Raw genomic sequence first — 66,345 nt, 5'->3', positions numbered from 1 at the left:
TAAAAGGAGATCTTCCAGACTTACAGCAGCATGAATGGAAACTATGTTTTTTATCATCTTGCCCCCTAATGTGCTAAACTTTCCCTGCCATGAGGAGATAATTGGTCCACTTCCAGAAAAGGTGTTCTCACTGAATGAGTCTCATTTACTGGGAGTGTCTGAACTGAGGGCATTGAAATTGTTCATGTCTTGGAGATCCTGGACAGTGATTCAGGTTGAAATGAGCAAATTGCAGGTTTCCCTGAGTCCAAGAAATCCAGTTCAGTGTATGTTGCAATCACTTGAAATTGCTTTTAATGGCATTTAAAGTTAATCTGGATGATTGATACCAGTAGATGGAAAGGAAGAGTTGCACTGGCAGTGTCTCTGACAGGAATGTAATTCTGTAATACACCATGACAGAGTAGTCAAGGGGAGGCTCTCAGCCAGGTGTGAGAAGTAGGACACAGTGATTATGTCAATGATTATGATCAGATTTATTGCTAATACAGTATCTAAATATTCCCAGTGCAGTATCTAAATAACAACTCTGTCATCTCTAACAGCAGATTCAGAGGTTTGATCAGATTAGCAGTCCACTTCAGATACTGGTATAGAGTTTTACAGGATCTGGTTGTTTAAGGGACTGTGTAATTAATGGTAAGTATTTAACAGTTGTATTTTAGTCACTGTGAAGTTGGTAGTGTAGAATTTGTTTAAATGCAGGACCTGCCATTGAGATGGTCTCTGTGTATCAGCTCTCTCTCCCAGCTGCTGCTGTAGGCTCTAATTTTACTTTTTAAAGCTGATCTTAGACTACTTTGAAGGGCGAATTGCAATTCCCAGTTCTCCTGTTAGTACCACATTTGTTCCTTCTCATGGCTGTAGGCCTCCAGCTGGTACTAAAGGTGCTTTTGAGCACTGTCATGTGTGCTGTGTCTTAAATACCAAATGCTTTGTGCAGCACAGGCTGCATTTTGAACCACTCCAGAGCCCCTGTACTTCAGTTTGAGTTAGGAAAGCCAGACAGACTTTATTATACAACAATATTGGTCCATAGCTGCTAATCAAAAAGGCAATTACAGAAATACTCTTTTCATACTTTGAATTAAGTTAATTAGAATGAAAGTGCCATCAACAGTGCCAGACCTGCCCTTGATTGTTGCCTTTAAATTGAAATCACCCCAAGAACTGTAAAAAGATTTATGTGATATGGCAAAAATCATAGGTTTTGTGCACAGAACTATGTCAAAAGCAGTGAAACTCAGGTGAAGGAAGAGAAAACAGGGAGAAGCCAAGGCAAGAAGGGGATGCAAGGAAAATAAATAACAGCTGGTATTGGGGTCCTGTGTGCCCAAAGTGAAAGGGCAGGAGGGTTGTTTTGCAATATCTGGGAGCAAGCAGCTTTCACCAGGCTGGAACAAGCTCCACAGAGTGCTGTCAGTGGGATTCAGGATGCAACTGCTGCAGGAGTAGTGATCTGATCACCAAAGAGTTTTCCTTTGGGAGCTTGGCTGCTGGCACAAAGGGTGGTGTGTATTTGATTGGGTCTTCTGCAGACCTTGGTCTTAGGCTGTCCACTCTTTGGCTTGGGGTGTACCTAAGCTGTTCTCAAGAAGAACAGCTGATATCCCTGAAGAATGCGAGAATCCTGGGTCACAATTGAAGACTGAGTGTTGCTTTTAATACTTAGGTTAAAAAGAGGAAATAAACCATAAAATAAAGGGTTCTTTGAACAGTCAGTATGCTGCTCTTTCTAAATAATGCCCTAAACCTGGCAGAGGGAGGTATAATCAGCCTTTGTGCCAGCACCAACCTTCCAGACTTCTCTGTGGCAGGAATGGCAACTTTCAGAGTTCTTGCAGCTGTAGCAACACACAGGCAAGGGAAGCCTAAAGCAGATCTGAAATGTGTAAATGTTATGTCTAAAAAAAGGAAGTGGAAATGAAGAAACGACATTGAAATGCAAATGTTGAGCAACCTGGCAAGTGACTGCTGAGATTTATAGGTCACCCTTCATGGATCTAAGAAGCACACTGCCAGAGTCTAGGTAAGGAGATAAGCATCCCTCAAAACAAAACAAAACCCCTCCAAAACAATGACATTCTGTATCCTATACTGACACAATTTTTGGCTATGGTGAAATGGGTGCTGTGAGCTAAAAGTCACGAATGTTCTCTAAGAAATTTTTTTTTAGTTTGCTCTAGTGAGGGTTTCGGACTCTCCTGCATTTTTATTTTCCCCTCTGCAGGCCCTGAATTATATTCCTAAAAATTTTCATCTTTGTAGAAGCAGGGAAGAACATTTCCACACAAGTATTGCTGGACAGAAATGGAGTGAGATCAAGGAAGACAGAAAGTGGAACTATGAGATTTCAAATCTGTCAGAACAAAAGAAACTTGAAAAAAAATGGGGAACACAGAAGTTTATTTCCTGTCCTGTTGTGCCACTGGTGCAGAGCATTGCTGTGGAGGAAGTGAACGTTGAAGGGCTCCTACAGCTCATGGTGTGAAATCACCACCCTGGTGTCTCTGCCCAGACTTGTGCAATGTGTCCTGCCTGCCCAGGGCTGAGGGACAGGGACAGAAAGCCCAGGTGGCCACACTCCTCTCAAATAAACAGAAACTGATGGATGGCACAAAGCCAAACATCCAAATAATCTGCTCCAGTGCCCTCTCCTACCTGAACTGCTGGAAAAGCAGCTGCTACAGATGCATGTGTGTGGCAGGCAGGAGATGGGGCTGTCTAAAACCAGGAATGTAAGGGATTACCAGTGCTCTGGGAGTGTGGAGATTCTCCTGGATCTCTGTGACAACTCTCATGAATTATTTTCTAGAATAGGTCAAAAATGACCTGTACTCTACAGTGGCTGAGGACAGCACCCAGACCTAATCCCATCCTTAAATAGGGACTTGGTTTGCTCATGTGCTTTCAGAGTTTAAAGAAATTCCTCTGTTGCTGAAGCATATATTCACACTAAAGAACTCTGGCAATCAAATTTAGTATTGTTGATGTCACCCAATATCAACAAAAATACATAGCTAAGTTCTTGGCATGAATACACATCATAAAATGTTTAAAATGTTTTATAAGGGGAACAAAATTGCTGGCTACACAAAATTACAAAGGCAGTCAAATTCCACTTAATTATGTTCCAGTGCATGAATTTGTGATGACAAATTTACATGTCCTTAATCTAGTGAGCATATGCTTTCCATTAGGCCAGGGACACAGAAGCAGTGGCTAAGATAAATAAACTCACAGTATTTTAGCTGGTAGCTGATGGCCAGCACTGTAAAGTCACAGACTTGAATGACATCAGTGCTGCCAATCTGCTCACCTGATCATCCCCTGTATTTTAAATACTTCTCTACAATGGCATGGTCCAAGTACCCAAGCAATTGATATTAAAAATGTCTGCTGCAACACCTGAGTGATCAGTCAGAGCATTTGGAACACTGGAGAGCTAAACGGGAGCTCCAACCACACCCTACAGCCGGTGATAGATCAAAATCTCGACTGTGGTACAGCATCAGCTTGGAAAGAAAAAGAACAGCTCTCAACTAATTCTGTCACTTTTAGACTCTGCTGTAGGAAAAAAAAAGAGGGAAAAATACATAAAAACATCTGTACCAATTATTTTACATCCCAACTTTTCTGCAGGCTGCAGAGCCAAGAGGCAGCACATTCTGCTGCCAGTGCTACCCATAGCAGAGCTGCCAACTGCAGAGCATCTCTGACTCCTTTGGGACAGATGAGTCTGAACCACCTCTGCCCCAGTGGAGAATGTGCAGCTCTCCCCTCGGGAAATCTCCGGGGAGCTGTGTCCTAGGCTGTGGTGGATTCCTTGGGAGCAGGGAGGCTCTGCTCCATGGCTGAATGGGGTTGTGTTCCCCAGGGAAGCCTGGTGACACCCAAATGGCAGCGGCTCTGGATAACCTGACAGGAAAACAGGCTAGAAATAGGAAGTGCAATCAGCTGTCAGTCATGCAGAGAAGCAGATGGGGCGAGGAGGCTTAACTGGAAAAAGCACAAACTAAGATAAGCTTTCTCTATATATGAAATGGTTTTGATCTCCTTCCTGCATGTTTGCATGCACACACATGGTGTTACATGGGTCCTTACAAATGAAGCCTTAGGAGAAACGTTTTGCCCCCATTAAAAACAGTACTTTTAATAAAAAGTGAAAATATTTTTAGCTGTTCCCATGTTTTAAAGGAGATTTGGGGAAAAAAAAAAAGTATGCCCAATATTTTGTAAAAATATGGATTTATAAACTTAAGAGATGAACCAGGAATACATCCACCTAAAATAAAATGTCCAGGAAAAAAATCTGCAGGAAAAAGAAAATATTTTTAGCTGTTTCCATATTTTAAAGGAGATTTGGGGGAAAAAAGTATGCTCAATATTTTGTAAAAATATGGATTTATAAACTTAAGAGATGAACCAGGAATACATCCACCTAAAATAAAATGTCCAGGAAAAAAATCTGCAGGAAAACTGTGCCTATATAACTATCATCCCACAGGTGATGCTGACCAGAAGCTGTCTTTGCGTGTATTACTTCTGGAGAAAAACAAAATAATCCATCAAAAATAAGCACTAAGTGAATTTAGGAAAATAAGCAGGAAACAAATAGTACTGTTGGAGTGCAACAGCCCAACCTGCAGCACAAGGGTCACTTTAATGTCACCTTTGTCCCTGAAGTACCGTGCTTTATCCAGGGGAATGGAAGAGTCAGCACTAAAGGGGAGACACAGGGACTCAGAGGGGCTGACTCCTCACACTTCCCCAGGATCCAAACAGCAGTGAGAAGCCTGAAATTTTAGAAAGTGATTTCAGGGCAGTGCTCCCTCCCAGTCTGCCTCCCTGGCCATCCCAGGGCAGAGCTGGAGTCTCCCGTGCTCCTGGTGAGGGGACGGCTGCCAGACAAACCACTCCATCCCGGGAACATCGCTCTGGAGAGCAGCCTCTGACATGTCACAACTGGAGTCATGATCTTGTCATGAGACCAGCTTCCTGCCTGGGACAGGCTGTCCAGACTGGAACAGCACAAACAACCAGTCTGCAGTTTGCTTCCTCCTCTGCTCCCTTTCCCCCCTCTTTTTTTTTTTTTTTTTTTGGTTTTTTTTTTTTTTTTAAATTTAGAAAACTGTCTCAGAAGGAACTGGAATATGTCAAGGCCTTTCATGGCTACCAAGTGAACAGTCAGAAATCCAGCTTTGCCTTACTCAGGATAAGAACTTGCTATGAAAATTTGCATGGCAAATTTGTATATCTAGTTAGACATGGCAAGGATTTGCATATTATGCTGTACATTAATCTGTTAACCCAGAGGTCCCCAGGAATTCATCAGCACAGGAATCACCTTTATTTCTTCTTTCCACCCTACGTTTGGCCACTTTCATACCACAGACCTGGTTCTTTAAAAATTCCACAGCTGCTGAAATATTCAGATGGTTGGAAGTGGTGAAACAAGTCCTACTTGCCATCATTTCCAGCACTGTGTAGGAGTAAATTGGTTACTGTAGCCTAAATTAACTATTTGGCAGAGGGGAAAATAATCTAAAAAGCGGAAGTCTTTAAATACTGACAAATTCCTTTATGAATTTCCCTGTAACGTGCAGCTTAATCTTAGCTGGAAAATAAACACTTATGCACTCCTACCTCTGGTTTTTTGCTCCTCAAGCTCTTCCTCTCTAGTCTTTGTTAAAATTTGACTTTAGTCATGTTTCTGTTTTTTGAAGCACTGTAGCCTCTGCACTCCAATCCTATAATCCTGCAGATTATAAAGGGCTCCAAAAAGCCCTTTATAATCTGCACCTCTTGCCAGTGTTGGAGTACCTCAAATGGACAAGATTATTCTGAAGGAATTAACTATCCCTGTATAGGACATTATTCCTCAGGACATCCCTCACTCAGAGGACACATGAATGAATTCTCCAGGGCTGACCTGTTCCTGCACAGCTCAGGTGATCCTCATTTTATCAGCTTCAAGCTGCCCTCTGCCACTCCCTGAATGAGGCTGAGCCTGCATTGGCAACATGGGACACCCTGGCAAAAATGTGGGATGGGATGGGATGGAGGAGGTTACTTTTATTTATTTATTTATTTGAATGCCCGTGCAGTTCAGATGGGGAGGAAAATTTGGAAAAGCAAAGAGAATCAGAGTAAGACTTTGATCTCTTTAGTTGAAAATGAAGGTATGGAAAGCACTGAAGAACAATGATGCAGGAAGGATATTCTGGCTCCCTCTCAATTGCAGGGAGGATGTGCCAGCACCAGGGCTGGAAGAGAGGCCACGGGGAAGCAGCCAGGGGCTGTCCCTCTCTCCAGCCCTCTGCAGGACACTGGGCACCTCTGGGCCAGTCCCTGCTGCTCTTCTCCCTCTGCTCCCTCCACTCCTTAACTTTAACATCAGTCTTCAAAAGAGCTAAGGCTGTGTGGATTTTGTTATTGTTCTTTGTGCCAAAAAAAGAAGCAAGATTCTTCTAAAATCACAACTTTAGAGCAGCTGCCTGACTGGCCCTAACTCTGCCCAAGGGACTGAAACAAGATGGGAAAAGGGCAGTTTTTTTCTTGGATTCTTACAAAATATCACCTCATGCTCACAGCTTTCTCTGGCTGACTTCATCTCTGTAGTGCACCACAAAGCTCAGAGCAGTGAGGATCTCCACAAGCCTCCCTCCCTGGGGATTCAGGGAGGCCTTGGAAGTTTGGGCAAAAGCCTGTAATTAAGACAGAGCCTGCCAAGCTTATAAACAGCATTTTACAGCACATTTGCCTGTAATGGATCTGGGTTTGGAGACATAGGAGGGCACTGCCAGTCCTACATTTCTTATGGAATTCAAAGCAGACCCCTTGTTTTATTTTTCTTTTAACAGCTGTATGAGCCATGGCACCAACTGCACTGCACACAGTGAATCTTGTGTCTCCCTCCCAAATCCCTTTGTCAGTGAGGAAGAAGAAACTCTCATTTCTGAGGAACCCTGCAGCACACTGAGGTGTCCAATCCCCCAGGGAGAAGGGAAGAGCTGCAGCAGTGCCCCTGCAGGGCCATGACCGTGCTGAGCTCAGCTCTGGCACTGCTGCCCACAAACACCCTGCACAGTGTGGGGCTTTCACTGCTGTGTGCTGTGAAAGGAAAGAGGACTCTTGGGAAATACTCTGGTCAGGGTCACCTCTGTGACTTTCTGCTGATGTCTGTAATCCTCAAAGTTCAAAGGATGGAGGAGAGCTGCTGTGCTCCACCAAACTGGCCCAAAAACTTCCACCTGGCCACAAGTCAAGTAAATTTGCACAACAAAATCCACACAGCTGATGGGTCACCTCGGGCCTCAGCAAGCTCTGTCTGCAGTCCCTACCCACGATGAATGCCACTGGAGTTTGAAATTAAATTAAACAACCTGGAATAATCCTCTTCCAGGATGGCCAGGATGTGCTATTTGCATGCTGCAAACAACAGCGTGTTTGAATAAAAGGTTGATTCCTTCAACGTTATCCCTGAAAATCTTCAGAAATCTTTCTCTGTTTGAGCAGCTGACTCTTGGGTAAGAGCTGCACATGGATGGTACCACGCTGTGCCAAGCTGTGCAGCGAGCAAGAGGCAGGAGGTGTGTAGGCAAACTCTGGGTTTTTTTAAGGCACCCATCTGCAACAAAACAAAGCAGAAAAACAAATGCAAAAGTGTGTCAAGAAAAGCAACTTACAAACCCGATTCCACAGCTACCAGGCTGTTTTCAAATCTAAAATGAATTTGACTATGAGCAACTATGGATGGATCTCGGCACCTAGAGCATAGAAAACAATTAATTTATTTCTAAAGATTGCCCTGGTCCCTGTCTGTGAGATACCATGAAAGGAAAGGCACTACCTTGCTGCCAAGGTAAATTCCAGCCCACAGAAATCATAAGGAATTTATTGTTTCCAAGCATCCAGAGCTACCCTGAATGTGCATATTAGGCCTGTACATTCATTGTGGAGCTTCGTGAAAGGGAGGGACTGTGCCCACACTGCAAAGTGAGAGGGACAGGGCCCAGTGTGGGCCCTTGGGACAAACATCCCTGAGTGACTCACACCCAAACTCTTCCACACCCACCCTGAGCCATTTCAGCTTGCAGAGATCTCACTGGAGCAGTCCCACACGGAGCCAGGGATCTTGCTGTCCTGCAGCTTCTGCACAGCAAGCCTGAGTCCCCAGGCTGGCCCACTTTATCTAGCAGAGGAAAACACACCCAAACAGAGACCACCCTTTGGAGACTCCTGCCTAGCAGAAAAGTTAATGCTGGGACCACTGCAGGGGCCAAGAGGCGCCTGGCAAAAGCCAAGGTCTGAGTTTGGGTTCCCAGCCAACTCCTGCCTGGCTGCTGGAGCTCTGTGAGGGTGGAGAACACAAGGAATGTTTCTCCACAGCAGCAGCTGCTGGGCTGGTGCTGCTGGGAGAGCCACTGAGCAGCTTCTGGCGTGGTGTCCTGGCACCTTAACCGAGAGCTGAACTGGAAAACTTGAACTCTGAGTGCAGAGCAGGCAGAAAGGGCAGAGCTGGGTTCAGACACGGGTTAGGTCTCAGCTTGGAGCTGGCAGCTCTCCTCTGGGCACTGAGGTGACAGCCAAGCAGGACAGAGCTAGGCTTAACCAGCTGCTTCAGTGTGGGGGCAGGATGTCTCAGTAGTATTTGGAGTTACACTTCAGTTCTCACACAGTACTGTTGTCAAAATAGCTATTTTCACATAGCCAAATCCCTGGGTATCAGTCAGCTTCACAGGCTGTCCTAGGAGTTAAAGTATACATCCATTTTTCCTTTTTTTCCTTCAAGATCATTGATGGCACATGTACACAAACACCTCTTTTCTTTGCCTTGTCCTTGTCCTCCTTTTGATGGGAGGACAGAGCACAGATGTAAGTAAACAAGGTGTGTGTGTCCTGCTAGCTGATGTTTACACAGATGAGCAAGTCAAAGTGTTGTTCCACAGCACCAGTGGGATAATCCCAGTCAGGCTGTGCAGTAGCTTCTGTGGGAGAACATGCACAGTGAACAGTGTGGTTTCCCAGCTGGGTGTGGAAACCATGACAAGTTCCTACAACATCTCAGCACTTCACAAGCAGAGGCCTTGTAGGTACAAGGGGGAGAGGGGTGGCTGGAGGCAGCCCTGCAGAAAGGGACTGGGGGAGCCAGTGTTGCTCCAGCAGCCAGGAGTGCAGAGCCCATCCCGGGCTGCTCCAGCCATGGCACAGTGAGGTGCCAGCAGTGATTATCCCACTGCACTCTGTGCTGCCCCGCCTGTTTAACAAGGATGCTGAAATCTTTGAATGTGTCCAGAGGAGGGCAACACAGCTGGTGAAAAGGCTGGAAGGAATGTCCTCTGAGGAGTGGTTGAGGACTCAGGACGTGTCTCCTTTGGAGAAGAGGAGGCTGAGAGGAAACCTCATTGCTCCCTGCAGCTTCCTGAGGAGGGGAAATGGAGAGGGAGGTGTTGAGATCTTCTCCCAGGGATCCAGGGACAGGATGTGTGGGAATGGTTCAAACCCACATTGACAGGAGCCATTTAGACTGGACATCAGGAGGCATTTCTTTACTGAGAGGATGGTCAAACACTGGGACAGGCTTCCTGCAGAGGTGGTCGATGCCCCAAGCCTGCCAGTGTTTAAGAGCATTTGGATTATGCCCTTAATAACGTGATTAAATTTTGGTCAGCCCTGAATTGGTCATGCAGTTGGACTAAAAGGTCCTTGCAGATCCTCTTCTAATGAAATATCCTATCCTATCCTATCCTATCCTATCCTATCCTATCCTATCCTATCCTATCCTATCCTATCCTATCCTATCCTATCCTATCCTATCCTATCCTATCCTATCCTATCCTATCCTATCCTATCCATCTCTAGCAGCAAGGTGGGAGCTCACGTGCAGAGCAGCACCAGAGGCAGCACCACAGCTCCCAGCCCTGTGCCAGGCTGGCTCTGTCCCTGCTTTTTGGGATTTACATCACAGAGATCGATGCTGGAAGCGCAGCAAGGCCCAGCCTGGCCTGCAGCTCTCCCGCCGCCCCCTCCCTCCTTCTGCAAAATTAGCTCCAAAGGACAGGAGTGCTTTGCTCCGTCTCTTTTAAATGCTGCTTTGCCAGCTTGCCAGCTGCTTTCAGCAGCGTACTGGTGACAGAGGAAGCCTCCAAAATGAAGATGCAGGAAGGAGGGGTGTGCTGCCCAGGCAGGGCCGCAGCACCAGGAGCGCCCTGGGCAAGGCGCTGAGGGCTGGGCTGCAGGTGAGAGATGGAACTCCCTGCCCACACACACCAGCTCATGACACTGTGGAGATCTGAGTGCTTCAGGGCCACGGGCAGGTTTCCCGAGGGTGGACAGGACTCCTCGTCTGTTTGTGATCAGCTGCCGTGACCCTGAGGGGGGGTAGACATCATGAGGGAGGCAAATCCCCAGGTGGGGCACAGGAGAGGGAGGGGACCCCTTCTTGCCTGAACCCCCTGAGCCCAGGGAGCTGTCTGCCCTAACACAGGGCAGGGATGTCAGCAACCCCCTTCCCACGCCGGAGCTTTCACACCCCATTTTTGTGATTTCTGACAGGCTCCCCCCTCAGCCGCTGCCCTCCAAGAGCGCAGGTGTGGGTGACACTCCCGGCGCTCTGACAGCCCCGGTGAAATCCTTCCAAAGGCCCGTGTGGAGGTGGGGCACCGCAGGAGGAGTAAAACCAGTGCATGGCAAGGCTGAGCACGGTGCTTTCCCCGCTGTGGGAGCCCTGTCCCGCCTAGCAGGGACACGTTTTCCCGCAGCCCTGGCTGTGAGCCTGCGGAGACCTCTCCGAGCTCCTTTCCCAGGGCAGGGATTGAAGCTGCCCAGGCTGAAGCTGCCGCTCCGTGCTGCTCCGCACAGCCTGCAGCCAGCCCTTCCCCGCTCAGCATCCCTCATCTCCCCGAGCAGCGGCCTCCCGCTTCCTGCCGGAGCCTCCACGCGGGGCCATTTCCCAAAGGATCGGTTCCTGCTCCGTGTTATGAATAGAAAGTTATCAGTTTTAGGTTGCAGAGTTAAAAGCAAGTCGGACCTGTTGCTGTAAGTTAGTTTCACTGCCAGCTGGGAGTCCGTGGGAGAGCGGCACGCAGTGAGGGGGCAGCTCAGCCCCTGCTTCCCGGGCGGGCCGTGCTCCCGGAGCCAAAGGTCAGCCTTAGAAACATTCCCCAAAATCATGATCCACCCACTGAGCAGCAAACCCCCGGCGGCTGCTGGAGCACCTCCGGAAAAGCGAGGCATGTTTGAAGTCAGCATGATTTAATCTAAATGTGAAAGTCTCAATTACATCGCTATTACGGGGTTGCACAGAGCCACAGCTCGGTAATTACAACCTCGATGCTACATATGGTTAATACATTTCAATTACATGTTAATTTATTGAAATAGGTTCTTACCTTAAAAATCTCTGAAATTCTGTGGTAGATGGAAAATTTGGGCCAGGGGAACAACTATAACCACTTGAGCTGAGATGGCCACTGTAGCACAACTTTTGAAGTGACATTTTTGACAGACTAATCAAAGATCTGATTAAAATGACCCAAATATTCTCCTAGTAGTCTATTTGTCATACAGAAGATTTTGCTTTAAAATGCCTGCGAACCACAGTAACTTCCAATTGACAGATGAAACTAAGCACATGCCTAAAGACAAACTGCAGCTCGTAAAGAAAAACAGCTTCTGGTTTTATGGAGCTTTGTTTTGTCTCAGCAGTTTATCATCAGAGCTTGTTTCCCTGCAGCCTTTCTAAACTCAGTTAAAAAAAAATCTGCAGACTCCAAGGCTACCTGTGAAACACTCAAACGTAGAAAGATAACAAAGAATTAAAACTTAGTTTCAAACCAAAACACCTCAGAACCTCACCTTGATTCCACTCCTTGTCTGAGTATTTGCAGGGCTCAAAAAAGTCTCTTCCCTATTTTCTATCTTGAGGAAATCTTTAACAGGATCAGTATTTGTTATCTGGAAAGCCACAAAATCTATGGCTGCCATTGGGAATGGCTTTTTTGGACACATGAAACGTGTTTCCATCTGACACTGGCTAACATTTCTAAGCCAGAGCCGTGGATCAGCTCAGAAAAACTATTCTTCCTCTCTATAATTCAATTATTCAGTAACTCATCCTTGTCCCACAAGGTGAGTTGATCAGGAACTTAGAAACCTCTAGAAATACTGAAGGATGTGGAGTCACTGCAGCACTTTCAGTGAAATAAATGGACAAAGAAATCCACCATAAGAAATCTACAAATAGTCCCAATGCAGCAGGTGGTCACATCATCTGGCTGCCAGAAAAAGGGACTGAACACATGGAAAATGAAACTTAAAACTGATGTTGTAAAAACACACGGAAAACAAAACTTAAAACTGCAATTGCAAATACAGTCATTGCTTTGAAAGGAACAAGTGTCTCTGGTGAGTGGGAAATGCTTCCTTTCACTAGTAGTGCTTATCATAAGAATTTAGTTTTTTAGGAGAAATGTTTAAAATGTGGTGTATGAGTGCTGTGTAGAACATAAAACAAAATTCAACCTTCCCATCACCTGGAATTTGGAGTGTCAGTCCATAACCATCTGTCAGTAGTTACATGGTTTGTTTTCTCTGCCCTGGGGGGAGGCCTCTCCCCTCCCTTTTATTTCCAAGTGCTGAAGCTCTGCCACCACCACACTCAACATCCCCTGCTCCTTCCCCCAGGGCAGCAGGTACTGCTCACATGTCACAAAGCTGATTTTAGGCATGGGAATGCTCCCACCTCAAAACCAGACCAGTGACCAGAACTGCAGCCAGTGTTTTTCAGACATCCTTGTGACACCTCTCAATTTTAAAACATCAGTTTAGCTGTAAAAAGGCAAAAATATGGGCTCTTTCCAACTGAGCAGCAGCAGCATTTACAAACTGCAGGTTTTCACTCCAGGGGATGGGTTTTGTCTTTCAGAAGCAGAAGCTGTATAACCATCTGTTAGATACACACGGGTGACACAGCAGTGACACAGGACTCACTCTCAAACCACAAGTCCAAGGCTGAAATCTGAGGTGGGCACCAACCAAAAGCTGATTTCTAGCAGCAAGAGGTGCAGAGAAAGAAGCACTGTGACAGTTGTAGGGCCAATGGGCAGCCTTGAAGACAGCAAGGCAGGCTGGAATACATTCACTAAAAGATATTTAAAATTAGTTTAAAGCATCCTTCAGCTGAGCAGGGAGCTGCCAGAGCTCTGCAAAGGCAGGGAGGCAGCACAGCTGAAAGTCACTGTTGTAGGAAAGTCAGGAAACCAACTCCATAAAAATTTGAGAATACTCATCCAGGAGGACAAATGGTTAAATGACAGAGTTACTCCTAAGGATGGACATTTTATTCAATTACAAGAACCTTCAGTCATTACTGACAAAGTTATCTACAAACATCCAATTCAGGAAGTTAAGTGGGAGGTTGTTTCTTTTTTGGATCAGCCTCTCCAGTTTTGTGGTAGCAGGTCCAGCTTCTACCTTACCTGCCTCTACAGCAAGACAAGAGACTGTTATTACAGATTGCATAGCAGATGACAAAAGGTTCTTTCTTCCACTAAGCTTTGCCTTTGGGACAGAAAAGATGTAGTTCCTGGTATAAGAAAGTATTAGTTGTACATTTTAAGTAGTTAAGTAGCACCATTCTAAATAGTTACTAGTTATTTTTACAACCAGGAAAATGAACAAACTCTGTTCTACTCTGATTTGGAACAAATGGAACCCAGAGGATAAATAAATAAAGATTTGTTTGGGTTTTTAAGTTAGCAGCATGTGTGTGTATAACCAAGATCACATACAGAGATAGTGCAGGAAGTGTGAACATAAGAGATCTGATCAGTGGCTACAGGGGAGAGGAATAAAGTTTAAGATGATACAACATCCAGTTTAAGATTTTTTAATCCAGTTTATTAAATATTGCTTTTTGGGGACATGTTTACAACAAGCCCAAATAAATTGTTTAAGGATTCAAAGCAGTCATATTAAAATACAGCTTCAATATAAAGTTTGTCACAGTTTTACAGTATTCAAAAATGACAGACCTGCCTTAAAAAAAGACTATTACACCAAAACATAAGAAAAACAGAAAAACAAACAAGTTTGGCATTTTCATAATCTTTATAGTATAAAACAGAATATTAAATCTATTACCAGCAAGCTGATACTTCAATCTATTACCTAGTCTGAAGTGTCTCCCATTAAAACACACTATACAACAGCACTATACAAAAGTCGTGGTGATACTCATGTGATGAAAGTGCATCCCTGAAAGTTTGCCAGTTTATAGTTAGCTCTTAGAAAAAAAGGTAAAATTAAAACGTCCTCTTTTAACTGAAGGCTTTATTTTATTTTTTTTTTAATTTTTTTTTTGCTGTTTTGTCTCACTTTCAGCCTTCTTTTAAAAGTGTCTAGGGACGCCCCCCAGGGGGCAGCGTAAGATTAACCATCAAATCACGAACGGCTGCAAATATTGTGCATTCACCTGGAACAGGGAAAAGAGACAGGTTAGCACCGCGCCCCGGCCAGCCCTTCCTCACTCTGGAGCAGGGAAAAGAGACAGGTTAGCCCCACACCCCACAGCCCTTCCTCACTGAGCCCCCTGAGCCCCCAGGGCAGAGCCGAGGGTGCAGAGGCTGCCACTCCCAAACCCCAGCAACCTCCAGGGAGGCTGGGATTTGTGGGAGCTACCAGCTGAAGGAGCTCCAGCTTTCCCAGCAGGACTGCTCTTCTTGGTGATGGAATTGCAAGTAGCTCTTAACTTTTAATTGCTTTTGAATGTCAGATTGAATCTATGCTAGAATTGACTGCACATGGACTGTGGTCCAATTTTTTCTCTAAGTTATTAATTATGAGCACCTCATCTTATTAAAAAAAAATAACCCAACTTTTTCAAGTTATATTTCTATTGATTACAAGCAGAAATGAAACATTTTGAAAGACTCAAGTCTGATACAGCTGGAAGATGTTTTCTGTCCTAAACTTAGTCTTGGAAACATTTCTAATTCCAAGACTGGGCAACAGTCAGGAATCTGTTTCTTTCAACCAAATTGCTCTGGCTCTACCACTGACATCCAAACTGCAAAATAAAATACAGAGCAGGTGGACTTCTGTTTCCAACAGCTGAGATTCAGTACTGAGAGGAAAAACCAGCCACAGCTACCCCAAGTTTTAAATAGCACTTGTTGACAAAAACACACACTTTCTGAATAGCTTAAAGAAGTTAAAACCAACAGAAGCGAAAGGGTTAAATAAGAATAACAAAAGATGAAGCAACAGGCAGCTGTGATTTTCATCAACTATTTCCTGCTAAGAGAATATAATTAGTAGCCACTGTTGTACCCTGGTCACCGTGGGCTGAATTTTTCCTGCATATTTCAAGAAATATCAATTAGAGGACATTGAATTTCGCTGCTGAAGGAGCAACAGTGTGAGCAGAGATAAGAGCAGAGCCTGTTGGGATGCATTAATCTTAACTGCCAGACTAGGGATTCCCAAGATTATTTTGGGCAAGTCATTATCATATCAAAGCTACAAATCTGGGCTAAATACCATCCACTGCAGCACTGAAAATCAGACAGTGAAAAATGTTTAGTCGTGAAGTGCTTTAAGAATCATCACAAGCCCCTTAAACTCCTCTCTAAGGTCACCTCAGGCATCCATAGGGACTTCAATTTCCTTACCAGACTGATGTCCACTACATACTGTAGGTTTTGGACTTACAGCTCAAGTTTCAACTTATTATTGCAGGGCATTGATTTCCTCTCAGTTCATACAAGTACTTCCCCAAAGTAAAGTTTTTTCTCCCATGGAGGCATAGGTAAAGTGGTCTTAGACAACGTGTACTCACAATGAGTCAACACTTTACTGTTAAACACAGCAGAATGTGTTTGCCCACAGATCTGAAAAGAAAACTCTTTCAAAAGAACTTACTTTTCAGGCACTACCATTTTATTAAGAGGAAAATTAAGCTGAGTACAAAATACTTTCTCACAAAGAGAGAAAGGTAAAAAAGATACAGCCAGAACAAGGCAACACTGATTCCATGTTACAACGACAGTGCCAGTAACATCAGCTGTGCATGATGGGAGGGCCTGCTCCTTCCTAACCCAAACAGTGAAAAATTCCCTTAACCAAGCAGATTGCAATTAGTGCAGCAGAGAGCTAACAGGTAGGAAAGTCAGGAAAATCCTGGGTACAGCACAGGAGCAGCAGAAGAGAGAGGAGCATCAGACGACAAAGGACACACATCTGGGATCTCCCACGTCCTGCTGTTTTAAGAGAAGTCTCCCAGCTATCTACTTTCATCTGTTGGCTCTCCTATCACCTTTCAATTGTCAAGAAAAGAAGGTATTCTTGTTCTCTTTGATCAGCTATAATTATGTATGTTTTGACAATAAGAACCGAGTAAATTGCATTTCAAGTGTCTTCAGGGAAGATCCTACTTTTGCTGGGTGATGGTGGAAATAAATAAAATCATACAGACTCATTCTTTCTTTTGGAAGTTAGAGGAAGGACTACTAGAAATTTCCTCTGCTCAGCCAGCTACATTTTCCTTTGCCTGGACAAGGTTCTGCTTGTGGCTCCAATGCTTTTCCTATGCTTTTTTTCCCCCGTCTATACTTTGCTGCCTGTACTGGATTCCAAAACTGCTTCAAAACTTGCATGACAAACAAAAATTGTCCACTTTGATCTATCTAGTGACCATCAGAAAACATCTCACCACACACCTCCAGAGCAGCTTTGACAGTTACTTGCTCTGCCTGTGGTATTTTGTGGAGGGTTTACTTTAAAGCACAACTCAGGGCAATAACAAACAGCAAAACAAGAACCTACCCTTCCCCACACCAGGGGAACTCTGTGGGGAAGCACCTTCCAAAAGCAACACCTGAAGTTTAGTTAATGTATTTTGAAATAAAAATGCTATACAAACAACAGCTCTTTTCCACATACAGAACTCCTACAGGGAACTCCACATGCCCTCAAGGCTATTTTCTCTCCTATTTACCTACACTATTACTAACATGTAAACAGAGAGTGCATATTAATTTAAATCCCATCACAAGTTTCAGAAATGTATGCATATCCACACTAATTTAAGGTAAACATTGCTCATGTTCTACCAATTGAAATAATCCATCAAGCATAGTTAAAAGTACTGCATAACAATGAGATGATAATAATTATAATTATACAAAAGAGAAATAAGAGTCAACCTCTGGATTCACAACTTCAATCTATTCACTGGGTTATGGGAAAAATTTTGTTCTTCATGAAAACTGAAAGTTATTGTTCTTATGAGCCATCTGTGTACTAGGACCTCAAACCACTGCTTACAGACAACATGCTGCCCAAAGAACCTGCTACTGTTCTTCCATGTTTTAGATAATAAAAGAAAAATAAAAGGCATGACAAAACAACAGGGAAAGCAAAGCACAATGCTGCTCACAGTGCACTACCTACAGGCCAATGAACACTCAGAACAACCTAGCTCAAACACTTCACAGCACGTCTGGTGGACAGAACTGTATGCACCTCTGCTAGTGGACACACTGACAAAGGAGTATACAACCACTGCAATTACTTTTAAATCATTCACAGCACGTGGACAAGTTCTGGTAACTATTTTAACATCCCTTTATATTCTACTGTTAACTTCATAATTCACCATGAAAACTGACACTTGGCCATAGCTTATTTCTCATGACTCATTCTAGGCCCATTTGTCAAAAAGTGTGACTCTTACTGAGCAGCAAGAGTTGGGCCAACAAGAGGTGGGTGCATTCTATCACTTGGGCAGAACAGCAAAACCCAGCCTGAATCATCAGTGCAACCTCCTGCTGTGTTGCCAGTACTTCCTATTAAGTTACGTATTGCCTGTCACATCAGGAGTTTGTAACCACTAAAGAAGCAAGATAGAAACCAAGAAGAATTGAGACTTAAGAGAGGTTTAGTTTTACACTGGAGATTTGTCACAGATGTCTGGGTGAAGAGAATATATCTACTGGACATGTACAGTACCTGGTCGTGGTGAATTCAGTTCAGCAAACCTCTTTAGAATATTGCTAACCATCATTGGAGCAGCAACAGAAGAGTTCTGCTGCCTGGGAATGTCAGCCTGTTGCGTTGTACCCGAAGCCATATCATAAATAATTGGGACAATAATACTAACAGCTTCCTGTGGGACTGTTGTTTTCTGTGTTAGCTGAAGCTGTGGGGAAACAACCCAAAAAGCATGTTAAATGGAATGACCATGTACTTCAGTGCAACTTCTGATACAGTTAAACACTCCAGGCCTACAGACAGCATGTCATGTACTCCCACCCCCCTGTTTTCAGACATCAATTCTGTAACAGAGAAATTATCAGTCAGGTGGAGACTATTGTCTTCACAAAAGCACCCCACAGTGAGCATTGCCTCGGGCACAACACTAATGTAGATTTGTTCTGAACATCTCATCCCTGCTCTCCTCTCCCAGCACTACTAATGTGCACTTCACCGATCTGGGTGGTTAGTGCCTCAAAGAACAACTAAACACCCACAAGGGGAACACTTGAAGATGCAGCCCAGAGGGAGATGAACTTTATATACTGTCAACATCTCTCCAAGAACACGAAACACGAGGAGCTGCTGTGCTTTAGCAGGAAGGAGAGCAGGAACACGAACCGAACTCATTACAAAAGAGGATTCCAAACAGCACAACACTTTTAGCTATTACAGCTGTCAGATACTGTGGGCTTGTGTTTTGCTACGAACTCGTGATGATCTCAGAGACATGCAGGGTTAGAATTTTAAAACAGAGAGCTCTACTTACAAAAAACAACATTTTGGATTTCAGCACAACAGCAGGTGTTCCTGGAGGAGCAATTGGTGGAGCGCTGGGAGGGATTGTTAAACAAAACTGCACGTTCCATTTCAGCTGACTTGCCTGGTCAGGGAACTGTTCAGGGAGCAGCACAGAGAAAGAACAGCAAGGTTCTCATGTCAGTGACATACACAGCTATGAATCAGGGAAGCACCACAAAGTAGAATGTGCCTCTTTAGCTAAACCTGCAGATGTTGCCAGGTTTAGAGAAATCAGAGTAACTGAAAGAATTGACCACAGTAATACAATCAGAAAGATTCTGATCAGTGTATGCATGTGCCTGTTGTAACTAACATGTCTGCAGTTCCTCAGAAACATCAGTTTAAATTAGGAAATTTTGAGCATTTCCAGGAAAGCTAGTAGCAAAATTAAAACTTCTCCAATAACATTAAATAACTTATGTATAAATTTAGAGTAATTCTTGTGTTTGTAGATAAAGACACATCAGCTTTTTTTTCAAAAACACAACAACCAAAGTTGGGTAAATTAGATAAATAGAACAGTTGACTTACCAGCTCCAGTTTCATGATGTGTACACAGTCCCTGAGGATGTGTGTGGGAGCCCCTAGTAACTTTGTGAAGGCTATCAGTGTGTTTGCTTTAAAAGGTGGTCCTGCAACCTAAAGAAAGACATTGTTTAGTAGTGCCTATTTAGATAATAAATATATAATTTAATATGCAACCAGCATGCACAGCTGTCAGTTTTATATTTTGCAGCTCTTACACATGCCAGTGAAAGTCAGGACTACTCAAAACAACACCAGAGATTAAAGTAAAGCATGAAAACATCAACATGCTTGATTTCAGTACATACCCTTGTTTCAAAGAACTTCTCCAAAACCTGTAACTCCTCTGATTTCCACTGTCCTGTATTTTCAGGTGTTACTTTCAGCTGCAAGGTCTGGTTGGTTTTGGGATTGAGAGCAACCCTGCATTTCAGTGCCTCCGTCTTAAACATTATGACACCTGGTTCATTGGAGTTTATTAACTGTAGCTGCATAAAAAGGAGATTCACAGTCAATTAGTCATTCATTAAATGGCATGAACTCACACAGACAGACAGACAGACACACACACACACACTCACTCCCTCCCCAAAGTGTAGTGATCAACCTCTCTTTCCAGAAAGAAACACCTGATATTTTAACACAAGTAAATTTGCCTTGAGCATTTAGCCTATGCCAGATTTGGCCTCTTTCTCTGTCACTGAATCCATTCCATAGAAGTGAAGAGGCACATTTGTCTGTCCCAAACCCTAAAGTAACATTCCTGACCAAGTAGTTAACATTAACTACTAACTCACTTCACTGGCAATCCTACTAAGGAGTGCTTTCCACAGTAACCCCATGGCTGTTCTAGTAAATTCCCAATGGACATGCTAAACCCAAAGAACCCACAGCATCTGAAAGTCTGGTCATAGACTTGCTACCTTAACAGTTACCAAATTTCACCTGACCAAATCTGTGTGGAAAAGAAGTAGAACTAAATTATTTCTCTAAATTTTGACACTTTAGATGGCAAAAATCAGAAGTACAAACAGTTACTTTATTTGAAGCATTTCAGTTTGTGCCTGATTAGAAAGACACGGAGCAGTCACATACCCACAGGTCCACTCCACCTGAAACCATACCGTTTCCTGCTGAATGATCCTCTGAAGATGCCTCCTCATAATCACTGACCCAAGGAATCGCTCAAGAGGGGAGCACAGATAGCTGCCAGCTAGTCCTGGCACAAGCCCAGGGGTAGGAGAGGGCAGGAGCAGAATATTCAAGGCACTGTGGGTGAGGATTGTAGGAATGGATGCAGCCCAAGAGCGCTGAGGTAGTTTCCGAGGTGGAGGCATGCTTGTTGGCATGACTTGGGAACCTGTGGGGACACAAGGACTTGCAATAAGGGAGGATTTAAGTTCAAACATTAGATATATGTTCACTTCAATTATCTCTATTCATAAATAAGTCCTCTGGGCCAAAGCTCAATCCTTCTTATTTAAGAATTTGCTTGCCTAGTGATAGGCATCAGACAGACAAGGAATTAGTTTTGACCCCGAACCCATGCAAAGAGTTTCAGTAACATTAAAGTCCCCCTCCCTTTTCCTCTTTCTGCAGCATGCCAGCAGACAGCAGGTTTGCACAACAAACTCAATGGGACGTAAAGATGGCTAAATCAGTCGTGCAAGAGCAGCATTACAGATCTATGATGTGAAAAGTTAGTATTTGGGTTGGCAAATGTGCCTATCATTGCCTTCACTCTGAAGACTTTTCTCTTAGTCATGGAGTTAATAGTTTCAGACTGATTTTTGCACTGCAACAAAAGCTATCATCAATCCTGCTGACATTTATGCTGAATGCTTTAGTTCACTTTTTCAATTTGTTATTGAAGATTTGAAGCAGGACAGAATCAAGGCTTAATTTCCTTAGACATTTTACTGCACAAGGACAGTAAGGACTGTTAGACTGACATAAGAACTACCAAAAAGAACACAACTAGAAGTGTTAAACATGAGTATTTCACAGGTATAACACTGATGAAGAAGCCTACTTGTTCCAGCTCGTGGGGAATGAGAGGCATCAGGGACAGGTGAATGAAGGGAAGGGTTGGCTGGTGACATTCCAGGCATCCGTGCTGCTGGTGATGGACCAGAGACCTGGGGAGATCCTGGCCAATTCCCTGCACGCTGACTGGGTGACATCATGGTGTATGGTGAGCTTGGGTCTATGGTACCTACAGATGTTACAAGACCATTATTATTTCTTTAAAAAGTAAAAGGCTTTCTAATAGAGAAATCTAAAAGAGGCGTACCAAAATCTATAAATTATAGCATGAAAGTGCCTGCAAGCTTCAGACTACTTTTTACAACCATACAAAACACACGAGTGGGGGCAGAGAGTAAAAATCAAGATACAGATTTCAAGGGTTTCCAGTATTTTTTAAAAAGTAGAATGTTAAGGAAAATAGTCACGTTCAACAAGTAATAGGTTCTAAACCAAACGGAGCTCCTGCCTACAGACTTGGACTTCTACTGCTCCTTAACAAAGGAAGCCCCAGCCAGACAGTTCCTTATTTATTCAGTATCTTACAGTATTATTGCAAAGGTATCTCTGCTATACAGACTGATCAGAACCTTAAACCTACTCTGTGGTTCATCTCTCTCACTTTGTTCATCTCAACAGTCAAACCAATGCGTGGAAATTACCATCTGAACTGTTCATTTGTTGTGATCTATAAACAGTTTCCAATGCACTGTGATTACACAAAGGATTGTTTTGGCAGCTTCCCAAAAAACCCAACCAAATTAATAAAGGAAACCAAAGGCATGTTGCTCACATACAGATATGTCAAACCAGCCAGACTCTGACAACGTTTTCAAATTGAAAGTATGTGAATTTCTAACCTGTTCCAGTTACTTTTCCAGGAAATGTAAGCAGTGAAAATCCACTAACTAATCTAACAAAAGAAAATGCTCATTAAAAGCTGCAGCCACTGCTCTGCTACAAGACCACACTGAATTTCCCTACATTAGTAAGCAGAAAGGAGTGACTGAGAGTCAATTTTTAACATGTTAGGAACGCCTCAAGATGCCATGCAGCTACTTTGACTACTGTTAACACTCACATATATGAAAACAGCTACTTGAGCCAATTACAAACCATGATTTTTTCTCAATTAACTTAGGTCTGCTCTGGAAGACTTAACTTTAAGAAGCAAATCTGCCCTCCCTCTATCACTACATATACACCTGCTAGTAAAGAACTCACCATGTGGGCTGGCAAAGTTAGCTGTTTGTCCCATTGTGATTCCAAGAGAGGAAGGTGAAGGAGTTGGACCAAAGGATGCTGGTGATGGTGCTCTTAAAGCCCCACTAGGTGAGCTTGCAGCATGCAAATTTCCTGATCAAAGAAATCACATCACTTGACATGCACATTTCCCATCTTTCTGTTCTAATTTTTTTCTATCAACTGCTCCCTACTTTTTAGGGAGACAGCAAACAAGATTCAAGAGAATTTGCTTTTGCACTCAATTACTTTATTTTGTACATGCACGACTGTAATATTTTCCAGGTTGCTTTACCACACAAAGGAAACTTCCCATGATATCTGGCATGAAGAATGCCATTTCTCCTCTGCCCAGCCCTTCCCCAAATTTAAATATTTTCAGCTGTTGTTCTACAGTAGCTGGGAGCAGAAAGCAGAGCTTTGTGCTAAAAAGCTTTTCTGAAAAAGCAGGTATTGAAAATTAGCAGGTTGTCTTAGCAAGTTATAAACAGTAATGATGAAATAGCCCCTAATATTACACAGGTAAAGATGGCAGTTTTACTTAATGGGGTTTTTTAGCTTCAAAAGGTACTTTTGAAAACATGCATGGCAGGACCCTGCTTTTTTTCCCCACAGTGTAAGATGCATTCTCTTGGCTAATGTGGGGCTAAACACAACTCAAATAATAGAAAAAAAACATACATGCACAAAGACCTATTTTTCTAGGACAGGATCAGCTCCCAGCCATCCTACCTGGTGACTGTGTGTGCATCATGGACGGGGAGGGTGTCACTGTGTTGTGGTAGGAGGTGGGTGGTGAGGTGAGAGGATATGCTCCCGAGGCTCCTGCCTGTTTTGCAAAAGGCTGAAATTGTCAACACAGGACAATTAAAACTTCTGATCATTCTGTACCAAAACAAAAGTCAAGTATATGCAGGAGAATACTAATGAGGCTTTGGTCTTACAGGTTCATTCATACAGTTGTTTGATTTTCTATACTATCTTGTTCAGTGCTCACTGTTTTTTTCAGTTTCTTCTGAAGACATAATACCTCTGTACCTCTCTCCTTTTATCTGCCACCCTGTAACAGCAAAGCCTCCTGACTCTCCCTCCCATCTTTTATCTTAAACAGTTGTTTTCCCTCCCTCAGTCCTTTGCTTCTAGGCAGCAAGTCTCATGTGACCTTCCAAAGCTGCTGTTCATATGCTAAGGGCTGTTTACACTGGAATGAGAAATGCAAAATAAATTAATACATTTTGCCCGAAGGGGAATTCTACAGCAGAGCGGGTTTATAGTCTCCCTTTCCGTTTTGTTACTGCTAATCCCTTTAGAACATGAAGTTCTTAGAAATCTACTATTGTGGAAGAGAAGAAACACTTATTTTGCCTGAAGGGTACCTGTTGTTGTGGCTGCTGTGGTGGCTGCTGGGGTTGGAGCTGTGATATCAAAGAATCCATCATGTCTCCTCCGATAGGAGAAGGTGGGTTATCATCTTCATTTACAGATCGTCTCCGTGCATCCTGGTTGCTGTCAACAAACATGTTCAGGAATGTCTGTGGAAAAAGCAGTTTTGTTAGCAGTTTGCCCATTTAAATTTTACTATACAAATGAAGGCAGTATTTGCTAAGCTTTAAAACTACCTTTATCAGCTACAGCACATAGGAGACAGGCAAGTCTCTGGAACTAAATACTAGTGGGCACTCATGAATTACAGTGTAGTTAGTGTGCAAAATAGATCCATTAATAAACAGACACCAGGCTCTATAACAAGAAATATTTCCAGTAAATTGAAATAGTCTACACGTGGAAATACCTATTCCAGAACAACTCCTGAGTATCCAGAATCTACAGGGCTGCTGTATCACACCTACAACTGCTCTGTTTGGTAAAGAACATCTAAGTCACCTGCTCCACAACAGGAACCTGCCAACTTTCTTGAATTAATTCCTCCCCTACCTTCCCATTTCCATTCTTTTCTACCACTTCACACTGGTATCTACAATCTCCTTCTTTCCATTAGCTTTTTATTTGGCATTTGTTAGAGGCAGATGTTCAGGATCAGTTAAATGCAATACAAGAAAATCAATATTCAGTTGCAACTGTCAGAAAAAAAAATTAGCAAATTAACCTGTTTCTCAAAGGGTGCCATTTTATACTATTTCAGTACAACTAGCACTGGTACAGGTATTCTATCAGTGTGCAGAGATTCCTTTTTAAGGAAGAGTGAAACAGCACGGCATTTAGAAGGAAAGCCACAGGCTCCTGCCACACACTGATGGGTACTGTTTTAAAAGAGAAGCTTCTGTCTAGAATCATCTGGCATGGAGTATTGTCCCACCTGCAACTTATGAGCACTGTATTGCCACACAGAACAGTCTGTGAGGAGCAGTTGCTGCTAATCCTGGAGCACACATCTAGCCTAGACACAAGGCTTCATCAAGTTTCAACAAAAGAATGCCTGAATACACAGATAGGAAAAAAAAGCCTAGCACCTTTTGTTATTTTTTAAAGGAAATGTTTTAATTCAAATTAATTAACAACCTACCAATAAATCAAAAACTTCCTTCTATGCTCAGAATTTTGGGAGGACCGCAGGTCTCCACAAAGAAAACCTTCACAATCTCCTTACCTCAGATTCACACTTCCAAGTGAGAAGCTCATTTATTTACAAGCTGCCAGAAAATAGAGGGGTTTAACCCAGGGGCGGGGTAAAAGCCCTCCTGTCCACCCCCTGTCCTAGTGTGATGTTATGATGCTTGTGTTCTGTTAATGCTGGATATTATTTTCTGTGCCTTCAAGACTGGCTCTGAAGAGCAAGGTTTGTTTTGGTTTGTTATCAGCCTGCTCCCCCATGGCTGGTGGGACACAGGGACGGGGCAGTTCATAGTGCGGCTTTTGCTTTTTGCTTTGCTCTTGCTTCTGCTGTGCTCCTGCTTTGCTCTTGCTTTTTGCTTCTGCTCGTTAGTTAGCTCAGCTAAGAAGTCCAAGTTTTTCCCTGGACTGTTTTTCCTTTCTCTTTTTGGAACCACTCAAACCTGCTCTGGACTGGGGCCTGGGAAATACTGAGAGTTTGCACCTTGTGGCTGGAGCAGCCATCCCCCGCACCGGAGGGGGCAACAACAGAGCGACCACTCCCAGGAGAGGCTTTGTGAATTTGTCATCCTCCTCAGACGGGTGAAAGTGTTGTCATCTGGTATTGTTAATTTTGTGCGCTGGGGGTGTTTTGCATGTTAAATAAACAGGCTCTTTCCACTTCTCTCCAAGGAATCCTTCCCAAACCGATAGGGGGGAGGGGCCGTCTGGGTTTGCTTTCTGGTGGGCCCCTTTTGGAGGTTTTCTCCCAAATTTGCCCTAATCCAGGACAACAACCTTCACCAAGCTCCTTACCTCAGATTCACACTTCTAAGTGAGAAGCTCATTTATTTCCAAGCTGCCAGAAAACAGGGGGGTGCTCACCTTTAACCCAGGGGCAGGGTAAAAGCCCTCCACGATCTTGCTGTTGTCGAAGAGGCTGTAGGCGCCGTCGCGAATGGCCACCACGCCGCGGCTGCGGCAGTAGATGTCGATGCAGTACATGTTCCTGAAGGCCAGCCTGATGTGCGTGGGGGACTGGGGCAGGATGGAGAAGCACTGGTAGGCAGTGTTGGTGCGTTGGGTCAGTCCCAGCATGGGCACGGTCGGGAGTTTGTTGATGGCGTTTAGTGGAGCCTGAGTGTCAAACAAAACCTGGGAGAGAGCGGAGATTGAGAGGTCAGGAAAGGAAAGGTCAGGGAAAATGGGGCGCAGCAGGGAAAATTTGATGCTTTCCGGCAATGAGACTCATAAACAATCATAACACTCCTGAAGAGATTCAGTTTAATCAGAATTCAGCACCCTAATGTCTTGCAATTTTCTTGACAGAAGTGTTTTACAACATTACCTGTAACAACTGCACCACATTTGGCGTCTTATTAAACATCTCCTGGAGCTGGTGCAGAATTGTGTTGTGACAGTTACTGCAACCTGAGTTTGGGCCAACTGTTCCCAGTGAAATATGGAACTTCTGGAGGATGGAGTTCCACTGAATGCTGATCTGCAATGTCACAAACATAAAATGGTCTTGGAAGCTAGAACAAGTAGATTGTAATAACTTACTTACTTATTCTACTCTTATATTACAGACTGTAATAACCTGTAATATAAGAGGTTACAGTAAGAGACTATAACAAGAAAGTTGGTCAGATTTAATTTTTTCCCCCTTTTTTCATCAAACCTCAACAGATTCCTAATTCCCTTCTTCAAAAGCTGCTGAGGCTGTGAAGAAAAAAAAAAGCACTCTCAGGTTTAACACCCATTTTGCTGCCTGGATTGTTGGCAACCACAGAACAGAGCACTTATATCATCAACTCAACCAAAAAGCAAAAGAATCTTTTTTGCCAAAGTGAGAGAGAGAAAATTAAACTTGAGAGATTCATGGTGTGGAAAACTGATTAGTGAGTTGCTGGATGTGGACTGGTTTTCTTAAGTTACATTACACAAAAATAAGTACTGGATAATATGTAAGGAAATTAAATGCAAAGTCCATACTGCTGCTCTGGCTACTTACATACATATAACATACATATGCATGTATGTATATAAATATATACACACACTTCCCATGAAAATGCACATAAAAATACTCTTTAAAAATTCAGCTTAGAAAATGAACACACAAAGGTCCCAGGAAGCAAATTTCAAGTGTATCAAGCCACTTCACATCAAGTGCACACAAAACTATGTTCTTAATCTGAAATAAATGTGCACTTACTTCCTCCTCTACCTTGCACTTAATGCAAAGATGTGAGCAAGTACTCAGTTACTCAAGAAATTATTAAGTTGTAAATTCAAATACTACAGAGGAAGCTAGAGTTCTGAACAAGAGAACAGCACTGCTACAAAACAATCAATGAACACATCATTGAAAGCACAGCACGACATTTAAAACTTCATTAGAGTCCTCTGTTTTAAGGCAGAATTAGGCATTCAGCTTACACATATCCATCCATATATCCCAGTGCAGCAGTGAGCAGTAACAACACTCACACTAAGTTTTTTAGAAAAAGGCTGCCATACCAGTTTTCATCAGTCAGAAGACCACAATTGTCCTTCCCACAATATCAAGCATCTAATAGAAATTCTCAAAACAACTGAACTTCTAGCAACCTAGCAAATCAGCAATGTGGCACCCTCTTCTTTTCTACATTATTAATTTATAATCATCTATATTAATTTCACTACAAAGAAAAATTATGCAGCAAAAATCTGAGAAGTCTAAGCCTACCCATTCTGTTTCCTATCATACATTTGAATGGAATAATTTAGGAGTTACTCACTGAGCTCCCCTTGGTAGTTCCATAACAAAGGATAAGTTTTCGGTAGTTGTAGATCCGAACTTCTGAGAAAACGTTTAAGTGGTTGGGGATGTCTGTGAAGAGAAGAGGGAAGGGAGAGTGAGAAAATCACAGTCATCTGTAAGCCCACCACTGTGACAAAAAGGAGGTGATTTCTGTACCTGGTAAGGACCGTGCAAACTCCAGGACACACTCATACAGCCGAGCAATACTGTTCCAGTCATTGAGGAACATCTCGACCACCTTGCGACCTCCAACTGGTTCAGACAACTGGTTTTCATACGTCAGGTAAACATGACGGGTTGGTCCTGCAATGTGAGGAGATGGGAGATACTGACCAACCCAGTGGTTCCTGTGGTTTACAGACTGTGAGTGAACTGTGGCAAGTCACCAGGAAGCACATGGAAATACCAAAATCGCATCAACTCAGCAGTCAGAATTTTGATTAAGGTACACAGCGGTTTATCAGAAATCTTAGGAGCAGACAGCTGACCATTTAAACCAAGACATTAAAACTACTGAAATGGACAATGTAAACTATAGAGAAAGAAAATTTACCAGTGTTCCTCAAAGAAACTTGCCTTGTTCCCTGGATGAAGTGCTGTTCAGAGGGCAGTTTGCAAACACCAGCTCGGCCACCCACGTGCGATTATTTCTACCTTGTAGGCGGAAAGTGCAATCAAGAAGAGATCGGTCCAGAGCCTTCTGCGTTTCCTCGTTTACACCTTTACAGGGAGGAATTCTATACATGACAAAAACAAAACCTCCATTAGACACAGTACAGTTCCACAAGTAACAACACCACCTTCTAATATTTTCTGAAGGACTCCCAAGTCTGGACATGAAAGAATGAACAAATCAACAGCAGAGGCAGCTGGACTGCCCAGTGAGATAACCTGTTCCTCTTCAAGGACTGTAATAAGTGTGTCACAAAAGCACTCTGAGCTAAGACCACTTTTGATATGGATTCAACACCTGCAAATTACAGACTGTTAAGGATCTGCTGAATTGTCCTTATCTCCTGGTGAACCAAGAGCTCACCAATATAAAGCTTTTATACAGAGAAATAAACTAAAAAAGATGAAAATAACTAAGTTCTGTGTCAATCTGAATTAATTTGCCTTGTAGAACAAGCTAGCTCTACATGCAATGAACAACCTGGCAGTTCCCTTAGTACTCACTAATTTATTCGTATCCCAATGTGTGAATTGAGCTCAGGGGACAGACTAAATAAAGCTTAAGTAAAAGCATGCCAAAGTCTTTTTCAAATTCCTTGAGGATCTAGCCAGAAATCTCATGTTCTACCCTTAACTTCAGTTCACAAGTTCTCTGCTCATATGCAAAGTTAAAGAGGTAGGGCCTAATGCATTTGGACACCACTGCCTTTATGTCACTGTGCATTTCTGCAGCAGAAAAGGAGTTACAAAGGTTTTACTCTGCGAGGCGTCTTTGGGGTTTGTGGTTTTCTGCTTTAAACTTTATTTGTTGCAGGTCCAGTAAGCGGCTGGTTGTGGCTGGATTCCACAGGGTTAACACAGAGGTAGATACTATTGTCCTGCTGTTAAGAATTTCAATATAACTATTTCAGTAGCCTATATGATATAGAATAATAGTAAATTTGCAGATGATGACAAACTGAAGGGAGCACTTAACATGCTGGAGGTCAGGGCTGCCCTTCAGAGAGATCACAGATGGCTACAGGAACAAGTTAACAGGAACCTTATGAAGTTCCACAAAAACAAATGCAAAGTCCTGCACTTGGGCCTAAATAACCTATTAAATTACTGTATGATTCTCAGATATTTCCTCTACAACCTCTTTACCATGCAATTGTCTTTTATGGGATTCCTGGCATTTTCCTCTGCAGTTTCACATAATTGTCAAATAACATATGGAGTATGTAGGCCTCTGATCTGATCTAAAATTGCATGTTCATGAATCATCACCATTTATTCCTTAGCACTGCTTGGATTTAAGGATTGAGGACTGTCAAACTGTTTTCAGAGCCCCTCAGTTTAGGCTAATGAAGTAAAAAAATTGTAGTTGACTCTTAGTCTACGCTAATTTTCCCCTTTCTCTAGCACTGTTTCACATGTAAGTACAAGACACACAGTATTAACACCCCTCCAAAAAAATAAAAGGAAAAAAAAAACCCAAAACAAAAATCCTGTCCCTATCCTGATAATCTTATTGTTACTCTCCAAACAAGCCTTCTTTTTCTCTCAAGTGTACATAATAAAATGAAACACAGAGAATATCCTCTTACTTTAATAAACGTATTGCATGGCTAAAGCCATCTCCTTCTACTTGTACTCCCTGGTGAGGAATGTCCATATTGGATAACTAGGAGTGAAAAAGAAAAATGTTATTCCAAGGAAAAGTCAAGCAAAAAACTTGTAACATTTTCAAGGACTTTTGTATTTCCCCCTGAGGGTGACAGATGTTTCACATCCTCAAGTACTGGAAAGCCAAAAAACAGTCTGTGCAAATCTGGTATAAAGTTGTTTCCCAACCCTTCTCACAAGTGCATCTTTCATCCTCATCTTCCCTCTTCCCTCAACTTTTCAAGCTTTTTGCAGTGCTTTGTACTAAGAGAAGCAGCTCTAACAAGTTAGACTAGAGCAACACAGTGCAGAGGACTGAGTCACCCGGGCTCAGCTGGCAGGGGAACTCCAGAGTGAGCACATGACCACAAATTTGCCAAATAGTCACATCTAGACACCAGAATCAGGAGCAGAGCAGGGGAAGAAGGAGAAGAAAAATTAATACCTACCTCTATCCGAAGCCCTATAAAGGGCATATTTGTATCACACATGGCTACAATATGAGCTAGCACTTTATTGAAGGCACACATTTCTCCCGACCGTTTTGGTTTCTTGGGTTCTATGGAACATGGATCTCCAGATAACTAGAATTAAAATAAACACAAATGTACTTGCATATTTGGAGTAAACACTATGAAGAGATGTCAGAGAATAACCTAATTCATCTAAGTGTTAAATGAATCACACCCTGAGCACAGACTACTGGAAGCATCCACTTCAAGATTGAAACAATTCAGTTAAAGCCTGTCCATAAAACAGTACTTGTAGATCACTAAGCCATGTCAGCCTGGTGCCAAGAAATAACTCTTATCAGCCCCTGCAAGTCCTTCAAAATGTACACATGCCCAAAGTGTATCACACAGATACCAGCACTCTGCGTGTACAATATATACTCACTCCTCTGCACAGAGCTCTGCCTTGGCTCCAAGAGCAGCAGAGCAGGCCTGGCATGAACTGAAGGACAAAACTGTTACAAAACAGTTTCCCAGCATCTCCCTAGGAAAGCAGCCCAAAGAACCACTACAAGTAAGAAGTCAGTCTTACAAACACTGGAAACATGGCTACTAAAGCTGGAATTGATGCTCAGAACCTGTGCTGAGCTTTCATACTCTGTAACCACCCCAGTGGCTTTTGGAACACGTACCTTGCGCTTGACGCCACTTTTCATTTGTTTGCCACTTTTTGTGTCCAGTACCAACTCTTCAATGTTTGGTTTGAACTGCTGTAGTAAAAGTGCAGTGGCAGGACTGTCATCTCCTTCAGCATAGCTCACAGACAGAAAATGGTACTTGTACTCTAGTTCTGTAGGGTTGCCAGGAACATCAAACATTTCTACAACCTGCATTTAAACAAAACAAATTGAGAAGATTCTCAAGCTAAGAGTAAGTCTAATTCAGTTTCTATCCTTTCCTTTTCAAGGAACAGACATTAGTTTTTTTTCAATAGAAGGGAGGGAGAGGAGAGAACTAAGCATTACATCAATCACTTGGTTGCTAATGTTAAGAGTTAACAGTACAACAACTGCCTGGGATATCCATGACAGGGAGCAAAAGACAGAAGCATTTTTCAGTTACTTACAATGTAGTACTGGGGAAGGCGAGTGAGTTTGATGAACAGTTTGTGTTTGGAAAGGTTTCCCACAGGGTGGCTGGCATAATTAGCTAGTTGAAGAGTTTCACTGCTCACTGTAGGCAGATGTTTTATAGACTGCTTGCAGCGCTGCTGTCCAAGCCAGAACCTTGCATGGAAATAAAGGTATCAGTACCCTGAGACTGGTTTAATGATTCTAATACACTGCAGTGTAGAGCATTGATGTCAAATAAAGAGTCAGCCATATTCTAAGCCAACATCTATCACTGCAGCACAAGTTAAATAATGAAAAAACACATAGAAAATTTCATTACTTTATATTTTCTTATCACTATCTTTACATCTTGTCTTCAGCTTAACAGACAGCTGTTAGCTCTAGAAGAAACACCCTGGAATTATTTGCTGAATAAATTTTTATACACTATAATATGAAATTACAAACATTTTAAAACATAAGAAGGAAAACATAAAAAAAACATGCAGATTGCAGTCATTTGACAATCTGGAATCTTCAATTACGTTTTGGTATAGAAAGGAAAATCTTTGCTCCCATATGGTTAAGCAATACAGTAAAAAAAAAAGTCACTGAGGCTGGATGTCACTCTGAGCTGTACTACAAACAAACTCATTCACCTGAATAAGTTTGGAGATGAAGACACCAAATTTATTCTCATGTTTGGAATTAAACTTTGTCCTACTCCAATGGATTTTGCCTATAATGGCAAGGCCAGGGAGACCAGCTAGGCTTGAAAGGGGCTCAGAAATGCATGGCTTGGGTACTCAGTCAAACTTCCACTGACAACAGCAGTGGGAAGCATGGGTGCTCAGGATCTCTCCATCACAACACACCACATTTATTGTCACAGATACATTGTCAGATATATATTTTGTCAGATACAGCTGTCCTAATCGATATTCCGTGGACTGCTGAGCTTCCTCAGAAACTGCAGCACTACCCAAGCCATTATCTCAAGTACATTATTTATAACAAAGGGAGGTTGATTAGTTTCTCCGGGGTGCCAGTGCTTCATGCATCATCAAGCTTCTTTTAGAAGCAGAATTCCTCAAATAGAGATTTCACCCTGCAATTAACTCAGAGCACTGGGAATTTCCAAAACGACAGAGCAGGTGGAACTCAGTTCTCATGCAGATGCAAACTGAGTTTGTATTATTTGCTACAACCTCTTATGGGAGTCAAATGTATCTTGTGCTTAAATCTCAGGACTTTATGGAATGAAGATTAGAGACTTAAACCAGCAAGGGCTGAAGTGCAAGAAGATAAACAGGTATTATTTAAATCATCCTAGGCCACTTCCTGGTTTTTCCTCTGTATTGTGAGAAGTGAAATCATTCTTGTTGAGAAACAAGCAGAGTTCAGCTGTAGAAACAGAGTGGAATAAAGCACATGGGAGATGAACACGAACAGAAAAAGAGATTCTCAGGAAGCAAGTGGTCTGCTATTTAAAAGTGAAAAGACTTCAAGCAAAGTGTGCATATAGCAATGCAGGAGGCTACCTGTAAGGGGGAAAATTAAAGCAGGACTATGGAATCAATTCCAAATAAAACCAGACTTTCCTTTGCTGCTTAGAAGAAATGACAAATACTCAAGGTTGCTTACAACAGTGAGAAAGTTTAACCCCTGCTGTGATAAAACACCAAGCCATGCAAGTGTCCTCATCCAGAACGCAAATGTGGTGATTCATTCCACGCACACAAAGTGAATTGTACAAGTCACTCACTTGAGCTGCTGAAGCCAAGGAATGATTCGCTTCATATCATCATTAACAGACTTCTCTATGTCATCAAGGGTCAGCTGATCTGCAAGAACATCAGGTGGGAAAATGGTCTTAGCACCAGTCCTTCAAACAAAACTTCAAACTTTCAATGAAAGTGTCTCATCTAACTAATCTCATAATCATCTAACAGCCCAGGTTTGGGCTTCAAAGGGGACCTTCTGGTCCAACCTTGCGCGGGAAGGGGAACACAGATGAGATGATCTAACTGCATCCTGAACATCTCCTGGTGATGCAGACTCCACCAAAACTCTCAGGGGGTTGTTTAATTTCTCTGTAAAGAACTGCTTTCTCATATTGACATGAAACTTCTGGTGCAACTTGTAATTGCTGTCCCTTGTACCAACAGATGATCCATAATGCTTTTAAGGCCACAGCAGGATGTTATTAACCAAATAAACTGAAGAAGAAACTGAAGAACTTCCTTTCTTTTCTTAAGCAATGTGAAACCTGAAGTTAAGACTCAAACAGAAGTAACTCAAGATATATATAAGGTCACATCATACAATTCTCACTCAGGTCCATGTGAAATGACCCCATCCATTAACAGCACAACCCAGGAATCATGAGTCATAAAGAATAAGAACTGCATTGATCCCCAACAATAATTACTCTGTTGTCCTCTTAAAATAATCTTAACTGAACTGTGACACTTAAGCACTAAGATCCTCTTTTCTATTCCTCAAACTCCAATACCTAGATTTTGACCCATTGTGGGGTTCATCTGCTCACAAACCTTTGCAGATCTGACAGCATTGTTCCCACAAAATTACCTCAGTGCAGGATTCTTGTAAGATATGAAATACCTCCTGGTTTTGTGCCTACTTACCAACACCATACAGCATCAGCTGGAACATTCCAGAGTGGAGATCAACAAATACATGCAGGCACTCTGATCGACCACACGGTTCCAAAATTGGAATTACAAGAGTTGGGAGAGCCGTCTCAATGAATGCTAAACAAAAAATGGTGTTAACAATTTCAATCAAAATTCAAACTTATATTAAAACTTAGCCAATTATAATCAGAAAACTGTATGTTTTTAGAGAAACAAACTTCACTTGCACATTATTATAGTGTTGACATAGTCCGGAATCTGACTATGTCTACACTAATCTGACTAATATAAGAATTTCTCTGTGAAAACAGTGATAAACCAAGACCAAATTTGAAGATTATTAATCCTTGAATATCTTTTAACTCAGTGCTTCACAATTATCCATCTAAATCCCAGAAGTTTCAACAGCAGTTTAAGGAAAGTCTCATCCAAAACTAGTTCAAAACAGTGAAAGATTTGCTTTCAATTCTGAACACAAACAACTTTTACAGTAGGCAAATTTTAACCCTTCAAGCCAGACTGCAATGTTCTACCAGCTTCTTTTATTACACTGCATTTAGATGTATGGGTATTTTACAATTATCAATGCAGAATAATTCAAATCTAAGTTTTGTTAATTTTGAACATGTTTCCCTTGATTTTTTAAAATTTAAATTCATGAAAACAAGAAATATCAAGAGAAAAGGAAACCATCCCTAGACACAGCTGGAGGTGAACTAGAAAAACTTCATCAGAAAACACATACAATTGTCATTAACATTGTAGCTCTTAAGAATGGCTTTCAGCTCCTGGAGTTTTTGATGAGATCTTGCATGGACACTGTCTATTAGGAGTTTTTCTATTGATAGATGGTCAATCTGTAAAAAAGAAAAATACTTGAGTAAGCTCATATTTGATGTGTAGAGTTCCTCCAGCAGCACACTGTGAAACAATCACTTCAGAAACAATTTGCTTAGTACTGTGGTGAGCCACATTGACTATTAACTTGAGTTATTGGAGCACTGTAAAATACAACAAGCTACCATGAGATTCTGTCTGTGCAGCAGGCAGTGAGAGGAGTTTTGAGCTAAGATTAGAAGAAGGTGTAAAAGACATTGCACAAATTATGCTGTTGCCACTCCCTGTGCAGATCTACTTGTTCTGGATCAAGGTTGGTCCATTTTCAGCTCAGCTTTTTTTTCTCAGCCATTGGTAAGTAGCTTAAGCTAAAGAAAAAAAGACTCCAAATACAAAACACCCCGAAGCAACACTTCATTAGGATATGGTTACCTCTACACAAACACACATGCAGCTGTAACATTAAATCCAACAAGTTTAACAGGGAAACAATGCAGTGACAGACAGTGAGTATGGCCAATCCTACTGAACACAGAAGTATCTAGGGGCTTGCATCTACATTCTGTTGCACTGCCAGTGCTGAAGCTCATGCCATGACTTATATTCACTGTAACTTACTTGTACAATCTAAATTAAAGCATTTGCAATCACATTCATTCACATTCCAGTCACATTATTCACATATTTTGCATAAGCAAAGTGCCAGATTACAAAACATTTTTTCTAGGTAACCTCACATTGCTTTGAAAGCTGTTCAAGCTGAATTAAACTCAAAATTTATTCTAGCGTAGGAGATAAATGCAGAAGAGAATTATACTATATTTGGTGCAAACTTTTGCATACCAGAATGACCTTCCCCTAAAGATAAGCTTTCCATGACAAGACCTTAAAAATCATGTCTTTATCCACTACAGCATTTCACCTCAGCAGCTGCAATGGGTTAAATCTTCCCCAAGAAGTGATTACATGTTCTATAGCTTCATCCAGTTTTCAGCAGGTTAATGCAGAACCTGCTCAGATAAACATGTTTGTTTGTGCCACTGTTTTATACAGTATCTTAAACAAACAGAAACCCAGTGTGCCATCTACGTCATTACAGCTGAGATCATTATTCAAACACTACAGCATCACTGTATTTACCACAGCTGATAATTTTTCTGAGCTCAGAGCAAGTCCTCATAAAGGGAGACAGCATTAACTTTGATACATCTCAAATTTACAGTGGCTTTGTATCTTAATTTACAGGCTGCAGACTTGATTCAGTGAGCTTAGATTGTGTCAGCTCCAGTGGATCTTCAGCAGATGCTGAAAATAAAGAGTATGTTCTTGGATTTACACATAAATACAGCACCTTCACTAAATCAACTACATATTTAGTAGCCTAAATATACTCATTTAGGCCATTAAATGAGTAAATGTAGTATTTACTATGCCAACAGCAGAATTCCTACTCTAGAAAGAGAGTAGAAGGCAACCATGCTTCACTAGGTTTCCCACATCCCTCTGCATCTGAAACCTTGGTAGTTCTTGACATTGACCATACAGACTTGTCTGTCAGCCCTGGTAACAAGAAGCTGAAATACAAAGTATGTACAGGAGGTGGAGGATACCATCAGTAGGAAGTTCTGTGAGACAGGTGAAAGAGCTTTTCCCTGTGGAAAAACTGTACTGAAAGTGTGAAGACTACACCATGCACTCCAGTTTACTAACTCTCCAAAACCCAAACACTGAAAGAAATAATGACAAACAGACATCCCGATATATCACAGCCACATTTGCTGAGGGACTTACAGAGGATTTATTATAATACCCAGAATGCAGTTTTTCTTAACTATCTTTAATCAAGATCTAGAATTATCCCCAGTGAAGCATGATCCAAGTAGGAAGTTGACTGCAGTTACTCATTGCAACAATCCTGCCTTTAAAATACAGGAATTTGAACATTGAGATAAGCCACATGATATAACCTGATTAGTGCTAATATAAAACTAAGTTTCACCTAACACTTGTAACAAACAAACCACATGAGCTCTTCAGCACAAGATTTCCAAATGATAATGTAAGATTGTCTAAAGTGCATAGCATTGCTAGGTAGCCAACTCCAGTGAGAAGGGAAAGCTGATTTTCAGAGGAGCTCCAAGACAGGAAAGGGAAGAACTGTGTCTCTATAAAGCATTTCAAACCAGACCCTAATAATAACTGGTATGTTGCTGTTGCTTCCCCCAGCCTCAGCATTCCATCTCACAAGTGGTATAATGCACTGTGAAGTCGGTGCAATTTTTAAGATTAAGTCAAGGCCAATAATTTGTAACAACAATCTGAGGTCCTCACACAAACATTACACAACCTACAGTAACTGCTTACTAGAAATCTTAGAAACAGCTCCTTAAGTAGAATCAAAGTGGAACAAACTGACAGTGTAAAGCACTTGAGTTTTCAATTCACAAAATTAGAGGCCTCCTGCAAAGCAAACCTTTACCTTCATGGCTCTTTCCATCAGTTTGGAATCACAGGCTGGCAGTGGAGGCTCATGAGATATTTGTAAGGGTTTTGAGACATCAGTTTCATCAATTTTTATAGTGACCTTATGGACAGAGGCAGTCCCTGTTTTCCTGCCAAGTACCTGTTGACTTAAAATAAATAGAATAATTAAACCATGCAACTGGAAGAACAGAAAATATGTTTTTCAGTAGCTAAACCTTGATTCCGTGTGCTCTGGTTAAAAACAACATTATGTCAGCTGAACTGAAAAAGGCATTTGTTCTAGATGACATTTTAAAGCAGAACTGTTGGTAAACTGTAACTAAAAGAAGAATTTTAAGATGACTGCAAATTTAACACAGTGCACTGTGAAGTGTACTTGGATTGGTTTTTAAAATTTTATCTAGTGCAATCAAGCAATAAATACAGTAGAAGTCTGACAGAAATCTAATCAATTTTTAGATATCTGTGTAAATACAAACTCATTTATAATTGCATCCACTGCTCTTCTGTACATTAATGTACAAATCACATAACACATGTAAGTACTTAATTACAAGAATTTAGGAGTCTCACATCAAAAAGAAAATACAATTCTGAAAATTATGGCACAAGCTTGGCAAATACAATCCCTCCTATTATTTCATTGTTTGCTAACATTCATTTTGAAATGAACTTACTTCCAAACAGAGAGTGAGAGACATTTCCCTGCATGGTACCGCTCCACTTGCACGAGGTCACCCCAGCGCTCTCGGATCAGCATTAGTGTTTGTGAATGCAAGACTTCCAGCTGAAGAGCCAGGCAGAAGGAGTCTAATGCATGGAGCTAAGGAAATGGAAGATGTCCAGGAAGTCTGTGTACTACACAAACCTGTTTCTGTATACTTAACCTTTTTGTCATCTAAGTCACATAAGATGCTGTCTGAAAATACACTAATGTACTAATCCAGAGGTAAAGATATATAAACAGCACCAAATATTTCTCAAAGGGGCTTATTTTTGTGGGTTTTTTTAAACTCTAACCTAGGGCAGGTTGACAGACAAGAGAGTCACAGCCCAGTTTTACAGATTTCTGGTTGTCATCATCTTTTGCTGAAAAGATGATTACTAACACAGAAATTCCACTCACCCTATAGTTACCACTAACCCCATCTCCCACGGTCATCCTAAAAAAAACATGACTCTTTTTGCAGACAGGCTTTCACTGAAATCCATTTCATACTGTCAAGCAATCTGCCCTTTCCAAGTGGAAAATCACTGTACATGTTGTATCTCCTCTCATTATCCACACAGATACAATAGAGTTAACACACCCTCATCAACTGCACTTCACTGCTGCTCTTGGTAGCAAGAACTGCCAGCTCCCAGAACTTCCAAGCTGGCTCTGTATTTCATCTCCAAAATTACCTGCTGCTGCTGCACTGACTTACCACCCAACCTGCTGCCTTGAATACCTCACCTTCACCTTTGCTGATTTAGTGTGTAGAATTAAATTTGACACGCACCTGAGAATTACTGCTTCCAAAGCCATCATTTACTTCAAGACCACCATGACTTCAGGCCCAGACATTCCTCCCAAGCTTAGCAGGGAATCCATCTTTCCTGACTCCCAGCTACTAAGAGCAAGGCTGAGTTACACACTTAAATCAGAAGCCCCTTTCAGAAGGATACGCAAGCAGTTGTACATGTCCTGGAGGGGCTTCTCATCAGCAAACAGCCGGGACTGGACCAGCTGATGGATGAAGTTGATCTGCATGCTGTGAACCAAGGCTCGACCATCTTTAGCAAATGAAAAATAAGCCACATTAGCTATCAGGAAAGTAGGTATTTAAAAGAATTCAGTAAATTGATAAATTTAAAAAAAAGATACAACTGTACCGAGCAATTTCCATACCAGGTATTATAATAAAACAACAAAATTCTTGGTTTACTCTGGAAATGTCAGTCATTTTACTACATTGTCACTGTATAGCTTTGTTAAGGTATTAAAAGCCTATAAAGCAAGGTCAAAACAGGACAAGTACATAAAACTTCATTCTCTTAAGTGGTGATATGCAGAAAACCCAGCATAAACAATATTTATATAGTGTCAGAGACTAATATCATGTTAAAAACAAAGTGTAAAGGTTTGATTTTTTCTTTACCACCAGTTTCCTTGTCTTCAACCAAAATTTCCAGCTTGAGAAGGCGCCAAGGGATGTCAGGGTCATCACCCATCACTGTCAAGGTGGCCTCAAACTCACCCTCAACTCGGAACTTCACACGGCCATTGGCTAAGGAAGACAAGAATGTTTTATTTCATTCAGCCTCCTAAGATGCCTGAAAAATAACAGTGTGGCAGCCCCTGGCACTCACAATGGATTACTTCCCTATAATTTCTGCTCTGCTGCTTATGTTTCTGTGCAACTGTGAACATTTTACAGTCTGCAACAGACCCAAAGTCAATAAGCAGCATAGAAAGATGTACAAACAGTCCTGAAGCTAACTTGTTAAATCTGTTAACTTGTTAACACTTCTGCTTCTGCAATACAGAGTAACACTGAGCTGACTACCAGCCTGACAAACAAAACATCTGGCTGAAATATTCCTATTCTTTGCTACTATCAACAATGAATGCTTTCAGCAATACTCAAATGACATTCAGAACATGGATCGCAGCCCAGGCTGAAATCCAGCCCTGAGAACACATCTCACTGCAAAGCATTCATTAATATTAGAATATTTTAAATCCATTTTCATGTGAGGAAGATAATATTTTGCAGAATTTATATATACACAACAAGCAAAGTTTATCTAATTGATACATCCTCACACCTGTGAACACTGCTATCTGTTTCACAAATACGGAGCAAGGACTTTATGCAAGCAAGGTCATGAAAAGAATGAGAGGCAGAGCAAACAAGTAAGTACAAGGCTTTACTCTGACATGCAGGTCAACCTTCTCAATCATTTAACAAATTACATTATATACCTTTACAATTAAAGACATTTAGCAATATTCCTGCAAAAAATTTAACCATTTAACTCAGAAAATTTAATTTTCAAGACCACCATAGACATCCTCTTAAAACAAACCACACTACAAACCAGAAAATAATGGTCATTGAAATGTTTAGCTAACTGAAAACTCTGAAGAGCTCAGACATATTATTCATATATCATTCATATATACTTCTGTTAGACAAAAATACCTCTAATACTGATACTGCAAGCACTCACACAGGGACTAGAGAAAACTAGCACTAAGATTCTTCAGGAACATCTTTGACCCAGGTCTGTGGGGAATGGTTTACAAATGGCTAACCTTGTCTTGGTTAACAGCATGGACTAGGTCCACGCTCATCCTATTCTCTGCAATAACCTAGTCCAGTTTATAGCCATCCTTCCTGTATAAAAGGTTGTCTTAATGTTTGGGCTAAATGAAAACAGTTCTCAAAGCAGTTTAAGAGATCTGGCACTGTAGTGAACCACTGAACAAAAGGCATGCATAAATATGAACAAATTCTGTGTCTGAACGTGAATATCAAAACAGCTTAAAAAAGCAACATTGAGTGACTTGTTTAAACTCAAGTTCAAAGAGTTTCTGCAGAAAACCTAACATTTCAGCTAATTTTAAAATTAAATTAAGATGAAGTAGCCCAAAAACTGTTTCACAAAATATTTGCTGAAAGAGCAAGACAATGTCTAAAACTTTTTGGCATTACCTGCACAGGATTTCTTCTTGAAAATAAATAATATTTCAGCAATTTTATCTCTGCTCTCATTTTTCAAACAGGGAAAAAAACACTTATTTTGGTGTCATACAGAGAAAGGATCCCAGTCTTAACTGGTGAAGCATTCTTAATGGTCTCAATTAAGCTATCATTTAGTTTTGCTTTAGTGTTAAAACAGCAATTTTATATCAGCCTGCAATAATGTTATCTTTCAAAAAATAATTCCACTTCTTACCTACTGTAAGATTTGCCAGCTGTGGAGGGAGATCTGTAGTCACGAGTCGATGGCGAAGGATCTGGTTTAGCTGATGAAGTGTGGTTTGCTTCTCACTCTTTGTTATTGGGTCAGGAGGGATTATTTTGTCCTGTTACAATAAACACAAGCAATTCTATGTATCTCAACAGATTGACAGCAGCAATTGTGAAAACCAACCAGACCAGAAGTCTGAAAATATAAATATTACAGGCCATTGCCCAGTGAAGTTTATATCTTACACTCAGATTTGCTTTCTAGCTGATTACATTTTACCCAAGACTGACCACTGAATAAAATCACTAAATTTGGTGGAACTAAATAAATGGAGGAAATGCTTTACTGGGAAAGCATAACTTGTTCAAACAGGAAGTGTTCTGCATGAGAAACTGACACTGCAGAGACTTGGCACTAGGCCTGTACTGAGCTACAGCTCCATCTGCACACAGACAATTAGTCTGATTACTGTGCATTTGATGCCGTGCAGGGGATTCCCACACCCCCAGACAGGGCAGTCACTCACCCTAATGCAGGTGGGCAGCCGAGGGTAGGATCCAGTTGTCAGGACATCAATTGCATACGGGATGGCAAAGCTGGGCAGCCGAGCATGAACCAAAGCATCTCGAGCCAGCGATGCCAGACGGTCAGCAGTGTCCACAAACAGGATGGCTTGCTGATCTAAGAAACTTGATATCATCTGTAGAGGACAAGGAGTTAAAAAAAAAAAAAGCACAAATCAATGGCCCTTTATATTCAGTTTATCTGTAGCTCCCAATTCAAGTAACTGCATTTACAAAACAAAGAAAGAATGAATATTCTGGCCACTGCTTACATTCACATGCAAGGACACAAAATCCACATGCCTTTCTTGATGCTGTGGGGGATCTGTACAGCTCACAGCTCTTTATCTGCTGATTGCTACTGGAATGCAACCATACTTGTTTGTAATCAGTAGAGGCTTGTTTTTCTGCAACATTCTGGACTTTATTCTTATTTATCCAAGATCAGGATGAAAGTGATAATAAGAACTAACACTCAGATCACCATCTTCCCTGTCATGTTAACCCAAATCACTCCCAACATTATGTGCAGAATGCCTTTCATTTTACACCACTGATGAGTTTTGGGGAACACGGACTGTTAAAAAACAAGATTATACATTTTCTAAAGAGGAATATTTTTTTAAATTTCTGTAGTAAGAAGAAGTCAGTGTGCAGCAATATCCCACATCCCTGAGAGCCTGTTTCATGCCAGTGTCTCTAACTTACCGCACACTTTTCCACCTTCCCAGCATTATTAGCCCACTTGACCAAGGCTAACAAACGAACAAACAGCTGACGAGTGCGACTTGCAAACTGCACTATCTCTATTTTTCTGGAAAAAAAATAAATGGCACATTAAGCCAGTGCTCAGATATATAATAAAGCTGTAATTTAACTGTGTGACAATTTTTTAAAAAAAGAGCTGTAATAACTTTTAATTGTGTAAATGCAGGCATCAGTATTATGTCGCTTGTTTGATTAAGAGCATAGGGGAAAAAAAGTCTCTGTTGTGAATACCTAACAACATACAAATCATGACTGTCTGGTGAAACAAAAAGCATATTCATAGGAATTAATCACTGACTGTAAGAGAAACAATTCCACAGTGAGCTCAACTAAATTATCTTTACACCTTTTATAGGATTTCCCCAAGGCTTAAGATTAAGTTTAAAGTAGGCAACATACCCAAGGATTACAGGACCTGACAGTAACAATATACTTTTATTCAGTATAAATAGATAAATGAATAAATAATATACTAAACAAACATAATTTTAGCATTTTTACAATGTCTTTACACAGTATGCTACAATATGGAAGTAGGGTGATGGTGGGGAAGACCACAAACCCCATCCTTTAACTTTGCTTTCCATTCCTGCCTTGCGAAGAAATTAAGGTAAGAACTTACTGACTCTCAATATTCCTCCCACCATTTTTGTACAAGACAGTCAAAATGAAAGAGTGTATGTCTGCAGAGCTATTTTTTTGTAAAAGAGAGTTCAATAGGGGCACATGCAGATTTCCATGCTTTATTACAGATCTACATTGCAGATACATCAGATGAGACACAGAGATCTACCGTGTAGAGCTGCAATACCATACACTCTGAAATACCACTTCATCAACAGTTTACAGAGGTTTTCCTCCCCTTCTATGTGTTCAATTTACTAATTTCACCACGGTTTTCTATTTAGTTTGGAAAAAAACCCAAACCTAAGCTGCTTTCCTGATATGGTTTTCTGAAATAACAGAAGCATTTGGACAAAAAGAACATTAATTAGTGCATAAGATATTGGCCTCTACCAAACAGAAGCTGCATCTCCTTCTGATCCCAATCTGTAAAACACAAACTCATAACACAAAAAGAGCCTGATTCTGCTGAGAGGGCTGGTTGTAATGAGGTTAACTCTTTTGTGCAAGCATTATCTGCTTGTAGCAGATGAACATGTAAGGCCAGAAGCACAACTAATACCATCTGGTCCTGTTTCTTCCATTACATACTGTGAACCTCATCCAAGAACTTGGGCATTAAGCCAGTAATGCCTCTGTGTTCTAGAGCACATGTTTTGGAATGGCATTCAGCCTGATATTAAGATTTCAAGTGGTGGACAAGCTGCTATACATACACACTGCTCTAACAGTAACCACACTATGAAAACAAGATGTTGAGAATTTTGAAAGATTCAGGAAAACTTTATGAGACCTGAAAGATGACTACAGTGAGACTTTAGAAAGCCAGCAATCTAATCTCTCAAAGGAACTCCACATAGAAGTTGCTAAAATCCAGTAGTTATGTCAAACATCTATGGTGAAAGCCGCACGATAGCAGGAAAAATTCAAATTGATGTTCTGTGACTGAAAATAAATTAAAAAAACAGCTACCAAAAAGCTGTATGATTTAATGATGAAAATGATTGACAGATCTAGACAGAGTATTCTGGTAACTGCTCCATTAATACCACTTAAATGAAGTTAGAGAAGACTTGATTTGACAGAACCCTGCTTTCAGAACCACCTCCATCATCCCTGAATGACAACTGCATTGGGAATCTACTTCTCTAATAAAACATAAAGGCCTTCAAATTTGCTACATTGCCTTTCACTATAGGTACATGACCTCATGCTGGGCTACACAAAAAAATAAGTATTCAAGGAAGATGAAACTTTAGGAAAGAAGAACAAGAAACAAAAATTAAAATTCTTTATAACAACCATGTTGATCAGTGAATTTTTTACCCTTGGTCTTCACTGCTAAATTTGGATCTCAGGTTTAAAATCCTTCAGACTAATATCTGAGTCTGGGGAGTAAAGCATTAGCTACAGTAGAATTAAATCAAGTTAAGGACCACTTAAGCAAGCTTGACATAAAAAAGTCCATTGGAGTAGATGGATTGCATCCAAGGATTCTGAGGGAACTGATCCACGCCACTGTAAAGATGCTCTCTATCATTTTCAAAACCTCCAGTGATCAAAGGTCTTGATAACAGCAAAAAGGCAAACATCATGTCCTTCTTCTAGAGGGCAAAGGAGGATCTTGGGACCTATAGGTCACTTGGCTTAAGTTCAGTTAAGAAAAATTTCATAGGACAAATCTTTCTACAGACTATGTCCTGCTAAATACCAAGCATGAAATTAGCCTGGAAATAATCATCAGAAATTTGCCAAGGGCAAACCACCCCAATCAACAAATTGCCTTCTACAGCATGAACTGCTGTGTGATCAAGGGGAGATCACAAGATGGATTTGCATTTGCAGAAAATATGTGGAGTACAAGGATGGGCTGGGGAAGCTGAATTTGCTCCTGCTTAGGAAGAAAAGGCTGTAGCAAGATTCTACTGACATCATGTTCAAGTATCTAAAGGGGTATTGTAGGGAAGATGGAACCAGGCACTTTTCAGAAGTGCAAAAGGCCAAGGTACAACAGCTACAAACTAAACCAGTGAAAAACTAGTTAGATGTGAGGAAAACAAACACAGTGATGTGGTCAAAGACTGAAGTAGGTCACCAGAAAAAGATAATAACAATACTGGGCAAAACTCAGTCTCCATTACCAAGAAAGAAGCCCCTGGATTTCCCCCACAACTCAGCACTAATAATTTTCCACCACAGTACTAATGTTTTTTTAATCCAACCCCTTTCATGTAAGAGTTATTTATTCCTACAATTGATAACTAATAAATGTCCCTGAAAAAAAAGCACTATATTATACCATGATGCATAATTTCTCATCAGTTTTTTTTATCCCAGCATCTTTTAATTAGGCACTGTAGTACAAAATTTATATTTTATGTGAACTTAATTAGTGGATAACACCATCATATCTTCACCAAAGTATATGTGCCACGTGACCAGCTCCAAGAAACAGAGCTTGAAGCCCAACTAGAGAATCCATCAGAGTCTCAACACTAGAGAAAATATGGATAATTAAGTTACACTCCTACAGATGAGCTCCTCCAAGAGCTGGAAATCCATTTCACCAAGAGGAGCTCTAAGTCAAAGCTAACAAGCATGTGAACATTTAATTTCAAGACAATTTCAGTTGTAGGACATTTTTTGTACATTGAAGGTTGTCTTATTTTCTTTTCTCTAATCCATTATGATTTAAGTTGTTGCCCCACACCCTTTGTCGTTGCCCAACAAAGTAGAATCCATCTTTATCTAGAAATGCTAAATATCTAGATGGGAAAAGCCTGCCCATGAGTACAAGGGAGCTCTGGACCCAGGTCAGAAGTAATTTCTTCAGTAAATACTGTGATAATCAAAAACCCAAACTAAACCAAATCAAAACCCACACTGTTTCTCTTAATAAAATACTATGCAGAAGGAAAATAGGTACAAGTAATCATTCCAGGTTATGATTCCATGAAAACAGGATTAATTCCACACGTTATAAGAGTTTTGGAAGGTCTAGATAATGATTACCCTGGTACACAGAATTCTTTATTAAGATTCTTAGAAATATCATAGCTCCTATACCTCTCTAAAGAAATTCAAGTCAATTAACATGTGAAATAAAGGGACTAATATTCTGATAAGTTTCATAACATTTATTAAGAGAAACAGAAAAGTAAATGGATTTTTTTCATCTCAGCAGGATGCTGTTCTGGTCTCTTACATTTGCTCTCTAATAATTTTCATACTTCAAAATCACATACAAGAGGAGCAGAAAACAGTGCTCATGGTAAGAAAGACCAGGTAACATGGAAAAATGCAGAAAAGAGGTTTTTACCTTGTTGTCATTGTTGAACTGTTTCTTCTGAACAAAACATTTCCTTATTACACTGACTAGAATCTATTTAAATTCTCCAGTTCCCTTTCACATCAGCTTTACTGTCAATTCATTGCTTCAAGATTCATGAAGACAAAAACATCCTTAACAATTCACCTACTATAACAGCAACAAAAAAGCCCAAAAAACTAGAAACCCAAGCACCAACAAACAATATTGCTTTTACTTTTACATTGCTTCAAGATTCATGAAGACAAAAACATCCTTAACAATTCACCTACTATAACAGCAACAAAAAAGCCCAAAAAACTAGAAACCCAAGCACCAACAAACACCAATATTGTCAGGATGCTGAGAAAAATCTCGAAACTATGTAGGGACAGCAAGACAGACAAAGCTTATTTTCCTTCATAAAATCTAAAATTACGTGAAAATTATTTTATTTAATCAACAGTTTATTAACAATAACATCCTAAACAATTCTATATTTTAACAGGTATTACAGATTCTCTTATCATAACTCACCTTTCCATATCAGTCTTTCTTGGTAATCTGTATGAAAGAGGGGGAAAAAAGAAGATGTATTATATATTATTCTGTTGCATTCCAAACAGCTAGAAATTTTGTTAGACACCTTCAGTTACAGGAACTTTTACACAACTACAAAGTATATAAAAAATAGCACTACGGGTCACCTGCCACTAAAAAACTGGAGCTACTCAAATTAACTGAAAAGTTTGATGAAGGCTGCTGAGACAGAAAGGACTTCTTGACTGATATTTTGGAAGTTTTTTCAAAGCAAACTAAAACTCTAAAATTCCTTGTGCTTTTCAGAGTTTGAACATTCTTTAACTCACATCAGGCAAACTTCTGTTTGCATCCTTACCAGACGTGGTACTGTACAAGAGCTATACCTATCTTTTCCCATTTGTTCTGTATGTCACTTCTTGAAACACACATCTTCCCCACAAGAACCTCCAAGGTTAAACAAAGTAAGAGGGAAACAGGTTTATTCAGAGTCCAGATGCTTTCAGGAAAGTTTTTCTTGGCCCAAAAACATCCCTTTGTTTTGCCACTTCAAACGCAACAACACCAGCACAGCAAATCATTACATAAATGTAAATAACTTATTTCCCCAAAATAATCAAATGGTACTTTAAAAACTACAGAGGTAAGTCAAGGAGTTGCAGCATCTGAAAATATCTCAGTTTCAGACATTCCAGTTTCACACATTTTGATATTAGTACCAGCACCCCAGCTGGGGTTTTTTGGCTGTAACTTTGGGGCAAACTTAAGCATTTAAGCAGCCAATCTGCAGCTGCTCTCAGAGTAATTTTCTCTGTTTATGACAGATCACTCAGCAGCCTTCCCTGTGCCCCTGGACACATGCAGAGACCAACCAGCATGCACAGGCATCTGCCCAGGTGCAAGGATGGACAAGGGTATTTATGAGCACAGGACAACGGGGAATGGGTTCAAATGGAAAAAGAGTAAGTTTAGGTTAGATATCACGAAAAAATTCTTCTCTGTTGGGCTGGTGAGGCCCTGGCCCAGGCTGCCCAGAGAAGCTGTGGCTGCCCATCCCTGGCAGTGTTTAGGGCCAGGCTGGATGGGGCTCTGGGCAGCGTGGGATGGGGAAAGGCGTCCCAGCACACGGCAGGGGGCTGGAACTGGGTGATCTTTATGATCCCTTCCAAACCAAACCATTTCATGAATGGCAAATCGCGACCACCTCCCCCCACTCCAGCCCCGGATGAGCTCCGGGACAGATCCCGGCCAGGCCTCCGCATCCTCGGGGGATGCTGCGAGGCGGCACGGCCAGCCGGGCTCGGAGACATCCGCGGCACTCACAGGTCGGCCAGCACGGTGAGCTCGGCGTAGGTGCGGTGCAGGAGGAACTCGATGAGGGTGCTGAGGCGGTAGCCGGGGCTGGCGGCGGCTGTCACGGCGCCGGGGGCCGGCGGGGCCGGGGCTGACGCGGGGCCGGCCGGCACCAGCTGGGCGCTCTCCAGCTGCACCGGCGCCATGGCGGCGGCGGCGCCTCGGCCCCGGGCAGGAGCCGCGCGGCAGCCCGGGAACGGCTCCCGGCGAGGCCCGGCTCGCCCCGCACGGACGGAGCGGGGAAGGGGCGGCGGGAGCGGGGCGGCTCCGCAGCGCTCAGAGCCCGCCGGGCGCAGGGGCCGCCGCCATGATGGGGCACGGAACCGGAAGCGAACGGGGAACCTTTCCGGGAAGCGCGGGCGGGGCGGGGGCGGCGGGAGCGGAGACAGGGGCGGGACACGGGGACACCCACGGGACACGGGGACACACAGGGAACGCGGGGATAGCGCTGCTGCTGTGCCACGGGACCGCTGCGTCCCGGGATGGGTCAGGCTGGGAGGGACACACTGCGCCACCTGGTCCCACCTCCCTGGTCAAACGGGGCCATCCCAGAGCACATGGCCCAGGATTGTGTCCAGATGGTTCTGGAATAGATCCAGTAAGGGAGACTCCAGGCCTTCTCTGGGCAGTCTGTCTCAGTGCTCGGTCACTGCACAGTGAAGGAATTCTTCCTCGTGTTCAGGTGGAACTTGTGTGCATCAATCTGCCTGTTCCTCCTGTCCCACTGCCCACGGAGCAGAGCCGGGTCCATCCCTGCCCCTCCCTGCAGGCACTGACACACAGGGATGGGGGCCCCTCTCTGCCTTCTCTTCTCGAGGCTGGACAGGCCCAGCTCCCTCAGCCTGTGCTCAGTGAGATGCTCCAGTCCCTCCATCCCCTTTGTCACCCTCCCCTGGATCTGCTCCATGAGCTCCATGTCTGTCCTGTCCTGAGGAGCCACCTGGACACAGCACTCCAGGTGATCCTCACAGGGCTCAGCAGAGGGGCAGGGTCATGTTATGAATACAAAGCTATCTTTTTTTTAGAGACACCCCAGTGTGTTAGATAAAAAAGCAGGAATCTCCTAATCTCCCGTGAGGACGGAATCCCCAGCTCTGCCTGCAGACCAGGGGACAAAGCTGCATCATCCTCCTCCTCTGTGCCACGCCTGGGAGCAGCGGCGGCGTGAGCGCGACCCGTCGATTTCTCCCCACCTGAGCTGATTCTTCTTAATAAAGGCATTAAAAAGGAGAAAGATCTCCTGCCCATTTATTTCAGGTCACCTCTCTGCCCCAGTATCTGCTGATGTTACTGAAACCCAGGGTGAAGGAGAGCCAGATTATAGACTTGGTGCCCCAAAAGTGCCTTTAATGCAGCTCTTGGGGCTGACAAGGACCAGTGGGATCTGCTGGACACCAGGCTGGCCACCCCCTTCCTGATGACCCAGGAGGTGCAGGACATTTGTGAGGGTTATCCAGACAAGAAGGACTAGTGGAACATCGTACTTTGAGGTCATTGTTAAAGAGAGAAAAGGGAGCCATGAGCAGCAGAGCATCCAGTGGGATTTGGTGATAAACACAAAGTGTTGGGATTTTTTTCATATTTCTGCCTTACAGACCAACTGACATCTCTGAAGGGAGGGAGAGGGAAGGTCTGTAAACAGCTGAAGATTGATGTGTTGTGTACTGGTTACCCAAGGAGACTGTGTAAGGAAACTATAAATTCTGGGTGTTTTGTGTCACGATTCAGTCAAGTGTTAAATCATAAATTCTTGCCTTATGATTACAAAGAAATCCCTGAAATAAACATAATAAATACCCAAACTCCTCTTAAGTTTAATAAAAAGAAGGAGAGGTCCTATTTGTTTTGTGCGAAGTGCAGACTTTAAAAAACCTCTCCTCTTACACATATATTTCTTTCCAGTAAAGTTAAATATTAAACATTTTTTTTAGCCTGAGAAGTGTGTAACCAGTTTAATAATAATAACAACACAATAACCCATCCAGGCAGGAAGGGCAGTACTGCTGCAGCTGTGAGCCATGCAAGGTTTGTGGGCTGCTTCAGTCACAGTAAGATGAACCTTTGAGCTGGGGCTGGATGATGATTGTTGGCTGGGAATTTTTTACTCCTAAAATCACTAAAAATTGTTTGTGCCTAACTTTTGGGGTTTTTTCTTTTTTTAGATTGGTTGAGAGGGTTTTTTTTCAATACAGATGAAAGAAATATTTGTTCTGTTTATATAAATTAATTTCTAAAGGATCTATAAAGATAGAATCATAAATACTCTCTGGACCATATTGTGATATAAGTTATTGGCTTAATGTATTTTAAGTTCTTCTCTGCCCATTTCAAAGTTTTTTTTTCAAATGTATGATTTTTTTCACTCTAAATGCATTAATAAATGCAGTGTACTCATTTTATGGCCAACTAGCTGCACTAATGAAGAAAATACTGACTTACATGCACAGGAATCTGATTAGGCTTTTCATAAGAACTGTAACTTAGAAATACAGGGTTTTTAACTGTTTTCCCTCCTTATTTCCATCTCTTCTCTTCCAATTTAGTTTGTAATAAAGTTCCCATTGATTTCAGTGGCACAAGCTCAGACTTGGTTGATGAAAAAGCAGGTGGGAAATTCTAATGCAGTTAATTTTGCTGCTGTTAGAATTCTTCCTCAGAACATCTCTGGTCTTGGTGAAGTTTTCAGCGTTGTTTGTGGGGCTGGATGACCTCAGTGTGTCTGCCTTGCTCCACTCCTCTCAGAGAGAAGTTAAGCAGTGCTGTGGCACAGATGGTGCTGAGCTCTCCTCTCATGGCTGCATAGGAGAGAAGCTCTTGATACTGTTTTCAAAGAAAGGAGGAGCAGCCACAGAGAAATTTCAGAGGGTCAAGGCTTACAGTTTTGCACCCACAGCAAAACTGTGCTGTTGGGAGTCTTGGCAAGATCAGTTGTTTTAACTGATGGAGATGAGCGTTAGGAGCTCAAAAACAATTTATAATAGTAGTGAAAAATAAATATTTAAGTTTCCTGTTTCTTGTTGCCTTTCTGAGGTTGGCAGTGCTACCATTCTTTGTCACAAGTACTTTGAGGAAGGATGAGCACTGAGCCTAAACTCAAAACTTCAGCTTGATGGAACTGGAAGTAGGTTCCAGAAATCTGTTGGGGTGGAAAAAGCAAAACTACATGAGGGAGAAAGCTGGGCCAGTGAGGTTGCTGGAAAGAGTAGCAAAACTTCTGGGGTAGAGAGGGCTCCTTGCAAAAGCTACTGTATTTTCATTTGTGTTTATTCTCTTCACTCAGCAGGTTCCAACTTCTGCCATTTAACCCTGGTGACAAATTTTCTCCTAGCAATGGGAAGAGAACGGGCCTGGTAAGTCTCACACAAGCATTGTCTGTGACCTCAGGCTTTCCTGCAGACAGACAGCCGCTGACACAGACACTCAGAGTGGCACTGGTCCTGCTGAGTGACCTGATGGGCAGGACACACAGTCATAGAATGGCTTGGGTTGCAAGGGACATTAAAGATCATCTTGTTCCAGTCCCCCTGCCACAGACAGGAACACCTTTCACTAGAACATGTGGTTCAGAACTCCATCCAGCCTGGTTTTGAACACTTCCTGGGATGGGGCATCCACAACGTCTGTGTGCCAGGGCCTCACACCCTCACGGTAAAGCAGCCATCTTGATGAGCAGCTCTGCCTGGCTCCTCTTGCCATGGAGCACGGACACGGCCTGAGAGCCACAGGGGAAGGAAGGGATTGCCTGGCAGGAGGATGTGGTAGGGACACAGGGGATGGGGGTGATGGCAGTCTGGATCAGCCTGGTCACCTCCTGCTGTGTGTGCCCCACTGTGTGACATGAGGATGGTGAGGGGTCTGGAGGGGAAGCTGTGTGAGGAGCAGCTGAGGGCACTTGGTCTGTTCAGGAGAAGAGGAGACTGAGGGGAGACCTCACTGCAGTTGCAGCTTCCTCGTGAGGGGAACAGGAGATGCAGATACAGATCTCTTTTCTCTCATGATCGGTGACAGGACCCAAGGAAATGGCCTGCAGTTGTGTCAGGGGAAGTTAAGGCTGGCTATTAGAAAAAGGTTCTTCCCCAGAGGGTGTTTGGGCACTGGAACAGGCTCCCCGAGGAGTGGTCACAGCACCAAACCTGACAGAGCTCAGGAAGTGTTTGGACAATGCTCTCAGGCACATGTGTGACTGGGGTGTCCTGAGCTGGGCCAGGAGTTGGAATTGATGATCCTGACGGGTCTCTTCCAACTCAGCTTATTCTGTGATTCAACGTTTCTAGTCACTGCACCCCTCTGTATGTAAAAAGCCCTATTGAGGAGCCCAGAAGCCTGACTCCAGGTAGGGATTTGTTGGTTGATCAGATCCTGTTGCTATTAACTGTGGAGCTAACAGGGTTATAGAGCTAATGGGAAGGACAGCAGGTGACTTTCTGTTTCCAGGGAAGTTAAACATTTACTGCTCTTGGAGCCCTGGGGTGAATGTTCAGTGCGAGGGAGCCCAGACCGTATCGTGTTTGTGTGGCTCAGAGCGTGGGCAGTCCATTTCTCTGTCAGGCTTTTAAATCAGAGAAATGTTTAATCACACAGGCACCTCCTGGACTTGACATTTAAGGTTTTTTTTAAATAATAAAAAATAATACCATGCAAATATAGTGCAAAGATTTCTGGTTAATCATTTAATTCATACAGTGTTGCGACGTTCAGCAATGTTATATCCAAATGCCCGTATAAATGATGAGTAATAAGAGTTTCATATCTTTCATTCTTTTCAGAAGACATGAGAGAATCAGATAGAGTGTGGGAGAGCTCCCACATATAGTATCAGTAATTGCAGTGCTACATATTATAAACTTACAGAGCTTACAATTCAATAAAAGTTAAGATATATGTTTAAATTCTAATGAGATTTCACGTGTCACTATTAGATCAAACACGTACCAATACTGAAAAAATATTAGAATTTTCCATTATAACACTTGCATGAATGTAAGTCTTCTTCTATAATGTTATGCTGAGAGTCCAGTAGTAAAATACATGACCTTTTAATCACAAATGCTTTTATGTCCTGTATCTTTATTAGCTATTATTTTTTAAAATTAAAAGTACTGGTAAAATTAATTAATTTGTTGACAGTCCAGTACTTCAAGCCACAAATCACTGTTTTGTGATTTGTACAGGGCTTACTGCACCAAAAATAAAGCATTCTTTGCAAAATTGTGTGTGTTAAAGGAAGAGGGTTTGTGGCTGGTTACTGCACGTGCTCTGCTTTTTTTCTGTTTAGTAAAAGAGTCACAAATGGAAGCAACTAAAAAAAGAAAAAGCTCAAACTTAAAAGCTTTAAAATTATAATTTTAAGTCTATTTTTTGATCTGCTTTGTCTGTGGAATTAAGTTTGAAACTATTTTTTTGAATGATAGGAGACCTATGGTAACAGATTGAGAGTTCTCCATCAGTCACTCTGGTTAGTGAGACAGAGAATGTCTTGTGTGGAGTGTAGTAAAGTACACCCCAGTTCTAATTATGTGTTGTGAACAACTTAAGAAAAGCAACATTCTCCAAGTCATAAAATGGAATCTTTGATTTTACTTGAATTTACAAAAGTCCCCTTTCTTATTATAAAGCAAAATGGATTATTTTTTTTAATACTGAACATAGCTGTATTACTCTTAGCTTCTTTTGGGGCTTCTTTACTAACAATGTTGATATCCAGTGTAAATTTTAAATTGATTTATTTCTGTCAGACTGGAATTAAAGCCAGCTAAAGACCTTGCTATCCTCAAAAGACTATATTTTCATTATTATTGTGATTAAGTTAATTACAACTCAATTTACTATTTTAACCATACAAGATGCATTTTTTTCTCTGCATAAAAAAATGCTTTGTTCACAAGTAATTCTGAAATGGGAGCAAAACAGTGACATCCTTTCTGAGCCCCACATCTTTGAAAAGCTAACAAAGGAGAAAGAGCCCCTGATCTGGCAATCTGGCACAAGGGGGTAAAGTGATGAATTGCACTGTTCAGTCATGGACTTGAACAATTTGACAATACCTTCCAAACCCTGTGATTTCTCCCCGTCTAACCATCCCTGGGTGCTTCTCAGTATTTGAAAAAGATACATGTGTGCTGAAAAAATACAAAGTGAGCCCTTATTTCAACATGAAAGCACTTTGGGGCAGAAAGAATTTATCTGTGCAAACACCTAAAAGAGATGGAGAGAATGTCAGGGAAGTAGATGTGATTAGTCATACCCAGTGGGAGAAGGCCTGCAGCTGTGAGGAATTCTGTCCTGACCTTAGAAGTAGACAGCTCGATTGTGTTGGACTGCTGCTGCCTAATGCATTCAGACAGAGCAAACTCTCACGCTCCTCTAAAGACAAAGGTGGGTACCAGAACACACTTAATTGCAAATTCTTTGTAGATCTCAGCTGTGCTCAGATGAGGTTTAGATGCTGACCCTCTCTCTCAGAAGTAAGGACATGCAGAATTGTGTCTGAGCTGCCATCCTCCGCTCAGACTTTGGATGTGAAGGAAGATTCTGGGCTAAGATGCTGTCCAAGAAACTTTCCTCTTGCACAGCTTCTAGATTGGGACATTTTTTTCCCCAGAAGGGATGAACCAGCATTTTTTTGTAGCAGTTAGAATCTTATCTAAGCACTGCCTGTGTCACAAAGCTCCAAGATGCCAGCTCTGACAATGGGGAATGCCAGGACAGGTTTGGCTCCAGACTGAAGAGCTGATTGTGTGTTTAACTGTGACTGCAAACTTGGTTGACTTAGTGAACTCCAGCAACTATTCACTGTCCCTTAAAATTGAAGAGTACTGTAAAAAGGCAAACCCATAACTGTTGCAGTGCAGGAATTCTGGTCTTCTAGTAGATGATAAGGTATTTTGCTAATGGGCAAGAGGTGCAGGTTGCTCTCAGATGCTATAGGGGCTTCCATGCAGGCAGCAATTTTGGCTGGTGCCAGTTTTGGAGGATCAGGAATTGTAGGTTGAGGGTGGAATTGCCTCTCTTCAAGGATTGTAGTTCACTTGGAAGCACCTACTTTTTACACCTAACCAAATACAGCCTGTTGTGGCAGAGGGACAGGAAATCCTTTGCGTGGGGCCAGGCAGCACCTGGCTGAGAGTTGTTTAGAGATTTTTGTGGAGCACAGACCACATCCTGAGAGCTGCATGTAGCCCACAATTCATGCTGCTTCCAGTTAAGCATGGAAGATTCCCTACCCTACTGATTACAGAAGTAATTAATAGTCTGTGGCTAGTTGCAGCACTGTGCAAAATGCTAAAAATTGTTACCTTTCTGCACAGCTGTAGAATGCAGAAGACACAGTACAATCTCAGCAAATCCTAGCAATGTTTAATTTTCAGTTGGGGTTCAGCCAGGAGGGCTGTAGCCCCTTCTATCCTCCTATCTTTTGGTTGGTTGGTTTATAGGAGATGGTTTGATCCTGAAAGTGGGTACTTTTTGTGAAAATACACCTTCACCAGAAAGCACAGCACTGCCCAATGGCACTGTAGTGCAAACAAAATAAATTGTGTGGGGAAATGACTGCACTTCACCTCAGAACGTCACTTACTAGAACTGATTCCTTCAGGCCTGAGAGCAAGATTGGAAAGAAGAGCAACAACAGAGCAATATCTCTCCCTCTAGTGCCTACAGACCCAGACTTCCCAGAGTATGACAGCTCAAAGGAAGACTGAGAAAAAAGAAAAAAAATCTGTCTTTCTGCAATGCATTTAGGACAAGCAAAAGCACACTCACAGCTAATTTTAAGCAGCCTTCAGAATTCAACACCTTATTAACTCTCTTGTACCTAATCCTTGCATTCTGGTATTTTTGGAAGGGCATCCTGCAATTCAGCAGTAGTTTCAGCCCATGTCTCCTTTGTAATAGATGACACCACTCTATTTCTCATTTTAATTAAGAATTAGCTTTCTGAAAATAAGCCATGCTCACATAACACATACTGGTTTAACTAAATGAATTTAGAAATTATATTAGATACACATGGACACTCTTCCTTCCCCCCTCTAATTTGGCTTAAGAGAGCCCTAAGATTCATCTAGGTGGAACTGGTTAAAGCCTGCCTGCCTCGTCCTCTGCAGCAGGAGAAGAGTTTGGTCTAATTTCCTGCCTGAAACTGTAGGGTGGCAAAGTCACCTGCATAGACTAAGGGTGCTTTTCTTGGCCAGCTTTATAGAGCAAGTCCACCAGTACTGGACTGCAGCAATTTGAGTGCATGGATTTTGAGGCTTTTGAAGACAGTGCCTCTTCCTTTGGTGGCTGATTATTTTTTGATTGTGTGGGAACTCAGGGTACAGCTGTATCAAGTGTAAACAGTGCTATTTTGTCTGTGCCTGTTTATCCTGATCCAGTATCTCCCAGGCAGGAGGTTTAGGTTAGCTCGGGGCTGCTTCTAATGAGCTGCAAATGAAAACAAAGTCCTCTAGGTGGTTTCTCTCTGTTATGTGTTATCTAATCAGGGCTCTCTGGAACAGGACTTTGGAAACCTGTTCCCTGCACAAGCATATGAACTGCTCTTATCAGTAGTGTGTGTTAAGGCTGCTCTGGAGCAGAGAGAAATATAGAGCGGTCTTTTTGATGATTTTTTTTTTCATAAATGTGTAATATGTTTTCTTACAAAGATGGACATAAAAAAATCCTCCTTCTCTTTAGCATCTTGTAGAGTCCTACCCAGAGGTACAGTACATAAAATACCAGTACATCAAGAGATAAAAACATTTAGAAAAAAACAGAACATTTTCTGGTATAAAACAAGGAATGAAAACTAAAACCAATTCCTGTTCCTTTGACTTGCTAGAATGTAGATAAAAACCCTAACATTTCTAGGGATGGGTTTGTGTACGTGGGAAAGCTGCTGAAAATCAGTGAAATATGTATTTAAAAGCTGATTAATCTGCACCTTTCCCTGGATAAATCCTTTAATACTGTACAAACAGTGTCCTTCTGCAGTGTAGGTTAATCTGTTTCTAACAGGTAAAAAGAAACCACGTAGTTCTGTAGTGCAAAATGTCTGCTGCCAGAATAGCTGGTCAGAGTCTTTTCTCCATGCAAAGGTCTCTCTTAATTGCAGTTAATCCAGTCAGAAAAGAGCAACAAATCTCTATGCACAGGAGGTATTTATGAGTCTAAAATGTGACAGGAAAACAATGAAGACTTCCCCAGGGAATGCTGAGTCTGGGCTCTTATCTGGAGCTGTCCCTTCCTTTCACCCCAAAGTTTCCCTGGTGAAGAGGTTCCCAACTCAGGTTTGTATCATATCACCTCCTTGTTTGTAACATTACATTGCTTGAGGAAATTGTGTCCAGGCCTTCACTGTGCTGGCAGATTGTATCCCCACATCTTGGAGAGGGGTGAGAAGGGACAAGTGAAGGACAGGGCAGGTGTTTGTCAGCTCTGGGTGTTTTACCTGGGAGGACTCAGACTCTTGCCGTGCTCTGAGCTGCATCCAGCCTGGCTGCCCGAAGGGACAGAGGTGACAGGAGCCCCTGTGCACACACACAGGCACTGGGGGTGTCCATCTGTGCTCACAGCAGAGCAGCAGGCAGGGATCAACCTGGCCAGGGCATTAATTTCTCCTGTGATAAGAGCCATAAATCACAATATTCAGAACATGCAGGGGAAGTGGCAAAGAGCACTGAAGATGGGGGATGTAATTCTCCCTGCCCTCCCTGAAGTAGAAAAGCCTGTCTTGTAGCCCACAACAATTTCACCCATTAGTCTGTTCAGTCCTTCCTGTCAGAGCACCGTTTCATTTTCAAACACAAAAAACTTTCAAACTATCTTGGAATAATAATCAATTTAATTCCCTAAGCAAAGCAACCTGCAAATGGTATTTCTCCCATCTGCCTCTAGTATCTCAGTATATCAGAAGGCTTTCCCTACTCTCCTAATTTTTTAAGGACTCACCTGAGCCCTTTGTCTTAATGACTGATAATCTTCTACAACCTAAAAATAACTGTTGTTAAAATGGGTCTGTCTCTGAGCAAATGTGGTTTCCTTAGTGTGGGTGATGTTGCAACAGGAAACCAACTTGCTACAGAACTAGAGTCACTATTTACACTAGTCCTGGGCCATGGGTAGAAACCAAATTTTAACTCAGAAAAACAAATATTAGTCATAGGAAAAAGAGAGAAAGTTAGAGAAATGAAGGAACTGTAGGAAGCCAGACTAGTTTTAAATTGAGGCAGGAGAAATGCAATCCATAACTTGCCATGACTGATGGGGATGAAAGCTAACTAGGATACTGGTTAGACCACAGCAGGACTCTGATTCAAGGAGTCTTACAAAAAGACTCCTTAAAAAAAGACTTACAGACTATTGCCAGGGCAGGCACCCACCAGTTTAATGTCTGTAGTTCACACTGGATTTGTCTGCATGCATTCTGAATGTAAAAAGTGATAATGAAGATAGGAAATGAAAATATTTCTCCTTAACCCATGAAGAGAAGCTGAGAGCCTTGTTGAAATAAAATATCTTCTGCAGATTTTGCAATCAGAATAGAGATTACATTTTCAGGGCCTTGAAGGTCTCCACGTGGTATTTAACCCTTTGATGCACATTCTGCTTTATGCTTCTATCACAGCCTGAGCAGGAAAGACTGGGGCAGAGCACATAATTTCTTACACCACGGGAGAAGCAGAAGTGACAAAAGCATTTCCAGAGCATTGCTAGGAGAATGCTGAGACGCCACATGTGCATTCAAAAATTACTTTTCTAAAGACAGAGAGGACACCTGCAATTGCTGTAATTGCTGGTTTGGTGCTCATGTCCACAGATCAAAAGAAAAGGAGTTCTCCTCCTGTTAGATAAGGATTACTAATCCAAAGTGAAGGACATAGGGAGAAGTTCTCTTTGGTTTGGAAGAACAATGGGGATTGGTTGTGCTCATTAAGTAAAAAGTCTTGCTTTGGTATATTTTTTTTCCCCTTTGTGTAATCAGTGCTTAACAGATTTATGGAATATGAGATTTTTTTTTACCTTTAATATATCAGAGAACCTTCAGTTTCACTGAACTGAGTGTTGCTGAGCAGAACATGTTATGTACCTAATGCTTGGCACATTGCCATGAGGAAAGTGCCCAGTCTTGGTGTGAAGGTATCAAAAAATGGAGCGGCCAAGGTTTAATTTCACTGTCACAGTTTGACTTCCACAGTCTGACAACTGTGCTGCTCTTAGCTCCCCTCATGTGGTTCTCCACTAGACTCCATAACAGGGCAGGTCATAGTTGGTACCTAATGGTTTTCGGTGCTTCTTGTATTTGTGAAACATCTGAGAGACAGATTTTCTTAGCAGCGTAGAGATGCTGTGCTTGAAGGGGGTCTCTGTAACACTCTCAGGCTATGAATTGTGGTAGAACATGCCAGCTGAGCATAGAAGGGAAAGAAAATGAAATATAAATTCATTACTGCAGAGCCAGAACAGCAAGGATAAATTCTGTCTGTTTCCAGGCATCTGCTTTATATTCCAACCTAAGGATACCATTAGTGGAGACAAACTGAGCTCTTTTGATCACTTTCCTCTGTGAAAAGGGTCAATCTTCCTTGCTCTTCACACTCCCTCCTACATGATCCTGACTCACCCTTGGGCTGACTTTCATATTCATTGAGCTGATGCAGCTCATTAACCCATCAGAAAACTGTCCTCTTTTTTTTTTTTCTTTTTTTTTTTACATCTCTGGATTTATTTTCTGTCAGTTCAATGAGCTGAATCGGCTCAGCAAGGGGTCAGGTAAGTGTCAAAAGGAAGCATGGGTGGGAAACAGGTAGGATTAGGGAAGGAAGAGGAGGAAGACAGGAAAAAGCACACAAGGTGAAGGAAAAGACTGCTTCTTTCAGTGACAGAAAGCCTTAAAAATTAGCTTACCATGTCTGATTATATCCTTAGGAAGGCGATTTCCCTGGAATTCCTGTGGTTTCAGTGTAGAAAAAGGACTTTCTTTAGAGGTTGGATAAAAAGGAAATAAAGGGAAGTAATCTAATTTAGGCACATAGATTAGACAATATAAATAGGCCTGTTGTTTACTGCAAAGGTACCCCTGTGACCAAAGCTTTAAAACACAGTTAGTGACTAAATGCCTGGAAAACCAAAACAGTTGTCTCGAAATGGAGAAGTGCCTTCAGAGAGCTCCAAAAGGCCTCAGGTGTGATCAGAAAGACCAGGCAAGCCCAGGGAGCAGGAGGTGAGCCCCAGGTGGATTGGCTGTGGGATTCAGTGTCCAGCAAAGGCTGATGTCACTTGGAATTTGCTCAGGCTCTGCCTGAGGAGGAAATCAGGAGCAGTCCTCTAGTCTAGGTCTTGTTTTCAGCAGAGCAGAGCTCCCCCCTGCCATTCCCTGCCTGCCACCAGCTATCCCCTTAACTTTGTTTCTGTCTTGCTCTTTTTTCACTTCTTGCCATTGTTTGTAAAACTACTACTGAAAATGACCTACATAAATAAATAAATTGAATGAATAAATCATGAGGGAGAGAATGAATGTGTGAGTGTGTAGGTGGATGACACAGGGAACCAGGCTGGTGGGAGCAGCAGGAGCTATCAGTTCATTTGCTGTCAGCAGCAGAGCCCCAGGGAGGGTAAGGACATTAAATATCTGATTGTGCAAGGTGCTGAGTGCCTTCATCTTCTGTCATTTTTGGAGATAATCAAAAGCATTTCCAGACCTTGCCAGTAGAGGCTTCCAGGAAGGATGAAGAAGGCGGAAGACTGAACCTGTGACTTTTATCCTTTGTTTTTTCAGTTTTCAGTTCCCTAAGATTTTTTTTCCCCCATAATGAATCTTTTGATAATTACCTTTCATGGAGCCTTTTAAAACAATCAATGGACCCTCAAGGCCCTGTGCAACTGAGTTTCTGGGCTTCAGATAATGTAAGGCAGGAGAAAGTTCCCTTTTGCAAGAGCAAGTCTGGAAGGGTAATTTCAGAGTTTATGTTGGTTGTATCCTCTCAGGTGTGACTTTTTCTCCATGGAAGACACTTGCTGAGCCACTGGCCCCTTGCCACACCACTGAGCCCTGGGACTTTTCTGTCTGTGAGCATGAGGTGAACTCTGCAGTTCAGGAAGGATTTTGATGCTCCTTTGAGATTTGCCACATTGCACCCCAGAGATGAAACGTGTCCATTGTGCTGACAGCTTTGCTCTTCAGAATGAGGCACGTACAGCTAGAATTCAACTGATTGCAGAAAGGCATAGCTATTATCTAATGGACAAATTCTAACAAAAAAAAAAGTGGTTTAATTATCAGTGGTGTTTGCAGTAAGCACTCAGTGCTCCTGACCTTGCAGCAGTCCTCCCTTTTTGTTTCTGAGGAGTTCAAACCTTTGTGTGATATGTCCAGAGGATAAGGTTGCATTATGGTATGAGGTAGATAGAGCAGCTTTTTAAAGAATGCTTGGGAATGTGTGTCCATACCCATGGGTTTTGTATATGTACATTTTCCTCTCACCTTTTTAAAATACGTGGCTCTTTAGCAGTCATCACAGGAGTCTAGGTATTCCTCCTAAATGATAAGTAGCTGGATTAGAACTAAAGAAATTGTCTTGAATTTCTCTTCAAACCAAGCATGGCTTGTTCCTGTTCTCTTCTAAAAGTTTACTCTGACACAAACTTTACAGTTTACCACTGGAGGTGTTTTGGGAGATCCAAATGACACAGTGCAGCCAGCCCTTGGGTACATTATGCACTCCCCTGAGGAGCACAGGATTTTTCAGTTTCTTTTTCAGTATTCAGGGTAGCAGCAGAAATGAGAATGGGATATAGAGGATGAGGTATTGTTGGTTGCAGGCTGTGCTTTTGAGAAGATGTGATGTTCTAAATTGATTTCCTCTTTAAACTTGGCAATTGTATATGCAGGAATAGGGAATTACAATAACAAAGTTTGGAATTCATAAATACACTTATAGCTCTGGTCAAGTGCAAATCCCTCAGGTGGTGAGGAAGGCACAGTGAGCCTATCAGTCACAGGCAGAACAGTCTCCATAGATTCCTGTACAGAGATTGCTCAGAATCAACCATTTATTCAGCTGTGAGATGCTGTTCACATACAAAGTAGGCCAGGATGTCACCTGAACTGTGGCTGACAGCCCATCCACTGACTGAGTCTAGAGCTTACTGCATGTGTGTAAGTCCAAGGTTACCTAAGTTACCTCAAGAAGAAGGAGAAAATTCCAAGGAAAATTTGGGCAGTGACACCAGAAACCTCATTATTGTGAATCTGGAGCCTCCAGAATGACTTTTGAACATCCCTGCCAGGTCAAACATTATTGCCCCCCATTCCTCCAGATAACACTGCTCCCAGTAGGACCTGATGGGTCAACATCACTGGCAAACTGCATGAGCTTGCTTTGTGCCAGGGCTGGGCAGGACATGTCCAGCCCTTCCAAGTGGTTTGAGCCTGTGACAGCAGGCCGTTGCCAGGAGTGATGCAGGAGCTGTGCTCCCTGTCACCCTGGGAATGCCACCACCTTTCTGGATCCTTCCTTGCCTTGGACATCTTCACTGTCCATCCTCACAGTGTAAAGTCCTGAAGGAATGGATGAGGAGGGAGTTGTGGCCATAGGCTGATGTGGGCAGCCAGACAAGTGCTGCCCTGTTAGAGATTGTGTGCCTTATCTTCTATTTGATCTCTTTTTCAGGTGGCTGAAAACAATAGAAATTAAAGGGTATTGATATGATGCAGAAGCCTCCACTCCATCCTCAGAGGGAACTGAGCCATACAGGTACATAAAGCCTCAGTGACAGTCAGTGAGCTGGATCCTGTAGGATGGAAAGGGGAAGACAAAACACCACTACACGTGGGATTTCCAGAAGAATTTTGTTACTTAAGGTTCACACTGATTTAAGAGCAGGTGCCTAACTACATAAGCACATTTGTAAACCTATTAAGGGTGCATTTGTATGCATAGATATCTAAATATTTACCTTTGTGCAGCATTTAGTAACTCTGAAATAAGTTTTCCTGTCCAGCTCCAGTGCAGGAGCCTGTACAGTCATGCAAACATGGCCCTGCCTCTCAGCAGGGGATATTAAGTCTTGCACTACATGGATTTAACTCAGACATTTGGCTTTTCAACAGAACTGCACTTGATTGCTTTTTAAAATGCTCCTTTATTCAGCTAGAGCAAAAGAAGTGGTGTCAGCAGACCACCCTGTCAGTGCCCTCCACTCCTTTGGGTAAGGATTGTCCCTGTGTTGAAGACAGCATCCATGGAAACTACAGAGGTGGCTGCTCTCCACCCTTTTCCAGGCATACCATTGTCAGCTTCCTTGTATGTTTCTCAGCATTTGAATCTAAAAAAGCTATTAAAAATCTTAAAAGGATCAGAGATAACATTTACTTGCTATTTACACACCTATTCCCAGTCAAATAACCGCAGTGCCTCAGCCACCTTGCCTGATAATCAGGACAGCATGTGGAATAGTATGTGCTTCTCCCTTTCACCTCCACTCTCCCCATCACTGCTGCAATCCAGTACCCAGAGCACTGTCCTGAATACAGATTTCCTTCTTCTTGCTCTGCTTATTTCCTTTAAGGCATTTTCCTCCCTCTTGTGGATTGACAGGCTTACCAACACCAGCTAAGATTCATTTAATATGCCCAGCATAAGTCAAACAGGATCCTGGCCTGTCACTCCATATTCTTTTCTCACAAAGAAATGGTTTTAGCTGCAATTATTTGCATTGTCTGCTGAAATATTTAGCAAATGCAATAGTTTGGTAGTGAGGTGTTGCTGTAACCTATCCTGAATGTTAAGTCTATAAGCCAATTCTGCAGATGCCTGCATGGATTTTTGTTTTGTTTTTCTTCCTGGCTGTGATGAGACAGGGTCACAGCAGCACCCTGGGCTGGATGCTGCACTCCTGGTCTCTGTGTTGGAGATGTGTAGGGACCATCCATATACAGCAAGCCTGCAGAATTAATCCCAGATGCCAAATGTGGAGATGAGCATCACGTGGCAAAGCTTTGAATTTTTCATTTTTCATTCATTAAAAGGCAGTCAAAAATAAAAAAAAGCTTCATTCTCATCCTCCTGAGTGCTGTCACACTCACTCATATGCACACATACACTGCTGCCTTTCCAGTTAATACCAAGGGATGTAATGCATCAGTAAACAGAGAATTGTAGCAGATTTCCATGGATTATGGAGTATATTTTTATAGATCCAGTTGCAAACTAATCATTGCTATTTTTTTTGAGGTTTTAGTATCTCGCAAAAATATTTCTCTTTTTTTTCCTCTGTCCAATTTAAAATCTCCTCTGGCATTAGGCAAAATGTTTCTCTTATTAATCCCCATCAGTATAGTCCTAGTTTGCTGCAGATCCTCTGCTGAACGTCCTGATTTCCCCCCCAAATCATCACCTGAATATGCTTATCTACCTGTAGGAATTCTCTCCTTGGCTACCACAACCTTCTGCAGGCATGGAGCAGCTATCCATGGGCAGCAGCATGCACAGGCACTCAGAGTCATCCCTTTAATCTGAGGTTATGGGCCACTGTCAAGTGCTGGTGGACAGAGTGCAGGCGAGACTGTCAGAGGTGCCAGCTGAATGCAGAGCAGTCACATGGATATCACCTCTTGGTGATAACAGCAGAAGAAAAAATGCCTTTATTCACTGTAAAGAACATTGGCAAGGCATGCCAAACTCACCCACAGCCCTGAAATGGAATGGAGGAAAGGAAAGACTTGCATCTCTCTCTCCTTGTTTATAAATCTGTGTGTAACACACTCCAGGTTCCGTGTTCCTTTTCTGATAGATGTGCAAAGCCTGCACATGGTACCTTTGTCCAGCTTCCAGGCTAACACAGGGCCATATCTGGAACATCCCGGGGGTTCTGGGCTTGATGTTGGCACATCTGAGTCTGTGACATCAGAGGATATCCTGCCTGCAGCTTCCCAAAATTACTGGAAAGGCTTTTATGGAAGATTGTACTTTTTTACAGTGTGTCACTGACAGACAGCGGTGATGCTGTCACTCTTAGGGAAGTGACAGTGTTCCTGCCTCCACAGCATGTTCACCTTGGTGCATCTGTTCTGATTTAAGAGTTTAAAAAACATCTTGAAAGAATTCTCAGTGTGTAACTGATATTGACACATCAAGGACACAATTATCATTCTGCTCACATGGAAGGGACATGTTGCAAAGTAACCCTACAGCGCATTTCTAGTATTTTCTATTTATCATTCACCAAATGTACACTTTTTAAATTGTAATACTTGACTAAAATTTTTTTTAAAGTGTTGAGTTTTGGGGTTTTTTTTCTCCATTAGCTCTCTCTCTGTCATCAGGCAAATGGCTTGGGGACGTCCCCACAAATCACTTGGGAGCACTTGTTGAACAGTTGGAGTTACAGAGCAGCATTCACCT

The 66,345-nt window shown here is 42.1% G+C and overlaps 1 protein-coding gene across 1 annotated transcript; it reads right to left on the bottom strand.

Moving 5' to 3' along the window:
* Window positions 1–13,880: 13,880 nt before the first annotated feature.
* On the bottom strand, window positions 13,881–49,169 carry MED14 (mediator complex subunit 14). The gene is made up of 31 exons (XM_039729427.1): window positions 48,932–49,169; window positions 47,606–47,632; window positions 43,078–43,183; window positions 42,333–42,506; window positions 41,792–41,921; window positions 39,988–40,116; window positions 39,515–39,622; window positions 38,524–38,656; window positions 37,842–37,992; window positions 35,271–35,382; window positions 34,517–34,642; window positions 33,634–33,712; window positions 31,883–32,042; window positions 31,449–31,643; window positions 30,754–30,888; window positions 30,247–30,323; window positions 28,562–28,722; window positions 28,142–28,288; window positions 27,963–28,054; window positions 26,528–26,680; window positions 26,065–26,334; window positions 24,006–24,161; window positions 23,362–23,473; window positions 22,612–22,743; window positions 21,395–21,577; window positions 20,487–20,722; window positions 19,671–19,850; window positions 19,369–19,476; window positions 18,806–18,931; window positions 18,013–18,202; window positions 13,881–14,476 (listed from the first exon to the last, which is right to left on the bottom strand). The coding sequence occupies exons 1-31, from the start codon at window positions 49,105–49,107 to the stop codon at window positions 14,403–14,405; spliced, it is 4,338 nt and encodes a 1,445-aa protein (XP_039585361.1). The 5' UTR covers window positions 49,108–49,169; the 3' UTR covers window positions 13,881–14,402.
* Window positions 49,170–66,345: the final 17,176 nt, after the last annotated feature.

The sequence above is a fragment of the Passer montanus genome, unplaced genomic scaffold, assembly GCF_014805655.1.
Source record: "Passer montanus isolate IOZ18808 unplaced genomic scaffold, ASM1480565v1 scaffold69, whole genome shotgun sequence".
In the NCBI taxonomy this organism is placed as follows: Eukaryota; Metazoa; Chordata; class Aves; order Passeriformes; family Passeridae; genus Passer; species Passer montanus.
The sequence above is the reverse complement of the archived record's forward strand: the minus strand, read 5'-3'. Positions and strand labels throughout refer to the sequence as shown.

What these genes read in the sequence shown, in the direction of transcription:
- MED14 (XM_039729427.1), bottom strand. Translation starts at nt 49,107, where the DNA reads ATGGCGCCGGTGCAGCTGGAGAGCGCCCAGCTGGTGCCGGCCGGCCCC. An exon ending in GCTGGCAAATCTTACAGTAG is followed by an intron (nt 40,117 to 41,791) that starts GTAAGAAGTGGA and finishes TGTCTTCCTTAG; the next exon opens with CCAATGGCCGTGTGAAGTTC. An exon ending in CCTTGGCTTCAGCAGCTCAA is followed by an intron (nt 32,043 to 33,633) that starts GTGAGTGACTTG and finishes TTTCCATGCAAG; the next exon opens with GTTCTGGCTTGGACAGCAGC.